The sequence below is a fragment of the Schistosoma haematobium genome, chromosome 3 (genome assembly GCF_000699445.3).
Source record: "Schistosoma haematobium chromosome 3, whole genome shotgun sequence".
NCBI lineage: Eukaryota > Metazoa > Platyhelminthes > Trematoda > Strigeidida > Schistosomatidae > Schistosoma > Schistosoma haematobium.
In genome coordinates, this window is record NC_067198.1 from 19,867,861 (window position 1) to 19,939,949 (window position 72,089).

Consider the following 72,089-nt stretch of genomic DNA (forward strand, 5'->3'; position numbering starts at 1 on the left):
CCCGAGAACTGGCCTGCGGCGGGTCCCATTTTTCGTTGTCTTCCTTGTCCAAACATTCAATCTTATGTCCCTTCCGATATCCTTGGACGTATGTGTCGTTGACGTATATGTGAGTAACTATAATGGAAGATTAACCTGGTTGTTTCCAGAGTGTATCATTTTTTATCCTTGTGGATTTGGCTCGTGTCTCTCACGCACATCTCGAAAGCTCCTCAAAATCCAGATAAAACTCTTCCCAAACTTTGAGCAGTTGTCCCTGATTCCAACCGATTCCTTCCGAGAAGTGACCTCTCCTTAAATAACTTGAGGATTTTCTGGTAGGTCGTAGACAGAAAGTAAGAACAAATTCCAAGTGTTCTGTCTTGAAGCCAGCACTTAATGGAGTACCGCAAGGCTCTGTCCTAAGTCCTTTACTTTCTATCCTGTGTGTGAATGCAGTATAGTTGGGTCCCCAATGCTACTTTATGCTGATGGTGTGAAAATCTGGTGAGAAACGACAGAAGGTGCAGATGCGCGAGCGCTCCGAGCAGACCAAGATATTCAGCTGTGCAATTCCAGAACTCCGGAGTTCACCATACAAAGAGCGGCTTGAGAAGCCAGACCTTTTTACTCTGTTCTACCTCAGATTGGGTGGTTTGATTTTGATGTATAGAATACTAAAAAGGATTTTGTACCTGATATGTCCTCAGAGGACATGGTAGGCGAGTAGAAAAGTCAAGGACGAACAAAGTACCAGTGGCATACAAGTTGTCATACCGAGTAATCATTTCCTGATACCTGTTATCCGAACCTATTGTGTCCGCACATTCAACTGGTTCATTCAAAAAAGCTTAGGTACTCATATTGGCTTCCTAGAAAAGGACTAACATAAGCCGTAGGCCTTCTGCCTTCATTATACAAATCTGATTCTGAAGGTCACCGATAATTCAGATTCTCAAGGACAAACCTAATGACTATTTGGGCGTGCAGCTTACGCAAGTTCCTCTTGATCGGGAGAAACGTTCTACTTTGTTCCGTTGTTTCCAGATACAAGCGATTCATTTCGAATTTCGCTTATCCTCCGTCTTCGGGGTTGATGAAGCTCCCGTTGTTTGCTCTGGCATTCCCTACTATTCAGCTCAAAACGATTGGTTTGGACCTTAAAGGCTTCAAAAACCCTGATATATTCGAATGCATTCTATCTATGAACAGCAAGTCTCTCTCTAGGTTTACTTGGTTTTCGTTAATAATTTTCTACAGCATTTTGAAGGGTAGTAAGGAGGCTGTAAAAGATAGACATTCTTTAGGATGGACTCCACTAATGCTTGCAGTGGTTACCAGGAATTACGAGTAGTTTTTTCTCATTATCGTTTAATGAACTGAAGGGCAGTGAAAGAATTGTTGAAGTCTGGCTCAAATCCTAATGACGTTGACAATTATGCTGGTATCGTAAGAACTGCACATGATTTGAGAATGATGTCTTCGGAAGGTAATTTGTCTGTGCTTCTCAATTACGCTTAGTTGAGTGGATACGGCTTACACAGTTTAGTGACTTTCTGAATCCATCGGCTGATTTTCGTGGTTGTTCTGCACTTCACTATGCTGTGTTAATAAATGACTCCAAATTGGTTCGTTTATTGCTGGAATTTGGTAAGTTGTCCTGTTCTTTTTTCATTTAGTACTATAAAATCACCTCACTTGACTGCGTCAATGGACGCAGGACAGTACGCGTATCAATGATAAAATGTATAATACAGATTAGACTAGGATTGTGGGAGCTTACACCAAACCAATTACTCCGTGATGACTACACATAATTTTGCAAATTGCTTCTGTGTTAAACCTCACCAGTCCTATGTAAAATCTCTGTAACTTAATATTTAAACAACATCAAAAAGACGTGTGTAGTAAATATCAACAAATCATTGAGTGTATTAGCTTTAGATCATAGTTTTTATAACTTCATATACCTACATATTTCAGTCCCCTGCTTCAGTTTGGGCGCCTGGGCAGTATTCCAGCCCTCACGCAAATCGATTGATAAAGTGCGGTGCATATATATTTGATGCCGCCTTGTACCAACGTTTATGTGTTTAAATAAATAAACAAATGTGTTAGTTCGGCAATGATTTTGGCCGTTAAGGGTAGAAGACACGCGTAAGCTACTAATATTTGACCACAGATGCCTTAGAAATATTGCTGGCGACTACTCGGATCACCGGGTAAGTAATAGTGAGGTTAGACACAGGGTATTAGGGAATGATGGTAAATCAGTTGATGAGGTTATGAATCTTCATCGACTGAGATGGTTGGGCCACGTGTTACGTATGCCTGAATACCGATTACCACGACGTGCAATGCTATCCGGTATTGGAGATGGTTGGAAGAAAGTTAGGGGCGGCCAAACCAAAACGTGGCATCAGTGCTTGAAGTCACTAACTTCTAGTCTGAGCCATGTTGGTAGATGCAGACTACTTGGTTGGGGTCCGCGTGACTTTCGTAACCAATGGTTGGAGACTCTTGGTGACATGGCTCAGAATCGATCACAATGGCGTCGGTGTATACACTCCCTGTCTTCCCTTAAACTAAGAGATTAAAATCGCTTCATATCTTTCTTTCTACGAACCAATTCTTTCTTCTTGTACTATATCTCTATATGCAATCTTTCTCTTACATATTACTACCTTTGACCTAACCACTGCTATGAATCCGGTGTTCATCTTGTTGTGCTGATGCGGTATGGCAACCTGGACCGATGCACATATGTGCATGGTCCTACGTTGTAGCTGACTGACTGACTGATTTTGGGTATGTTCAAAGCAAATGCCTTAGAGGTACATTCTTAAGTTATTTGGAGTAAAAAAACGTGATTAAAACCTAAAAATCAGAATTTTATGTCTTTAAGTCAAATGCAAAGAGATTCGTTCTGTAAAAATATATTTCCAAGAATTATAATGAGGAAATAAACTACCTAAAATTAGATCATTGACATTGAAATAATCCAAGGTTTCACAACTTCTTGTCCTTCAGCTCCGGTTTAGCACAATCACTACTGACTTCACTTTGAAGACATTATTTATCTGGCCGTTTGGTCTTCGAATTTCTACAATTCCACATAGTCTGTCGGAAACGTAACTCAGCGACCGTTGTTGCTACCTTGACGTGGTGGTCGGGCTTGCCTATCGTGATGAAGCAACCGAGCTATACTGGCTGGAACAACCGTTCCTCAAGGTCCTACCATGTCAGACAGGTCGGTTGAAGAGCGGTAAGACTAAAAGCAACAAACTCAAGGTCCGAAGGCGAAGTCGTACTGCTGACTGTACAGAGGTGTGACAGCAGTAAGGTGTTTCCCTCGGATAACCAGCATAACAGCGATGCTGCCTTCCCACAAGGAGGGGTGGGGTTAGAAAAGGTCGACCCTAAAAATGCGCACCTCACCTTACCTCATGGATTTCCGTCTCCGGCGGTAAGGCCCTTTGAAGAACGGAGCTAACACGTCAAAAACCTTCCACAAAAAGGCCGTGGGCGACCGGTCTCAAGCAGTTGTCCCTTAGGCACTGCGGTCACGCTCTCAGGTCACTGAGACCTCCTCTAATCCAATTTCCTTTTCAGGTACCTCCAGAAGAACCCTTCCACGGTGTGGGCAACCGGGAAGTGATAACCGCCCTCATACCTCTAACAGCACCCAAGATCATTGTATTCATAATCAACCTTCCTCTTCAATTCCTATTATTCCTCCTACATCGACTTTCAACCCTAAACTTCCTCCTTCGGCTTCCTCCTCAAGTGTCACCATAGCCAACGATTCTAGTGCTCAAAACTCTGTCCCAGGTCTACTGAAACCTCGCTCCAAACTACACATTGGAGCTTTCAACGTACGCACTCTATATCAAATCGGTCAGCAGGCTTCCTTGGCTAAAACCCTAGAGTCTCTTTCCATTGATGTATGCTGTGTCTCCGAAACACGCATACAGGATTCCAGTGTGGTCATTCACTTGACCTCACCTCGGCAAAACGGAGAGCCAACGAGATACACCCTACGTGTATCTGGTGACCCGATGGCCAGTTCTCGTGGACTGGCAGGTGTAGGCATAGCACTAAGCATGAGGGCGGAACAAGCACTGCTAGAGTGGATCCCCGTCAACAGTCGCCTATGTGCTGTTCGGCTAAACGGCTCCGCAAAAACTCGGAAGGATAGGGACACACGTCGTTGCCTTTTCGTCGTTTCTGCCTACGCTCCCACTGACTGCAGCTCAGATGATGTGAAAGATGAATTTTACAGAAAGCTGTCCGAACTTCTTCAGAAAGCTAAACGCTCAGACATAGTACTCGTAGGGGTGACTTTAATGCTCAGATAGGTAGCTTAAACCAAACAGAAAGGCATTTAGGTGGATATTTTAGCATTCCGGCACAGCGAACAGATAATGGTGACCGTCTGCTGCAACTGTGCTCAGACAATCGCTTATTTTTAGCAAACACAAATTTTAAGCATAAGGAGAGACATCGTCTAACGTGGCGACCGCCTGCACCAAACCAACGATGGACTCAAATAGACCATATTGCCATCGGTCATCGTTGGAGAGGGTCGGTAGAAGATTGTCGCTCATTCTGGAGTACCTGCTTGGACTCCGACCACGCCCTAATACGGGCACGCATCTGCTTGCGCCTCACTGGACGCAAAAAGCCACAGTAAAAAGACCCATTAGAACCGAACTGAGTAGCGAGGAAACCAAAAGTAGGTTTCAGGAACAACTGAGGTCACGATTAGGTAGTTCTGAAGACGAGGGTGACCCAGATGTTGCTTGGAATGAAATACAAGCAACTGTGGAAGCAGCAGTGACATCTATTAGCGACTTAAACCACAGAGTTTCAAAGAACCAGTGGATTTCTTCAAAGTCTATCACACTGATGGATTCTCGCAAACTCGTCCCATCAGGTTCCGAACATGATGAAGAGCGACAACAAATCAGATCTAGGTTAAGAAAAAGTCTAAGAAACGACCGTGAGCAGTGGTGGGCAACGAAAGCAAAAGAGATGGAAAAGGCGGCGACTATAGGGAACACAAGACAGCTTTACAGACTAATAAAAGAAACTGGAATTAATAAGTCAAGTGTAAGTGAGATTATATCGGAAAAGACGATACACTCATCTGCTCCCAGTCCAGGCGTTTAGAACGATGGGCGGAACATTTCAGAGAACAGTTCAGCTGGCCTTCAGCTACTCTACAACTACCCTCCATTCCCAGACAGTGTGAATGGAACATTGAAGTAGGTCCCCCAACTCTTGCTGAAGTTGAGAAGGCTATAGTTAATCTGAAACGAGGAAGGGCAGCTGGTCCAGATGGATTGGTTCCAGAGGTCTTTAAGGATGGTGGTCCAATTTTAGCGATTAGGTTGACTAATATTTTAGCTAAAATCTGGGAGTTAGACGTTATTCCATCTAACTGGTCACAATCACTTATCGTCCCAATATATAAGAAAGGGTCAAAATCATCCTGTGACAACCACAGAGGGATTAGTCTAACTAATATAATATCTAAAATACTAGCCTCGATAATTATCAGACGCCTAACTAAGACTCGTGAACTGCAAACACGAGAGAACCAAGCTGGCTTTAGACCTGGTCGTGGCTGCACCGACCACATATTCACCATTCGTCAGATTCTAGAACACAGGCATACTTATCGGCGTCCGACAATGGTGATCTTTCTCGACTTAAAAGCAGCATTTGACTCGGTAGACCACGAGATTCTGTGGCAGTATCTGTCATTGAAAGGCGTACCCCAGAAGTACATAAACCTTGTGAAGGCTCTTTACTCGAACACTACTAGTCGAGTCAGAGCTTATGGCGAACTGTCATCTACTTTTGCAACCTCAAGTGGTGTCCGTCAAGGCTGTCCACTTTCCCCATTTTTGTTTAACTTCATCATAGATCTACTGATGGAAATAACTTTCTCGTCGACTGAGTTCTCGGGTATTGATCTACTACCAGGAGGTCCACTTATCGACTTAGAATACGCAGATGACATAGTCCTGTTTGGTGAAGACGCTGACAAAATGCAGAGTCTTTTGGTAGCACTGAGCAACAATGCCAGGATGTTTGGAATGCGCTTCTCTCCCTCTAAATGCAAGTTGTTGCTTCAGGACTGGTCTGCGTTAACACCTGAACTAAGGATAGGGAGTGAAGTAGTCGAACGCGTTGACAACTTCACTTATCTTGGAAGTCTGATCAGCCTTAATGGGTTGGTATCGGACGAAATCTCAGCACGGATTCGAAAAGCTCGATTGGCTTTTGCCAACTTGCGCCACCTATGGCGAAGGCGAGATATCCGTCTATCAATAAAAGGACGAGTATACTGCGCGGCAATCCGTTCTGTTTTAATTTACGGCAGCGAAACATGGCCATTAAGAGTAGAAGACACTCGTAAGCTACTAGTATTTGACCACAGATGCCTTAGAAATATTGCTCACATCTGCTGGGATCACCGGGTAAGTAATAGTGAGGTTAGACGCAGAGTATTAGGGAATGATGGTAAATCAGTTGATGAGGTTATGAATCTTCATCGACTGAGATGGTTGGGCCACGTGTTACGTATGCCTGAATACCGATTACCACGACGTGCAATGCTATCCGGTATTGGAGATGGTTGGAAGAAAGTTAGGGGCGGCCAAACCAAAACGTGGCATCAGTGCTTGAAGTCACTAACTTCTAGTCTGAGCCATGTTGGTAGATGCAGACTACTTGGTTGGGGTCCGCGTGACTTTCGTAACCAATGGTTGGAGACTCTTGGTGACATGGCTCAGAATCGATCACAATGGCGTCGGTGTATACACTCCCTGTCTTCCCTTAAACTAAGAGATTAAAATCGCTTCATATCTTTCTTTCTACGAACCAATTCTTTCTTCTTGTACTATATCTCTATATGCAATCTTTCTCTTACATATTACTACCTTTGACCTAACCACTGCTATGAATCCGGTGTTCATCTTGTTGTGCTGATGCGGTATGGCAACCTGGACCGATGCACATATGTGCATGGTCCTACGTTGTAGCTGACTGACTGACTGACTGACTGACTTGGTTTTGAGCCACATTTATTTTGTTGGGGCTGATAAATCTACTTGAATTTCTTAACCAGAACAGATAGGGTTGGGTTATTCGAAAATCCACTTGTTCAGATCCTAGTGCCTACATAACTAAGTCGCAGCTGAACAAATATTGAGGTTTTCTAACTCGAAACGATTACATCATTTCGGAACGCTACTTAATTTTGTGGAAGTACTTATTCCGTCTAGTCATCCAGTGTAAGGTATGTAGATTACTAAAATGTCAACTAATGTTTTAACAAGAAGTTGGACGAAGCAGCTGTTATCATTGTATTTTTGATGGGCACCAAGTATCAAAGCATAACATCAAACATTATTCACCGTTCATTTCTTCATAGATCATTCATTTAGAGAATTGATTTCACGTTCCTAATTTACTGTCATTTTAATGTCTATAGGGGCTGATCCGACTATAGTGAACGAACGTGGTCACCGTCCAGCTATGTACGCTAAAGACTCCTCTATCAGGGATTTACTAGCTGAGGCTGAGTCGAAGGTATGTTTTCATGATCGTATACTCTGTCGTAATATCACTTACATTTCTCAACGGAAGAAACCAACTAGTATGAGATTGTAATTTCCAGTAAAATGGGTTAAGATACTACGCTATATAACTGCTGTGTCAATCTGAGTGAAAACAAACCAGTCTCAAATCGCTAACTTCCCTTTTTAAATAGTTGTAACTTGGAATATACATGTTCAATTATTGTTTTAAACCTTACTCAGATCTACATGAAGTAAAAGATAAGTCAAATATTACGGAACCTGATTAATTTTCACACCCAAATTAAATAAGTTTTTTTAGTCAGAATTATGTGATATATTTGCGCAATACATTTCGAACAATCTGATCACATATGTTCTTAACAAGTATATGTGTGATCGGATTGTTCGAAATGTATTGCGCAAATAAGTTTTCACACATTTCTACTGGAGTCATTCAAAGGTAAGCAACTTAGTACTATGCTCAGTTTGAACTGCCATATTCTTTTTGGATATACGAAATTAACAAAGTCGAACTAAAGTAAGTGGAATCAATAATTCAAATCATAGTAGTGAACTATGACTGACTGTAGTCGAAGAATAGAAGTTCTGGGACGAAACTTGGAAAATAAGAGTGGAAGGAAAGTAAACATATCTGCACTTTGAATCGCGCTTAAAGGTCTCCAACCATAGACTATCTCACGGACCCTGGACGCAAATTATTCACTTCCTAATAGAGTTTAGAACGGCGATCAGTTTTCCATCCACTTATGCTATGTGTTTATATGAGTGTTAGTAGTCTCTCTACAAACAGTCATCAATATCTGAACATGGGTGACACATATCTCAACCGTCGCCCTCCTAAATTAAACTGGATTGAAGAAACCTTGTCATTGAATTTAATGTCTGTGTTTGCATCAACGAAAAATATGCGACTTTTTTGTGAGGAACAACCGACTTCTGAGTTAGTTATACTGAAAGCTCTCAACCAAAACTCGCCTTCAAGATATTTTGTGTGTATAAAAGTATGAGCACGCGTAAATTAAATCTATCCTAGTATTTCAAACTTCTACCGTAGATTTCACTAATATGATAACTGTTGTCTTCCTACTGTTCGAGCTTAAACTCAAAAATTATGGTTTTATGTTCGTTCGAAGCTTCGAAAAATATTTTTTTTGGAGACATGAGGTTCAGAGGGTTTTATACTAATCTTATAAGTCCACAACTTTGTTATGACAGACTGTGAGTGCCAGCGTATGCGTGATCCACGATCACTGTGATAACTGGTCAGTTTCCTGTACCTTGGTGGTGATGGTCACTGGAATGCTCCAAATTATCTATGTCAGTAGCGGTAAAAGGTTTGGTATCAACTAGATAATTTCTGAGGTGGGTAATGCACCTAGTGACAACCTTAACAGATATTCGAAACTCTTGAAGAGGCAGGTCAAGCTATTTGGAACAAGTTTTCCTTGCTTCATGGCTGATAAATATCAGCCAACTTAATGGATTAAAGACTTATTAGTAATTACAATAAATATGTTACCAAAAAAGGTTTGATTTGGACACTCTACTCCATGATCTTTACAAGGCTTGAGGGAACGTTTTAGTTAGTTGTAGAGTTAATGTATCTTCATTTAAAAAGCATTCAAAATGGAATCGAAGTTTCAATCAGCATTTAAAGTTGCCATTGCAGTCTGAAAGCTCTTTAATGCAAACGATTCGAGAAAGTTTGCAAAGTTATCAAGTATACTTAATATTACTACTATATTATAATGCATAGCTTCATGATCACTTTTGGGAAGTCAGTAAAATATTGGATACCAACGCAATGGGGAGATTATATAGAGTGCATAAAAATGCATAGCAAGAGGTGTCGGAGTGTATCAGTATGTAGATATATGGATGTCTTCAACATTCTTTAGACCCTCATACAATATTGTACTTATTTCTGTCCAACATTCAGTGTGTTTCCTAACAGGAGACCTACTTTTAATTCGTTAATCACGACTGTTCTTTAACTGAGAGGGGTGCTTGTGAATTCTGTCGGTACCTTAAAAGCTCTACAAACCGACATAGATAGGTGTCATAGATATTTAACACCACTGAGGTTTAGAACGCGTTCATAATATTGGGAGGGATGTATTCTTACATTCACTCCTTCCTAGTAATGAACGACTTAAATAATTGAGAAGTTTATATCCTTTGAGGCCATCGTGACATTATTATAGCTGTTAAACGTTGAGTTTATAATGCATTAGCACAAGTCTTACGCTTGTTAAACTGATTCTCAAGGTTAAATATGTTTAACAACCTTCTGTTGCTGGTTATCGTTGTTTCCAGAAAATTCCTCAGATCTAATCACAGCAATAAATAACCCTGAGATCTGTTCATGCTTAAATGTACTAGAGGGTCATTATTCGATTGATGATATCAACTTGAAATATCAGCTAAGGTGACTTAAATACGTTTAACCCATTATGTGTTAGTGGTTGTCATACTAAGGATCGTTTGCTTCTGCTGCATTCGCTACGATGTTTTATATTTGTATCTCACAATATGAAAAGCAAACCATAGCTTCTGGGTTAAATAATATGAACACATATCTTATTTTATCTTAAGCGTTTAAAGTATTCACTCCCTATAATAATCGGCTTTTGTAGAAGGCAGAAGAAGTGGCTGCCAAAGAGCGAGAGGAAAGACGCCTTCAACCACTAGAAAATCGTTTACGTAAAGTAATTGTTGGTCAAGAAGCTGCTATTCGCACTGTTAGTGCAGGTTGGTTTATTATACACCTTTCTGTTTTCATCATTTGTATTACTGTTGTAATGAACGAAGACTTAGGTTTGGCAAACCAGTTTATTATTTCATGCAAAATTACACAGTTTTTTGATAGAATATGAAAACCATACACTGAATACATTATTTGCACATTTTCCTTCGGTTCTTCTTTACATGCTTCATGATTCCTCCAATTCTTTTATTATCACAATTATTCTGTTTCCCTTTTTCTTCTCTTCAATTCAATCTTCTGTTAACAGGCATCCTACTTCTGATTGCTGCTACATATCTGTCAGTGTAAGTAGAATACACTACACCATAATACTTTTAAATACTTTTTGTCATGCTTCTCTAAGTTATTCTATAAGTTTTCGTAAAACCTGTGATTGAAAAAGTTGTTTACAGAATCCTGGTATATTATTACTTATTTTATTACAGTAAGCTCAAATCTGAGGTCTTCTGTCTTTTGATAACTTTAAAAAATTATCTCGTAGATTCTAGTATAGTAAAGAAAAACACTAGATTTTCCCTCTTACTATGATAGGGATCTGTACTGTTTACGCTGACAGGTGCTAATTAATTCTCCCTTTTGCACATCAACAATCATTCTGTACTCATTAACAAAATGAGAACGAGAGTTGTTACGGTAGCAGATATGTATTCATACAATCAGTGATTCACACAGCCAGAGAAGCACCCACTATAGCTGATCCTATATATATGACAGTCCAGTATTATTCTGTTTAATAAATACAAAAAATATAATTGTGGTTTACTTCGGTATCAAATACGTATCTAGTATTTTACAATTTCTTGATCTGTGCCACTGAGTTCCATACTAATCATTCACGTTAATATTCGGTTGTATTACTTAGTGGAATGGACCATAATAGTGGTACATGTATGACGACTTCTACACACTGCAATTTCAAATCAATTTATTCTATATTTTATGAAATATTTAGGGTTTTTGTATTCCCTAAGGCTGATTAATAATTTATTTCATTGTATTTGGTTGGAAAAATTCCTAGTCATTGGTAGATTTTCAAAACCACTGTTGTTTCAGTCCTCTTGAAGATATATGTTGCGACCAAATGATAGATATGCAAACATAACTTATATGGAGCGAAATAATTCCTTTGCTTGCTCCATAAATGAATACTTACAACGTACTTCTACATAGTGGTGACAACGTTTAATTGTATCGTTTGATTTCGGGTTTGGCATCATAAAATAATCGTGGTTTGAAAAAACTGAATCTCTTATCTTTTGACACTCTTTAGACAAAAGGTGGCTTGTTCTAATCACAATTCTTCCAGCTCTCTTGATCAACAAGAATAAAGTATTATTTTGGCTGGTTCGCCTTTCATAATAATGGATTTCGTGCTTTACACTATCTACCAGATGTTTTCATCAAAAATAGTGCTCCAAAAGCACTGGAAGTTGTACGAAGATTTTTTAGTATATTACTGGTCATTTTACAATTGTTTACTATTGAGACATTTATTAAGAATCTAAGGTGCAGCATATTGACACAAAGTAGTATAACTGAGAGAATTGGTGTTGTTTTTAAAAGTGAGTGTTCATTTGTGTTAACTGATGTGATGTAGTCAAGTGATGACTATTAATCAAAACCGAAATTGATAACTGCTATAACGCGGCAAATATTAAGTAAAGTGGAACCTTCAGAACTGTTCTAGCTGAAGTTATTATTTGTATTTTTGTTGTATAATTACTGAATATCGGTCGAGTGAGCGTGGAAGAACTGTGTTCTAGACCAATAGTTTTTAGATGTTATTTTCGTCTGCCATCTCACTACCATCGTATAATTGTTACTATATAAACGATCAAGGCAGAATGATCAATACCCGTACTAAACCATGCTACTGATCTCTCATGATTATGATTCGATCGTGCGGACTCCAGTACAATCCACAGAAATCGGTCTATATATTTCTTTTGGTCGTATTAACAACATAAAACTTCCGAATAAACAAATATGAAAAATCCAAATCCGATGACCAGCAAAATTTATTATTAGCAAACAGCACTATTTTGTCCAGAACGTTTGATACTAAGTTGTGTATGGTTAAAAACCATTTAGAATGTGAATAATTGCTAAATATATGTCTGTAGATCGATAATCAGTGTATCGAATTCCTAACAAAGTGGTCTAACCTTATGTTGAATAAATCAAAAGCAAATCAGATTTATTCTGTATCACTGATCAGTTAGCCTACTGTTGGGACTTTTAAGACGACATGAATATCGTGAGTTGCTCCATTGATCTAAGGTAAAGAAAGTCCAACTAGTTCAAAAATAAGCTACATATTATTGAAATGTTAAAGACGGTGAGCATTCTAGTATTTTGTTAATTAGTTGGGAAGTTTTAAAAGCTTGTTAGTTATAATATTAGAGATATGTAGTCCCCCATAATCTTGAATTCGCGATGTTTTTTGAATCAGCGAATGTTCATAATTTTTGAAGCTATAAAGCCATTGCGATTTATGATGCATAGAAAAATAATTTATTTTAACAGTTGAACTCACGAGTCGATCTAAGCTAGACCACCATTAAAAACCTGGAAGTAGTGGGCGGCTTAGATCGATTCGTGAATTCAACCGTTAAAATACTACAATCTTCACGAATCCCCATAATGCAAATAATTTATTAATAAACATTTTTGTGGTTACAGGACTTTTGAGGAATGCTTCTAAATAATATTTTAGGCACATAAAAACACTTCCTTTTAAATGTAACGTGGTGTAAAATATCATATTTATGTGTCATGTCTAAAGTAATTTAGAATTGTACATATTTAGTTACTATTTTGTACTTCCTAATTAAGTAGATACATTCCGTAGTCATTTACTTTGGGTTAACAATACTTAGCTACTGTAGATAAAACTAGTAGTACAAAAAGCACTTCAATATTTTCATGCATAGTTAAAATGGTTGCATATTTGAACCCTGTAGTCGACTTTGAGCTTCAGTTTTTGTGCATGCGTTGATGACGCTAAAAAACTACCGGAGGCAAATGAAGCGAACCGAATTTCGAACATGTGACTCACTGGTTAAGATTCTGCTGTTTTAAATAAATCGTGATTTTATTAGCGTTCACGTAGTTATGGTATTTTTTGAGTTAAAATGTCAACATCTCCATTAATTTACAAACTCCTATTTTAGTTTGATATTCCATCTATGGATTTTTATTGTATGAATCTCTGTGATAGATTGTCAGATGTATGAACTTCAGGTTGAAAGTCGCGTTGCTATACTCTCAGTATTACTATTTAAATCAAGTGTTTTCAGCGCTGTTTATCTCTTTAAAAGTTTAGATGACTTCGTTAGAAAATCTTGTGTAACTTTTTAAGGAAAATTGTGGAAGAAAATGATTTTGTAATTTACTTGTCACATGCATTATGTATACATGAACTAGGAATTATATAATATTGTGACCTATTAGCCAAATTAGTCAGTGTGTGTAATTTCATTAAATCAACGTATGGGTCATTTTAATGATGTGTTGCTCATTATTTAGTTAGCCTAGAATAAATCATAAGCACATTTTATGTATATCTCGATTATACAGGATTATGTAAAATAAATGCTTGTGACATGTTTCGGTTTGGAATTTTTCAAAATTCCATAAATTAACTTATCATAATTCAAATGTAAAGTGGTTGTTTTAAAATATTTTTTCAACACTTTTTCCGCTTTTTTTTCATTTAGCTATAAGACGTAAAGAAAATGGTTGGTATGATGAAGATCATCCACTTGTATTTCTGTTTCTCGGTTCATCCGGTATAGGCAAAACGGAGTTGGCTAAACAAGTAGCAGCATACTTACATAAAGACATCAAAAAGGGCTTTATACGTATTGATATGTCGGAATACCAAGAAAAACATGAAGTATGTATTTTCCAAGTTCTTTGTTAAAATAGCTTACTAGCTCGTGTACCTGATACATATTTGTGTACTTAGTTTTAAGCGTGAGGGCAACTGACACTACCTAGGTCCCCAAACGGAAGTAGATGAAGTGGTGTCTCAAAGCCGAAAGGCCTAACCATTGAGGCACGTCTTAACTTATTAGGTTTTAGTTATATGTACATATACTACGGCATATGCTACTTATGTCGACAGATATAAGTAGTATGTAGCACAAATTAGAAGTGAAATTCACGACTGCAGATTGGTAAGATTTTTTTGAAGAAAACAGAAAGCAATTGTAATAACAACGGGATTGAAAGAGTCATAAAATATGTCAAGGGAGATGTGCAAATTATGTATTTGATCTATGGTTTTCATATTTTACGAAAGCAATCTGTAATTTTGTATTAAATAATAAACTGGTTTTCCCCACCAAGTCTTTCTTCATTACAATACCATTGGTTTCAACATAAAAATTCTTAAGAAATAAGTGAACTACACAAGTAAACCACCAAGCTTGGGTTGTGCTGCAAAATAATCAAGAATATTCCTTCGAAGTATTTCAACGGTTTCGTGTATCGTTATTGTATCTTTATTATTTAAACGCACAACTTACATAATTGTATAACTAAAATGCAAAATCAAAATGTCATAATTTGTAAATCTCAATAAGTACATGACAGAAACATTATCCAGCATACGCATTACGACCTATTTAGGACTTGTCAGCTGAATATATCTTCATCTCAATGTCACTCTGCAAACTGAAACTCGAAATTGGCATCTATGGTTTTAAACGTCAACTTTTGATTCCCTAAGTTAATAGAGTTAAGATAGCCATGAACTCATTCAACAAGTATTATAAAAACTCATTGGAAACATATCAATTTATTCATCAAAGAATAAACGAGCGCTTTTCATAGTCTCCTTTGTTCTCTTCACCCTAGCATCATTTGTGTTTTTTATTTATTTTTAAACACCCCGTTAATTTGACAACATACAAATTGACCGAAATCTATTTCAAATTAATGTAATTGCTCATACCTTATAGTGTTTCTGCATTCCGATACCTTTCCATTTACAGAATAATACGTGTAATATGTATCAATAATGATTCCCATATTTGTGTTACTCTGTTAATATCGGCTAATTACTTTATTGAATTAATAGTTAATTAATTAAATATAGATTGAAGTTAATCAATCGATAATATTCTGTCAGCTCTGTGCTATTCTGTTACATGATGCCCTAAGATTTTGGCAAACTACTCAATACCACTGTCATTTCGTTAAGGTTATCGTAGAGATTGAACACCATTTTATTAGCAGCTATATAGACTTTGAGTTTTGTGCATTTCTGATATTCGTCTGTTGAGATGCTGTGGAACTAAAGGGTGGCAGAATATGATTATGCTATGTTCTACCGTCCTTTTCGATTAACAGTTCACGTTTTATGACGTTTGGGAAACCAACTATGAAGAGTAAAAGAATTAATTGTACGCAAGAACATTTACTACGGAAGGCCGAATAAATAATACTACTACTAGACTGGCTTATAAACCGATATATGGCCAGCAACCTTGAGCAGAGGAATAACTCATCAAAATTATGTTACCTACATTTGCACTTCACAATTACCTTGTATTCTCTTCTCAACAACACATGATCTGTTTAGTTTCCTGGGATATCATCTTTCCCAAAAATTCTTATTTTTTTGTCTTCATATGTGCGTTAGTGAGTGGGTATATAAGTTTTTTCCTCTATCTTTTTCAGTCTCTGTATTACATTGTGCATATGATAAGTTTAAAAATTTCCATTATTATTTTATAGGTGTCCAAATTCATCGGATCACCACCGGGTTATGTTGGTCATGAAGAAGGTGGTCAGCTTACACGAGCTTTAGCTGCTTGTCCTAATGCAGTTGTTTTGTTTGATGAAACAGAGAAAGCTCATCCAGATGTTTTGACAGCTTTGTTACAGTTATTTGATGAAGTAGGTCACATTTAATCTATACAATTTTATAATGTATGTTTTATTGATAAACTCAGATTGAAAATATTATACTTATAAGTATTTCGTAAGTTAAATGTTGAACTAATAGACGTAAGTGATAGTGCGTTAGTAACTAAGTAATCCCTATTATTTAAATTCATATCTTTTTCTATATCTAACTTTTTATAGATAAAACTAACAAGTTTTAAATCTTTAATATGAACTCACATACTCATTCAATCGGTTAACAATTTTATTTTTCAAAACTCATCCAGTTAGGATTCGAGGAATTGGTTCTGTGAATACAATTATAATTTAAATCATAATATTTATTCTATTAATTTTATCAACTAATTGATTTATCATAACAGGCTGGTACATTAAACCTTGTAAAGGCTAAATATAAAATTATATTCTAATAATGAAATTTGGAAAAGTGTAGATAAATATAACATTTTGTTTGCTCGACGGATTTTTAGAGCCGCTCTAATAGGTGTAAACTACCTTGTAGGGGTGCGTGTAATTATCGTAACCAAAGACTAGAGACCTTGAGTGACATGGCTCGAAATCGTTTGCAGTGGTCCACGTGCATCCTTTCTATGTCTTCCCCCAACTTTTGAGCCTTTGAATCCTTCATAGCTTCTTTTGTAATGATTTCATTAGTTTATATTTTCTTGAATCATATCTTCGATGTCCAGAATTCCCAACCACCACTCATACTGCTACTACTGTACTGAACAAGAACACTGGTGGGGACAGTCGAATGTATTTAACACAAACGTTACGGAACATCTCAATAAAATCTGAGAACTTTATATTAAATCGTTAATTTGCAAAATGTCCACCAATTGTCTCAAAATGCCTCAGACTTCATTGTTCTTACATTTTCATACAAATTGCATTCTATTCCCGCTCCTGCTTTCTTGATCTTCCCTCATCTTCTGCTACCGGACATTACATTTCTGACTCGCATAATATACTACTTATATCAATATAAGTAGCACGCACCACACTACCTGTACTATTTTGCGATTTGGCCTGAAGACTTCAGCTCTCTGTGTTAATGAGGTATAGCAACTTGGACCGATAAACATACGCGCCAGGTTGTAGATTGTGACTGACTGACTGATTTTCAAATAGGAAGTCATTCTATCTATATTCTTTAAATTTATTTGGTAAACTACAGCAATTTATCTACATAAGAAATCTATTCCAGAAAACTCTCAGGAGAAAAAATCAAAGGAAATGGGCAGCTGATGACATGACACTATAGTATGAAGAAAAGCTGTGCGAGACTGGCAGCTTTTAATTCATCATAACTCCCTGATTAGGTGATGTGACCCATTGCCTTGAGACGTTGTCAGATATGCCTCAGAATAGAAGCCAGTAACAATGCTGCTTCAGTTTTTTAAACACTTTTCATAGGGGTGCATGGAAGAAGTTTTCTTGATTGCATACTTAACCGTTCTGTATCTCTTTTTGTATATTGTTGTCGTTTATGTATTTCAAGTCATATCCCTTCAATAACTCTTCATAATTTGGTTTCTTTATTAGTATGGTACATACTTTATTTTGATGCCCAGCTGTTCCAGTATTAATATGTATTATATAAACCAATAAATAAATCCTCAAAAACTGAAGAAAAAAAACTAACGAATGTAGCAAAGGTTTTCATTTAAATTTGTTGTGTCTTATAGACTGCAGATTAGATGCGCAGCCTCTTATCGATCGGATCAATGACACGTAAACACGTAAGAGACGACCTAGAGTCCCGATTGGCCCTGCTTCCCCGTCTAGCCCAACCAGTTGAGTCCAGAACGCAAGTCTCAGCCTCTGAGATATGAATCATTGTATTTCAAACATACTCTGTTTATATACCAATCAGACAGACCACATCGTACCATAAAATAGAGAACAACATTTGTACAATATTTAACAAGTGAAATAAATATTGACTAATAGGGAATGTCCATTTAAAGTCCAAGGACACCATTAGACTTAACATGATAATTATTGGTATATTTTTCTGCATATCCTAACAAAATTAATTTAGATTCTTAAAATGATGTGGGTAGTTTCTTATTTTAAATATGACAATACCATGACTATGTGCATTTACCACATTATAGAAATTTATTTATTCACAACTTTATTGTTATGTAGCACAGACAATAAATAAATTTTATTAAATTTCATGTTTTAATTTTATTTACTGTCTATAGTGTCTTTGTCCATATTTATGTATTTTTGTTTGTCAACATATAGAGCAGCATTAATTACGACTAAACGTTTATATTAAACTTTTCATATACACTTGTCGATATTTATTTATGTGCTGTATTATAGTTATGTTTTTATAAAATAATATTTTTTATCAATATCCAATCAAATCAATAAATAGTTAAACCAGTTTATTTGTATTTGTATTCTATATTAAATGTCAATTTAATTTAGTAATAAACAATAAGTTTTTTTGTTTGTTTGAAGGTAACTGTCTATATCTGAGAATATATTAGAAACCATTTAATTAAAAAGTGAATATCATTGGAATAGTTTACATTGTTCCATCTAATTATTATTCCATAAGCGAAATATTGATTTATCTTCATTGATGATCTCATTATTTTAGTTTTTTATGTTTGAAATCACGGATTCAAAGTCATGTGTAAATGCTAACTAGTGGACGTATATTAGAGAGAAAATAAATGAATTTATATATATATATATATATATATATATATATATATATATATATATATATTCTTCATGCAAAAATAGGCAGGTAACGTACGTGTGTATGCACCTGGAGTATAGTAGTAGTAGTTTCTCCAAATGCAAAGTATTTTTGTTCTCTTAAAGAATATAACCATTTGTTGTTTATATGTACTTTAAGTTTTATTGATTATCACGAGTTTGTTTCCACAAGAGATCTATCTATGTATATACAAATGAGAAATTCACTGTTTCAGTCATATGAATTCGTTACGAAACTTGAACGTTATGTGTATCATATGTTTCCCATTGTAAAATTTGTAATTTTGTATACCATGACGTTATTTCATTGATTATATCATCATATAGATTAGCAGTTATCGTGAAATTTGATTATCAAACGTTGATTAAGTAAATCAATATATTTTCCCTTCTGCTGAAAGTACGTAAGTATACTTGAAAACATGTTTGCTGAAAATAGGGCAAAGAAGCCACAAAGAAACAAAACAAACATACTTCACACACTTGAATATCAGGTTGGATTATCATAGCTATAAAAAAATTCCATAAAATACAAAATACCAAATAAATAAAAATACTGATACACTAACAGTAACAAATGAACTGGAGAACAAGTAATAACAGATCATCAATATAAAATAAACTATCCATAGTAATAATGTGTTTGAAGTTTGTGGTGGTAAGACATTAAATAAATATGTTTGATTTTGTGACAATTTCTACTCCATGTCATGTTAACATACGCGATCAAGAAGTTTTGTTGACTTATTAACTTTATGATATCTATATTTAATATCAGCGTACAGTTATTCGATGGCTCCGTCATATGGGGCGGTAATTTAAAGATGTGTATATCAGTAACTCGAAGAAAGATCATTATTATTTAACAGGGATACATAAACACTTGAAGCTCTGTAATTTATTTTTGTTTCTACGATATGAATAAGAAATATAAAGGGAAATTGCTTCTCTAATCATTTTTACCCTTTTACTAGAATTCTAATGCATATCCAGTTAGTCAGTATACAAAGTGAAAAGTGTTAAGATTGGATTAATGATTTGAGGTAAAGAAACTAACTCATTTGAAGCACTTTATGGTCTCTATCAAATAATATTTTAGGAATATACATCCTAAACATACAATTTGTTGAGACTAGATAAATGAATCGAGATAAATTTGATTATTGCATTATGTAGTTGCATACATTCAATATGTAGTTTGTAGGCATCTCTTAATTCATTGGGTGATATGGTGGTTGGTTTATGGATTTCATATTTACTCAGTTGTGTTTAACAGTTTGAAGTTCCCTTCACTTTATATGACAGATGTATTTTTAAAAGAATAGACTGGTTATAACTGTTATTTTAGCAGTTCCAGTGTGATAGTTTTAAAAAAGACCGTTATATTTACTCACACTTATTTGGCAGACATCAAAAGAATGAATAGCACTTGGCAACAACTGTAAAGAAAGTCCAGGTTGGAGATTTCCAGTTAGCGATATATGCTCCACGAGGGGTAATATGTGTTAATATGTATTATTAGATTAGTGTTACCAAGTAAAAAAAAGTAAGTTGTATATAAGTAGTAACCAATCTCAAAAGTGAGGAATGGTAAATATTCTGTTTTATGTAAATATTAATAACTATGTCAAATAAGACATATCGTCAAACTGCATCACGAGGCAAGCCCTAACTTGGAATCCTGAAGGGAAGCGAAAAAGAGGAAGGCCAAAGAACACATTGCGTCGGATAATAGAAGCAGATATGAAGACGATGAATTACAACTGGACGGAGCTAGAAAGGATTGCCCAGGACAGGGTTGGATGGAGAACACTGGTGAGCGGCCTATGCTCCTTCACGAGGAGTAACAGGCGTAAGTAAAGTAAAGTAAGTATGTCAAATAAACTATTTGAGTAGGTAATTGGGTTAATAAACTAAATTCGTTTTCGTAATCATTATATTATTAGCTACTTATTTACTAAACATCCTACTCTTATTAGGGACGGTTAACAGATGGGCGTGGCACTACAATTAACTGTAAAGACGCTATATTCATTATGACATCGAATGTTGGAAGTCAAGTTATAGCTGAACATGCGCAACAACTACGATACGTTTCCGGAAATGATGGTTTGTTGTTATCGTTACTTTTTGAACTCATTTATTATCACTGTTTAGTTTGTCATTTAATAGTACAACATATAGTCTAACACAAAAGTCCATCGGCCTAAGTTTTCATACTACATATTTACGATGTGATAAAATTAATGAGACTCATTGTAACACGAATGGAAATATTTTTGTAGCACTTTTGTTAAGAAAGACTAGAGATTGACAATATGTTTCGAAAAGACAATGAAAAGGTATGTATGAGTGAATACTGGGATTAAAGATCAAGAGGAACACAAAGAGTGAAAAAAATTGAACCATTATGACCGACTTGTCAAACATCAACCCATTAGGGCTAATGAAACATCCAAGATAATTCAGTTGGTCAATGCATGGAACTATTTCGCTCCTCGTTATTAGTTTAGGGGTTGATGTAGATTAATGCTAAAGCACAATTTTATATGTGGGGGAGAGAAACACATCTTAAAGATGTATTATTCAAGACAATTAGAAGACTGCTTTCCCAGCATCTTCATCAAAAAGGACTATTTTGTCTGTGTACTCCATGTCGATTAGTGAGTTTCTAGGATGGAGATCAATCCCTAACAGTTGTCTTTCCCTCGTTAAGGATAACCCTACACGGCACCAGACTCCTTAACAATCATTAGATATTCAAGTCACAGCGTTCATGTCGATCCATATTTCCAAACTCTAGTTAATTCGTGATATAGGACGGTTGGTATTTAACTACATCTTGGTTGGTTTCACAGGTCACGGCTTCTGACTTAGTCTTTTTAGCATCCGTCTTGGTGCTAATTACGAATGGAGACAATTGTTATTTACTTAGGTTATTTTCGAGTTGTCAGTTCATCGTATAAAGCCTTAACAGGTTGTTGTGTTCATAAGATCTCGGTATCCTGTACCAAATGTTTGTCTCGATTTTTCTTACCTGTGACACAGACGAGACGGTTGACTACGTATCAAAAATCATGTAAGCTCAATTTTCTCATTCTGTTACTTCACAAGTGCGAAATTTCGGATGTTGTAAATGGCATTTATAGGTTGACAATATACGACAAGAAATGTTTATGTAGCATTATTTTCACATTTCGAATCCAATGTCTATTTTCCTATCTAAATTTACTTCAGAAGCTGACATTGAAATATCTCGAGACTTTAAAGAAAAAGTTATGCGTCCGATATTAAGGGTAAGTAGAGTAGGTAGGTCAGTAACAATGATGACTAATAGACTGTTATCCATTATTTTAGTCTTCTTTTTCATTTATTTTGTGTCAACCATAAGCTTATTTAGATATATTGTTATATAAAACAATGCCTTAAAATCTCATCGCATCTTATGGATATATCATTGAGTTCAAATGTAGGACTGGCACATTTGAATTGGGTTCCAGTAAATAGTCCCCTTAAGTATTATGATTCAGAATTGATCAGTGATAGATTTGCATTCATTTTTTTGTTTTACTGTAAGTCGTAAACTTATATTTCCTTTATTCTTTTTGAACAAAACGTTTTGCACTCAGATTTCCATTGTTGATATGAGCTGTCACAACCAGTACAGCTTTATGCCAGGTCCTGTATTGCTTATAGACAGTTTCATCATAGCTCTTCGATTAAGTGGGACTGACTGAATCAATGATTGTGTTATTCACCGATGCCAGTTTTGTTGTTTTCTTACTTCTGAATTCCTAATTCCGTTCTTTTTTTTGAAAGCTTATATGCGGTTTGCCCGAGTAGTAATAATCGTATCCGCTCACCAGTGATTACGATCCAGGTGCATTTTCAGAAGTCCTGGTGCAAGGCTATTAAATTGTATAGTAAATTAAGTATAAGCTAAGACAGATATCAACGTTGGTAAAATCAAATACTAGCCCTAAATTGACTGAATTCGTGAAGCCTCGACAATATCTTACTTGTTGCAAGATTTAAAGGTTGATAGTTAGCTTTTCTACGTGAGGTCTTGGATACATTGTGATAAGACATTAGATGTGACGATATATATATATATATATATATATATATATATATATATATATATATAATGATTCTTCAACCGATGTCATTTTCTTAATACAAAGGAGGTAGATCAGACCATTTTTGAGTTTTATTGCTTCGTTAACACTTCCTTTACTGACTATCTAGCCGTTATTGATTCAATGGAACTTTGAGGAAGATATTTTATATCCTTTTTTTAATTTCGTCATGTTATTTGATTCGAGATATCAATTTATTATTTTTTGCTGGAAAATATTTTAATTTCAAACACAAATGGATGTTCACTTACTACACATTATCATATCTCAGATAGTGATCGATTCACACAACTATTCATTGAATTTTGGACATAAATAGTAGTGAACAAGCAACTAGATTTTATAGTTTAAAAATTCACCTTAATTTACTGTCGCGTAAATTGTTTATCACAGCATAATGCAACGAGTCAATTACGATTCTTCATGTATTAACTGATATCGAAATCTGATTGATAGTAATGTACCACCGTAGGCCAACCGTTTAAACCATCAACTTTGTAACCTAAATTTTCCTATACTTCAATTAGTACGTCCGTAATTCAAGTATTTTGCAACCGTTAACATTAGTTACATTTTTATGTATTTCTAATTATCATGGATTCACTTGTAATAATCCTAATAATTTGCTATCTAATTTTTTCTATAAATATTACAGAGACATTTTCTTCGTGATGAATTTCTTGGTCGTATTAATGAAATGGTTTACTTTTTACCATTCTCAACATCTGAACTTACCGAACTAGTGAATCGTAGTTTAAAAAGTTGGAGTGAGAAGGTCAGTTTTTCTTCTGCCATTTGGTTTTAAAAGAATTTAATTCCTGTGAAACAAGAACTAAGTATATATGAAACAACGTCGAAAAATTAATAGAATGAATGATGTTTTTAGCTGAAAAGAATCTGATACTAGATAATTATAATTTCACCAATCTTAAATGTGAAAAATTGACTATTTCGCCTTAAGGGATAAGGCTTTAGAATAACACAGATAGTTGGAATCAGTTATTCATGGTTGGCCTGTGTGTGTTAACCAATTAATGACTGATATTTGTTTAAAGATTTATTAAGTTAAACAATTTTCCAGACTGATTTCCTTAAATAAGTCTCTTTAAAATGATTTGTTAGAGGTCACAAGTAAATATGCTTGAAATTCGCAATTGATGTCGGTGATACATTTTTATGGAAAAGTTAACATTTAGTACAACTTTGAATTCTTCAGAAAGATTTAGCCTACTGTCAATGAGTTTAGATGTATAAAAATGAGAGTTTAAGAAATAAGTTACGAAAAGTAATGGAGGATGTATGAATTTATTATTATATCAGTTGTATTGTGGCAATCACAACATTTCACTTATGCTAGTTTCACTATATCTCTGATTTTCATATATGTGAAATAATAGATGTTTTTAGGTCAAGTTAGGGGATGTTGTAGTTTTAGTGATTTCATTTTTTAGGTGAACTCATGTGTGCTACGGCATAAGTTAACTTTAAGAAACTATGTGTAAATTCTATTTACGTCTAGTATCTTGTTGAATTTTTTCACTATGGTCTGTTACACAACTTGCTTGCTAGATTTTATATATGCTTAATTTTATAAACTATCAGTTTTTTTTATGTAAAATTTGATATATAACCTAGAGTAATTTTTGTTGTAGGCATTGAAAAGGCATTCTCTCACAGTAACATGGAATCGTGAAGTAGTAGATCTTATTGTTGATGGATATGATGTGTATTATGGAGCAAGATCAATTAATTACGAGGTAAGACTGGCAGATTTCATCGCGTTTTTATAGATCATACTACTAAGGATTCTAAATCAATCTTCCATGACTTTTAGATGAGTAGAAGTGTTTGTTTTAGTAATTCCATCGACTTAACCGACCTTGGTACAGATAAAAGTAACTACTTTATTAAATAATTTTACATTGTGGAAACTGTAGTCAATTGTCGTTTTCGATCGATGAATGTAGGTGTGGCCATTGACTTACTACTATCCTATACCAGCTAACCGGAGAGTGAAACGTTTTCCTTATTGTAAAATTTTTCTGCAATACATTAGTTGTTAATTTCAAGACAATAACTTCAAATGAGGAGATAAAAACGCCTTCGTTTTTCTGGGAACTACTATATTGTGCAGATAGTCAGATTTGCAATTTCGCTAATAGAAGAATAATGAATACCTTTTTTTCTCATATAATCATTGCTAGACTATTATTACGAATGATATAATTAAACAACAATGTAATAACTTAATGGTTAAGACATTCTAACTTCAACCACCAAGTCGCAGTTTTAAACCCCATTCTGTCTACTTTAGTTTGAGCAACCAGGTAATATTAACTAGCCTTTAAATTTATACTATGGCTGAAAGCCCCAAACACTTGGTAAGTAAATATTCGTTAACATCAGGGCGAAACTATAAATCACATTTTTGTCTTTACATATTGAATGATACTTTACATTGGATTTATGTTTGATCAATTTTTTAGATTGAACGTAGGATAATAAGCCTTCTCGCTTTAGCTGATGAACAAGGACATCTAAATCCTGGCAGTCGTGTCAATATCAGTGTTAGTCATAAAAGCGTTAAAGACGAAGCTTGGTCATCGAAAAAATCAAATGAAAACTTGGATCCAACAATATCTTCCCCACCGCGTATAGTACTTAATGTTACAGATTCAAAAGGCAAAATGAATAAAGTTCTTGATTTGACGCAGACCACTATTTCGTGGGCATGAGTTTATATATATATATATATAATTTTTCACTTTTAAACTCTCAGATCTAACAATCGTTTGTTTCATATATTTTCGATCCTAACTGGGCAAATCTTGAGATTCTCATCTTTTACACATACTCCTCTCTCTCTCTCTCTCTCTCTCTATATATATATATATATATATATATACTATTTTAGGAAACCAATTTTTCGTGCACCATAATGATACTGACTGCCTACTCACACGAAGTTTTTCGGAATACTACTTCAGGTTCTCTTGAAGAGATTTTATAAAGCTTGTCAGTATATCCAGTGCATATTGTACACAAATGTTTCATTTTAGTATATACAACAAGATAATTTATGAAAATACGCGGATTCATTTTTTTGGATATGTGATAATAAATTTTCAGCAATAGGCGCCTCGTACAGTGGATATTTACTTGTCTTTCGTACGTGTTGTGAAACATTGCTTCCTGTTTTTTTTTAAAGAGATAACTGCTTCTGGCCTTGAATAACGCATATAGTTGTAGTCTTTTTCGACAGGATCACTTACTTTGCTCTTTTGATGTTGGATGTACGGCTGTATGCTTTAAAAACAAGGAGATATAAGTTTTTTGATCTGTAGTGCATGGTCTGACGTGAAAATATGAATTAAGGGCTGGAATAATTACTTAACTGATTACTTTTTAATATTATAAGAAAATCGATATTATTAGGCTACTGAGGGTAAATATACTATTTTCCCTCTTAATCTACGTTATACCATTGTAATGCCAATATATCTACCACTCATTATTTTAGTGTAAGTCCTCTTAATAAGTTTTCAAACAGTTTGCTCCGCATCTCATTAGTATCAGTACGTATTTTTAAATAAATCTTAAACTTAAGTGAGATATTAGTTACTTCTCTTAAAACCGAGTATATCATAGAGTACGCGTAAGTTTGGGGGTGTGCTTTAATCATAAAGGTGACCAAACTATGCGGGATGCAGGAATGCTAATCGAATACAAGGTAAGTTGATGCAACAAAAACAATCCTCAATGTTCCAAATATAATTGCTTATTCAAGATATCAACTAATTAAAGTACCAGGTTGCAAGAGAAGAGCCTATGGAGTGCAGCTTTTTCGCGTGCGTTAGTAAGACTAAATATACTTACCTACTTACGCCTGTTACTCCTCGTGAAGGAGCATAGGCCGCTCACCAGCATTCTCCATCCAACCCTGTCCTGGGCAATCCTTTCTAGCTCCGTCCAGTTGTAATTCATCCTTTTCATATCTGCTTCTATTATCCGACGCAATGTGTTCTTTGGCCTTCCTCTTTTTCGCTTCCCTTCAGGATTCCAAGTTAGGGCTTGCCTCGTGATGCAGTTTGACGATTTGCGTAATGTATGTCCTATCCATTTCCATCGTCTTTTCCTAATTTCTTCTTCAGCTGGAAGTTGGTTTGTTCTCTCCCACAGAAGGCTATTGCTGATGGTATCCGGCCAATGGATGTTGAGTATCTTGCGTAGACAGCTATTTATAAATACTTGTACTTTCTTGATTGTGGTTGTTGTAGTTCTCCAAGTTTCAGCTCCATACAGTAGAACTGCCTTGACGTTCGTATTGAAGATTCTCACTTTGATATTGGTTGAAAGTTGTTTTGAGTTCCATATGTTCTTCAATTGTAGGAATGCGACCCTTGCTTTGCCGATCCTCGCCTTTACGTCTGCATCTGAACCTCTTTGTTCATCGATGATGCTTCCCAGGTATATGAAGGATTCTACATCTTCCAGAGTTTCGCCATCAAGAGTGATTGGATTGCTGTTCTCCGCTTCGAATTTGAGTACCTTGGTTTTCCCTTTGTGTATGCTGAGGCCTACTGATGCAGAGACTGATGCTACACTGGCTGTCTTTGTCTGCATCTGTTCGTGTGTATGCGATAGGAGTGCCAGGTCATCTGCGAAGTCCAAATCGTCTAATTGGTTCTGAGCTGTCCATTGTATCCCGTGTTTTCCTTCAGATGTTGAGGTCTTCATAATCCAGTCGACCACCAGAAGAAAGAGGAAGGGAGAGAGTAAACAGCCTTGTCTGACTCCGGTCCTTACTTGGAATGCATCTGTCAGCTGTCCTCCATGCACTACTTTGCACTGTAGTCCGTCGTATGAGTTCCGGATAATATTGACAATCTTCTCAGGAACTCCGTAGTGTCGAAGAAGTTTCCATAATGTCCTCCTATCTACACTGTCGAATGCCTTTTCATAATCAATGAAGTTGATGTATAGTGATGAGTTCCACTCAACTGATTGTTCGACGATGATCCGTAGTGTTGCAATTTGGTCTGTGCACGACCGATCCTTACGGAATCCAGCTTGTTGATCTCGAAGTTGGGCGTCTACTGCATCCTTCATCCGGTTCAGCAACAATCTGTTGAAGACTTTCCCTAGTATTGACAGTAGTGTAATGCCTCTGTAGTTTTCACATTTGCTCAGATCTCCTTTCTTTGGAATCTTGACGAGGTGTCCTTCTTTCCAGTCCATCGGCACTTGTTCCTCCTCCCAAATCTTTTTGAATAGAAGATAAAGCATGCTTGTGGTTGCTTCGATGTCTGATTTCAGTGCTTCAGCTGGTATGTTGTCGGGTCCTGCTGCTTTGCCGTTCTTGATTTGTCTGACGGCCATTCTAATTTCTTCCGTAGTTGGTTCCTCGAAGTATTCTACCCATCTGTTACTCTGTTGTTGAATTTCGGTGATTTTCCTGCCTTCTTTGTTTTTGACCGGCCTCTCTGGTTTACTGTATTTCCCTGCTAGTTTCTTCGTTGTATCGTGAAGCTGTTTCATATTTCCTTCTCTAGCAGCTTTTTCTGCCGTCGTTGCTAGTTCTTCCACGTATTTCTTCTTGTCGGCTCTAATGCTCCTCTTCACTTGCTTGTTTGCTTCTATGTATTCAGCTTGTGCTTGGACTTTCTCTGCTCGTGTTCGGCTGTTGTTTATTGCTGCCTTCTTGTTCTTCCTTTCTTTGATCTTGTCCAGTGTTTCTGTAGAGATCCATTCCTTATGATGGTATTTCTTTAGACCAAGAACCTCTTGACACGTTGAAGTTAATGCTTCCTTGATGCCTTTCCAGTTGTCCTGCATAGTAGTTTCTTCTTCTTTCAGTAGATCTTGTAAGGCTTGGAACCTGTTGTTGAGAGCTATCTTGAATTCATTGAGTTTGTCAGTATCTCGAAGGAAGGCTGTATTGAACCTTTGTATTGCTGTTTGTCCACTTGTCCAGTTCTTTTTTGGCTTCAGTTTTAAATTGGCTACAACTAGGTGGTGATCTGAAGCTACGTCAGCACCTCTCCTGGTTCTCACATCTTCCATTGTCCTTCGGAATTTTTGTTGATGCAAATATGATCTATTTGGTTCTCTGTAGTTTGGTCCGGTGAGATCCATGTAGCCTTGTGTATACGCTTGTGTGGAAATATTGTGCCTCCTATGACCAATTTGTTGAATGCACATAGATTTGCAAATCTTTCTCCATTTTCGTTTCTTTCTCCCAGTCCATGTCGTCCCATAATATCTTCATATCCAGTGTTGTCTATTCCGACTTTGGCATTTAGATCTCCCATCAGAATAGTTAGGTCCTTTCTTGGGCATTTCTCAATGATTGACTGCAGCCGCTCGTAGAACTGATCTTTAATTTCGTCGTTGCTATCATTGGTGGGTGCATAACATTGGGTAATATTCATTAAGATCCCCTCCTTCTTTGTTTTGAATGATGCTTTGATGATTCTGGATCCGTGAGATTCCCATCCTACAAGTGCATTTCGTGCTACTTTGGACAGCATAAGAGCGACTCCCTGAGTGTGTGGAGCATTGTCCTCTTCGTGACCGGAGTATAGCAGCATTTCTCCCGTAGCTAGCCTTTTCTGTCCAGCTTGGGTCCAGTGGGTTTCGCTGATTCCCAGTACTGCTAAGTTGTATCTCCTCATTTCCATTGATATTTGACTGGTCTTCCCGGTTTCCCACATTGTTCGAACGTTCCATGTACCTATAAAAATTTTTGCTCTGGTTGTCAGAAGGGGCATCGGCCTCGTGGCTTCCGAAGGAACTCGGCTTTCACCATGAAGCGTCATAATTCTTCTAAATGAAGACCTTCTAACTCCCAGGGCAGAGTTAAAATGGTTTGGATTATTTTTTCTGGTAAGCGTTTTTTAGCGAGTTAGTTTTCTACGGGATGGGGACGCTAACCCCATGCCCAACCCTCCTCCTTTACCCGGGCTTGGGACCGGCAGTAGCCCCCGGAGGGACTCCAGGCGGACTAAATTCTGCCTCTAAAACTTAACAACATAATATGATAACAATTTTCCAAACTTATAATTTTTTTCAAAATTAGTCATCTTGTATAAATCTTTTACATACTGATTAACAATCTGTCAATAGTTCCAAGGAGCAATCTGACATCTGTTTTGCAAGTAACTAACACTTCTAAGATTAAGGCAGTGATACGCTTATATATCAGTCTGATAGATGTCGTAGTCATGTCTATCTGTACCTCAAAAAAAAATAATCACTGGGTTGGTTTTAAGAATGCTGTAAGCAGTGTACGTTAGTCCTTTCATTCCATAAATCTTCGCAGTGAAGCCAAAGAAAAATTGGAAATGTACCCATAGCTGGAAGGCTCAAGGTTATGCATCCTTATGTTAACTGGTCTCAGAAGGATATCTGTTGACACATTTTAGATTCATATGGAATTAAATATATTGCTACATCCATAGGGAACGATATTCCTGCTTACTAAATATTCTACATTCCCCCTACATCTGATAATAAGATTTTTGAACCAGTTTTAAACAAGTCTCTCTAAAGACTTTTAGGAAAGATCAATAAGACTTATGGCCATGAAATGCGTATACAGTCATGTTGTTTCGGCTTAAAACTATTGGGTCAACGAAACGCTTTACCTGTAGATAGATGTCCAGCAACAACGAAGTTTCTCAACGTCTCACACTCTTTCTAGTCTTAAGTTCACAATTCATTCATAACTTTAGCAAACATTGACTTCTATTTTTTTTACAAGAGATAAACTTCTATGATTGTTGATCAACAACAAAATCATTTACAAGGAGCATTAGACAATCAAGAACAATAAATACGGGTCTCATTACGAAAATACTGCAAACCATTTATAGTTCCTCAAATTAACATCAGTAAGAAGTGAAGTAGATAAAGCATAAAGAATATTTTGCACATTCAGAACTCACTGTACAAACACTGTGGACTTTCAGATTATCGGAGATCATCAGAAGAATGTTCAACAGTATCGTCAAATATTACATGTTGACTTTGTTCATATAATGGAAGATCTGTGGCATGTGGATGGAAACCTGTCTTTTTGCATTTTGACAGGAATGAAATGCCGTGATCAGGAGTTAATGAAAAACATTTAATATCATCGAATTTAGGAGCGCATACAATTGCAATCGCTTCCGGAAGCATAGTCTGATAAGAAAGCTGACAGTGTAGATCAACAGCCGATAAGAATGCAGTTTGAGTAGGATGTGTATGAATCCAACCCAATGTGATCAGCTGCCTCCTGTCTAAGTACTCAAATATTTCCTCTTCTTTATATGTAACACAAGAGTCTGGAGTACCGCTTTGCTTCGGAATTAGAAGATTTGTAATATAGAAATTGCCACTAATTAATTTCCCACACAGAGTCCCACAAGTTTCTCGATTTCCTTTAGTATTTTTACTAGCTAGGTTCAAAAAGTCACTTATCAGATGTCTGGATAAATATGTTTTCGTCAAACCATAATTTCCTGCGTAGTTACTGAACAAAGATTTTGGGAGCTCATCGAGAGTATAGTTGAAGGCTTTATTAAAAGCAGGATATAACGTTCCGTTGACTGAAGATAAGTTAGACAAAGAGAGTCTATAAGAGTTGGGATCAACTGGATAGTCATCATACGGCTTTGAACTATGATCAAGAAAAGGTACCACTGGCCCATTAGTATTCACTTTCCATTCAGTTATACTAAGTGACTTTTTATACAGCTCATATTCCTCTGTGTACTTCTTTTTCAAATCATCCTTCAAGAACTCAGCAGATTTTGGAAGTAATTTACCAAGACTTTTGAGTTCGTTTTGAACACGTGGATCCAGTCTCTGGTAACCATTATGATTAGGTAACTCTCGGATACACAAAACAGCTCTTATGGACAATATGTACGCTCTTTCTTTTTGGCCTGCTTCTGAGAACTGGACAGATAAGCGAAACATCGACCGGATAAACCGTGCATAGTGGGAAATGTCTATATTTTGAATGATAGTGAAATCTTCGGCAGACTTAAGAAGAGCATCCAGACGTTCTTGGGGAGTTTGGTTCATTTCTGGAGGAAAGCTGTATAACTTATGATATTACATGGAGGAACTGGACCTAGAAGACATAAATGAATTGCATCAGTCAACTTCTTAGCTAGAAATAGATGTAAGTAAATAGTTGGTTTGGTTATGAAAAGATTTAAATACCAAAATCGCACAAATGTTAACACCGACGAATTCACAGTTGTAAATAGTAGGCTATGCATCGCATTGAGTTTGTGGGATGGGTTCTTCTTTTACAACAGGGAACAGCATGGACTTCTTATGGTTCCTCTACGTTATGCTTATATCACACTTTCGCTAAGAAGCCTATGAAAGAAAAACTACTCTCCAATCAGCACAAAAACTGAAAATAAGTGGGGAAAATATTGTTCCATATCAGTGATTAAATATAGGTTCACGTAACCGGTATTGATTAGTATATTTCTGTACGATTTAGCGATATTTCCTATCTATCTACAAGTACGTTGGTGAAAATGCGGGTTTCCCACCACCTGACGAGATCAAGTTTTTAGTTACGAGGTTAACGATAAATGAAAATTATTGTCTTTAAAAATTCTCAGTAGTCGAGGAAAATAGTGATGATTCTGTAAAAACAGAATGTAATAACATTTGAAATAATCAGAAAACTTTAAAGTTATGTTTTGTCATTTATGGAAACTACTGCATATACTAGTTAAGTATAATCTTAAAGCTTTCAACAATCGCTTGATGTCATTTAGACCATGAATGAGTCACAGATAATTGAACACATCAACTTACGGTCTCTTTTTTAAATCTTACATTGCTGAAAATACAAGGATTGCATAAACTTATGGAAAGCACTTACATTTAATATACGGCTGATTTGTGTTTTGTAAATAAAATTTATAGGTACAGCAGAATACAGAAGTTGGACTCAGGTTTTTCATTTAGTCACTTCAGCATTTTTACTTAATTCTGAGAAACCATCATAACACAAGAGGACCTAGTAAGAAATTTGTAGGAATAGAATAACTGAAGTATGAAATACAAATGTAAAGTTGAAATTACAAACATAAAGCTTGATAGAAAGAAGTCAATCAATATTTGATACACTTTCAATGTTGGAATGTGGCTAAGGACACCATAGACTGCAAAAGTGACCTATCCAAATAGACACAATCGCATCTTACAAAAATCTAATGTCTTACAAGTATTTCGATCCTAATGTAAATTTCGATAGATATTTAAGAAAGAGGCTAATTGATCCAAATATGTGATAATGTGTTGTTCCTCGTACCATAAAACTGCTCACATTTCATGTTTCTTGCTGCAGTATATGATAAGCTTTTTTAATTATCTTATTTTTCCTTGCAAATGCAAAGACCTCACCATTTTTGAAAAAGTAATCCACTTCAGCCGGAATAATTTGCTCGGGTTTTACTTGACAGAAAGAAAAATTCAGGAAAATAATATCACTTAATCTATGATCACTGCTGAATTTGTTTTCAAATGGATTCATATCAAGAGACTTTGTAGACTAATTGGTTAGTACTGGACATATATGCTTAATAATAGGCGGCACCGAAGAACACATCTAATTTTACAGTGACGGTTTAGCCGAACGTTCACATAAGCCAACTTTCATATTTGCAACTTTAACAACAAACCAAAATAAATCAAGGTATTCATGGTTACATGAAATTAGGATCAGAACTACAGATGTTAGTCAACTGATTATAGACATCGTAGGAATTAGCACACATATGCATGTTCTAATTTTCTCATCATATCTGCACAGTGGGATAAGGTGATACAGTGACAGAACAAAGCCTCATATAATCCAAACTCATAAATTGTGTTGTAGAAACAAACTTGCTACTGAAACGCTTATTCTGTTGTAACGATGGTATTATTCAACTGTGGGAGTTTATGCGGATTCATTGGATATGCGAAGTTACATTTATACATCCCTTTCAATTGTGATATACCAAGGATTAAAGTTCCATGATTAGTAGTTAATGTTAACCAGAGCAATTTTACTAACCAACATAAGCCGTAAAAAATGTCCGCATAGGTCTTAGCATCTGGCTAAAGGACGAAGCTACGCCAAAACAAGGTACATGGCGACTTAACAATTAGATCGTTATGCTCTACTTCCGATAACACCCTGAAGCGGCTTTCGCTAGTGAGCTCGGAAAACCTTAGATGCTTTTCCTTGTGCCAGTAAACGATGGAATATTCGGTGTGCGAATACTCCCGCAATATTACATTTCAAGTTTTTAAATATTTCAGCACAATAAATTTGAGGATGATTAACCCAAGCAACAAATAAAAGGAAAATAAGGGTGAACAAAGTAGGCGAAGGCGTTAATAAAGAAAAACTGTCGCTTTTTCGGCTTCGCGTCGGTTATTTAGGGGAAATTTCGATTCTTCCCCCTTAAGCCGTGTATTTGGGAGAAATTTGTCGACAATTATACGTAACGTACTGTTTGAATATATGTACTAGTACACACATACAATCAGAAAAACATCCAACAGTAGTGAAGTTTTTAAAACAGTAAGAGCAAAACAAACGGGTGGATTGAACAGATTTAGTTGCCAAGTCCATTATGTAGATGATGTCAGTTTGTGATGAAAACGAGCCTTTTAAATACAGTGGGTTGTTTTTATGCCTACCAAGTTATGGACACGTCAAATGACATTTTAAAATTTATTGTCAGTCAAGAAAACAAGTGTTTTACACGAGGCTTTGTCTAAAAGGGGATTGTGCGGCAGAATTCACACTAAAAACTGAAACAAGTATATGACCTTAAAGTACCGTCTACTTGAGAACTTTCCGCTCTGTGGCATACCTTCAGGAATAATTTCACCAAGTATAGCGAGCATAGAACAATTAGCTTTTTGGTGTTTCTAATCCTCATCAAGAACCGAAATAATGGTTTTTTTTCAACCCGAGATTATATTAATATCTTCACATACATATTAGATCCTAGTTCTTGATTACTTCACGTTGCTATTACTTACTTACTCCTGTTACTCCTAATGGAGCATAGGCCGCTGACCAGCATTCTCCTACCCACTCTGTCCTGGGCCTTCCTTTCTAATTCCATCCAATTCTTGTTTATTTTTCTCATGTCTATCTCCATTTCCCGGCGTAATGTGTTTTTTGGTCTTCCTCTTCTCCTTTGGAGTTGAGGATTCCATATGAGGGCTTGCCTTGTGACACAGTTGGGTGCTTTCCTCTATGTATGTCCTATTCACTTCCAGTGCTTATTCCTGATTTCTTCCTCTACTGGGATCTGGTTTGTTCTCTCCCACAGTAGGTTGTTGCTGATAGTGTCTGGTCAAGGGATCCGAAGTATTTTGCATGGAGAACTGTTAATAAACACTTGTATCTTCTGTATGATGGCTTTCGTAGTTCTCCAGGTTTCTGCCCCATACAGTAGAACTGTCTTGACATTTGTATTGAAGATTCTGACCCTGGTGTTGGTTGACAGACAGTTGTTTTGAGTTCCAGATGTTCTTCAGTTGTAAATATGCTGGTACCGTGTTCATCAATGATGCTGCTCAGATGTGTAAAGGTTTTTACATCTTCCAAATCTTCTCCATCAATTGTGATTGGATTGGTGCATGCTGTGTTGTATCGGAGAATCTTACTTTTCTCTTTGTGTATATTGAGACCTACTGGTGCTGAGGCTGCTGCTACACTGGCCGTCTTCTCCTGTATTTGTTGTTGCGTGTGCGATGGAAGAGCCAGATCATCTGCGAAGTCTAAATCGTCTAACTGCATCCTAGATGTCTATTGTATCCCGTGCTTCCCTTCAGACGTTGACGTCTTCATGATCTATCGACCACCAGGAGAAAGAGAAAGGGTGAGAGTAAACAACCTCGTCTAACACCAGTCTTTACTTCGAACGAGTCTGTGACCTGTCCTCCATTCACGATTTTGCAGTTTAGTTCATCATAAGAATTCCGTATGGTATTGACTATCTTCTTAGGTACGCCGTAGTGTCAAAGATGCTTCCATAGTGTTGTCCTGTCCACGCTATAAAATGCATTTTCGTAGTCATTGAAGTTGATGTAGAGTGATGAATTTCATTCGATTGATTGTTCCATCATTACCCGTAGAGTTGCGATTTGGTCTGTACACTATCTATCCTTACAGAATCCTTCTGCTTTGCCACTCTTGATTTGTCTAATGGCCATGCTGATTTCTTCAATTGTTGGTGGGCCAACCTCGATTGGGAGGTTCGTGGGTGCTACTTCGATGTTGGGTGGGTTCAGTGGGGCTGGTCTATTCAAGAGCTCTTTGAAGTGTTCTTCCCACCTGTTTCGTTGTTCTTCAATGTTGGTGATTACCTTGCCTTCCTTGCTTTTCAATGGTCGTTCTGGTTTACGGTGATTTCCGCCGTCATTGCTAAATCTTCCACACATTTACGTTTGTCAGTTCTGATACTCCTCTTCACTTGCTTGTTGACTTCTGGCTTTCTCTGCTCTTGTTTCACTGATCCCAAGCACCTCTAGGTTGTATCTTCTCATTTCTGCAGCAATTTGTAAGACTCTCCCAGTGTCTCACATTGTACGAGTATTCAATGTACCTAAATAAGTGGCTGCTCTGGTTGTGAGGAGGAGCATCGGCCTCGTGACTTTTGAAGGAACTCGGCTTTCATCATGAAGCGTCATAATTCTTCTAAATGAAGACCTTCTGACAGTTCCGTGCCAAGCTTATCTAAACAAACTTATAACATCTATTGCTTTAATTTCTCTATTGGGCTTCTGTTACCGAAAATGTGACGTGTGAAATAATTAGCTTTCGTCAGAAATTCGAGTGATATGAGCATTTCGGTCATTTGAATTAGTCGTTGCTAAAAACTGAAGCTTGTTTTTGGGGTGAAAAATTCCCCAAGGTATTCAGTTTTGCAAGCATTCTACAATAATTATGACAGTATGAGTATTGCTGGACACAACATAAATATCCCCCATTAGTGACATTTAAGCTAAATACCGGACATATTTCCTCCTATAATTAACTACAGTAGAAGACACTCAGCACATTACCTCGTAATAGCTTTTATCTTCTTTCCTTGGTCGACTTTAAGATCATTTTGGTAAAAGTGACTGGGAAACAAAGTTTTTAAACTTCTTCGTGACTCATACGTAATTATTTCTGGGTTATGAGTGACTTAACACACAAGCTTATCCGACGATCAATATTTCCCCGAACTTGCAACATATGCTATTAAGGTCCGATTACATAAAATCGACCAGTACTGAGGCTCGTTTCGTCAAGGAGATACCTTATATTTTCTGAAAGAAAACTGCAAGTCTCTGTAATGCTCTCGTCCATGTTCTAAACCATAGGAATATCTGCGGATAGTTCCGAAAACTACATGTGCGAAGGATTTTCCCTTTGATCAGGCGAAAAAGAAAGCTCCGAATAGTTTTATTACTGAAGCACATGAGTAGAATCATCAGAAAACTGTGCGAAAATTTACAGCTTCTTCACGTTAAATCTTTCGCCCCTGCATTTGACTTAGAAAACTATCTTGATAGATTATGTCAGTGATAACGGCAAATATGTTAGTTCTACATACTGAACTTAAACATAACTTCTCTTCATCGTTTGTTTCGTTAATGGATGTATATAAAGACGGACATAATCCCTGTTGCTTTGTAGAATTATGGTCTAAGTTCGTTATTAGTGCTGTTATTATAAACGGCCTAATACTAAAATTGTGGATTTGTCATGATATGGCTGCCTAATCCATAAAACGTAGAAGTCACATAATTATCTGCCTACAAGAAACGGTTCATTAATGTGGATATTGACCTTCCAACAGAAGATATATTCTTTCATTCAAATAAGAATGTACAGGGTGATCACCTGTAGCCATGTCTACCATAATAATTTTGATGTGAACTATATTACGTCATCGGTAGGAGTTCTAAGAGAAACCAGGAAGAAATTCTAAAAAAACAATTATTATTGTTCACCATAAAAATCATCAATGATTCGAACAATTATGACCTCGAGAATTTTGAAAACCCAGAAATAATTAACCATATATTTCCAGAAGCGTTGAAAAGAATTAGATGTATTCCATTTGGCATTATATGCATTATATACGTGACAGTTCACAACTAATATCTGTCAAAAATACTCTAGTATAAAAGTGCAGAATTTCACTATCATGATATGCAGAACGAAGATTACTGCTTGTAGCGGTATTGGATTCTAACAACAAAATCTTTGAAGCTGAGCGTATAACTACTAAAATGACTTACCTTCAACATCTAACACTTGGAGGAGGCCAACGATAGGGGATGCAGGAACGATTGTTAGTCATAGCATGGCTCAGCTCTGCAGGCGTGGTTGTTTTTTGTGTAACCCATAAATGCCCACATTATATATTATTATATATATATATAATTCTTCGTAAGTGCTAAACGTTATGTTGCTGATTGTCACGTATGACGAGTCGGTGTAGAGAACGATGGGACTTCCGTGTAAGATCTTATGGATAAGGTAGTCACATCAAGACGAATCTATCATTTCGAAATTAGGTCTACTATTAAAGTAGCACCATTGCCGAACCAGACTCTAGTTCCTTATCTGTGAGGCAGAGTTCAGAAGTATAGCCTGTTGTTAATACCCCTATTCACTTCAACTTCAATGACTAGTTGTTACTTGTGGTAGTCGGTATTCGATATATCCCTTAAACTTCGTATACAATTCGTCTTGATAACCGTCCTATTTAACCCCAACGGTATGTTATTCAGAGGGCGAATACGAAGCGTTGATTACGTTTATTTCGAGACCACACACACAGATGTCCAAAATTACAGATGCATTAAACGAGCATTAGGAGTTGTGTCGAACGGCAAACAGGCAAGCGAGCGACTGAGCGAATGTAAGTAGTCGAGTACAATCAAGCGAGCGAGAAAGCAGAGTCAGCCATATATATAGCATGTGAAATTAATGAGTAATCGAATCAAATAAGCGGTTAGTAGTGAGACTAGCAGAGTGAACAAATGCGTAGGCCGTAAGCAATATTCAAGCATGCGTATTTCATACAAGCACAAAATAATAATAAGGGTACAATAAATTGTTATAGTGCGGATGGCTTTGTCCGCTAAATAAGTTAGCAAAAAGGGCTTAACTGAGTTAAATGAGAATAAACCCATTTGCACGTGAGTCGCTATATACTTATGTTAACCCACTTTCCATTAGTCTGTTGATCAATGAACTCATGCATTATATTTTTGTAACATTGATTGGTACTAAGCTTGCTAGTTCAATCAATACTAATAACTGATCATCTATAGTTATGATTTTCAATGATGATTCGTTAGCAATTCTTAGTGGCATTTACGTAATTCAGTGAAATTGATTTGTAAAAAACATCAAACACTGGCAAATTTAGTTCTTGGTCGACGTAAATAGATGTTGTCTATGAATATAAGCAAGGACTGGATAGTTATGTGTATCTAATTCTTCATTTTGTTTATTCATTAAGCATTGCGTTTTATCCTATGAGCTATCCCACAATACCTTTCTTTCTAACCATCAACTGCCCAATTTCCATTTTTTGTGTTCCATTGCCAAACAACGAAGACAGGCCACAAAGTCTTCCTCCTTGTGATACGGAACGAAAGATTTCATCCTGCACCATCCTCAAAGCCTTAGATATTCCAAAGGGACATAAGGTTGTGACATTTAGAAGCTCCCACCTCCAATGGACCTATCCTTGACCATCAGTTGCACATTCGCAACGCAACTTTCGTGAAGCGCGCCAACTGTGGTACTGGTTAAAACCATCTACATTCATATCTTAAAAGTTATCCACCCAGCAATGTAATTTACTACATTGGATATTGTATCATTTGTATCAATTTGATCTTGCCTGTAAACTGGCATGCCTCATGTAACAAACTGTTATTTGAGAATAAATTATTATTATTATTATTACCAATTGCGATTTGTACTCTAACCTGCTTCACTATGATAACTCTGGGTTTCTTATTCTTTCGTTCAGTGCCCGCTCTCTGTCCAATAAAATTATTCATCTTAAAACTCTTTTATTCCTTGTAAATCCAACCATTGTACTTATCACGGAAACGTGGTGTAATTCATCTATATCCGATCATTCCTTGAATGTAGATAACTACGTTTTCTTTAGAACCGATAGATGTTATGGAATAGGAGGCGGTACAATTATCTGTGTCCGTTCAGACATTCAAGCGTGCAAATTTGAGGATAAATCCCTTGATGCTATAGACGACTCCACTTGGGTTACTGTAAACTGGGGATCCCAAAATTATTTACTGGCGGGATGCATATATAGACCACATCATGCGGATACTAAGTTTGACAGATTACTAACAAACATCTTTTCCATTGCTTCGCATCAACCGCATACATTTAAAATCATTGGAGGTGATTTTAATCTGCCAAAAATTACATGGGTCTTGACTCTGGTACCAGGTCGATATAACAAGCTAGTTGAAACATTAGAAATTTGTGGATGGGTTCAACAGGTTCGAAAACCGACCAGGAGGAATAATACACTTGATTTGATGTTCACAATCAACATAGACTCTATCTCAGTGCATACCAGTCATGCGTTTTTTATGAGTAACCATAGAGTTGTATTGAGTATTATTCACTCTTTAAATGCCATACAATTGAACTCTAAAGCTTCAATGATGTACCAGAGCAGATTGACTTATGGTGTCACTAAATAGTGTTGTTTTCCCGTGGTTATCTTTGTCTATTATAGGAGATCTCAGGATATTTTTCTATCAGTTGCTCATTCAATAAATATCTTAATACCTTGTCAGTTTGATTGGAGGTATATTAACACAATCATTCATGCAACACATCAGTATAATCAGTCTGAAACATCACAGTCAAATATACCTCAACACATAGAATTTCATATCATTATCATAGACATGAGTTGGGAGTTGTACTCTCTTATGCACTCCTTGATAATCGCATAAGCAGCACCCACTATTCAACATCTTGTAAAGATCAATTTGGACGTAAGCATCGTGCAACACCATGCCACCTATATCTATGACATAAAATATTTGACAATTTCAAGTACCAATAATCGCTTTATTTAAAATAAGTCTATTTCTACTTTATGTTGAATTTTATACGCGTAACTAAATTGTATGCACCATCAGCCTGTAAGTGTGAATATAATTAATTTGTTTACAATACATCAAAGCACTGAGTTCAGAGCATGTCTCTCACGGACTCACTCATATTTAAGAATTAACCTTTGTAAGATCCATTTTGAATATCTTGTGTGTGAAGATCCCTCCATGTATACACTTGCAGTTCGTTCCTATTGATTCCTTTAGTTGTACATTTTGTTAGTCTTTTCGATTCATTTGAGTTGGTAATATTTGTATTTTATTACAGTCTTTATTTTTCTTACGCCTTCACTAAGTTTCCATGTTTCTTCATGAACTGTATTTATGCCGTTTTACTTGATACTTAGTCTTGGCGGCAGCCGTATTGGTTTGTTCCTCCTTTTAATTGTGTTGCTTGTGTTGACTCGAACTGTACATTTTGATCGTGAATTGAAGCACTCTCCAGGAACTGAAAACACTGTGTTATAAAGCAACCAAATATTATCTTTTGAACGAATCTGTGCATGATCTATCCAGATAGGATAGAATAACATTTATTTGTTGTGATTGGTAATTTTGTCGCATCCTTCATCAACTTCCTTATTTATTGTAATTAAGATCTGATTAGTTGAACAATTATTGGTTGGATAGCCGGGTGGTCATATTTGTTTAGGTGACAATGTACATTTAAATTCATGATGAATTTTAGAACTGTCATTTTTCCCAATCACTTTGTTTTGGTTTCAACCGGTCAAGTATGCCTATCTAACCCACCTAAACAGCTATTCTTCAGTCTAAAACTTATTTTGGATTTAACACTCTTATCTTTCTTTGTGAGATTCACATAATCACTATTTTTGTGTAATAAAAGCATTTTTCACAACGATTCCTACGTACTAGTAGTTTTAATAAATGTTATCACAAATAGGCAATGAGACGTTCGAGAATATCTCACGAATACATAAACTGCAATAAACTTGGCAAGTTAACCTGGAATTATTCCATTTTACAGTAATACTTTTATTCCTTTAGTTAGCCTACTGATACAAATGCATTTGGAGATCAACTCATACGAACAGCATAGCGGTTGAAACGTGAACTGACTATCTTATTTAAACCAAAAATATTATAAATGTCAACGATTACACAATATTGATTATTTTCCTACATAAAAGCACAAAATACTTATATTACCTTAACCGAATGCTATTAATGTGAATAATAACTCGATTTCCTGAAATGTTTTTATGCTACATCATTATTCACTATGATAATCCCACCTTGTTTAGCACTCAAATAATCTTAACGAAGATTTTCGTCTTTAATGTATTGAGAATTCAACCAGACATTTTGGAACTATTACGTGCAGATTCCGATCAGTTAATGCCGCCTTCCTTTTGATTTACCTCTCTCCTGATCAATACACAAAGGATTCTTATTATTTTTCTGGTAATCTTCGACGCGCGAAAATCCAACTTCATTCTGTATCGAATCAAAGTTACATTGATTCTGGTGTGGGAGTAGAGTAGTGGTATTGAGTACTGAGTAGTCATCACACTGAATTAGAACAAAACTATTGCTGACCAAGAATCATGATGAGTAATTTAATTTTTAATTTTTATCCCGTCATATCATTATTATTATGGTAACAAAGATCAATAAGCTCATCATTAATTAGAGCACAATTCTAAAAATTCACTAAGTCCACGTCAAGCACCGCTGTCAGATGAATACTAACTACGACTGACACTTACGTTGATCGAAACTGGATCTGTACTAGATAAAATGACATATCTACTCATCACGGTACTTCCAGGTGAATTTAATTGTACTAAAACGAGGGGTTGGTTCTCTTTCTATGCCTCACACCCATCATCAAAAAATAATTGTGAACACTGCTGTTGTGGTTAAGGCTCCAAAAACTATGTTGGTTGGCTTGTATGTGCACTTGAAAACACGGTAATGGAATCCTATGACTAGGCTGCTCTCAGTAATGTAACTGATTCGATACAGCCTACTTCACTCTTATGACTATAAAATACCATACGGATGAATGTATTGGGCTCCAAATACTCCTAGTTTATCTGATACTACTGTGAGTATGTCATTTACTAAGGCTTCCTGACTAGATTTATCCTGCAAAACTATTCGCAGTATGATTTAAACCTTTCAAGAACAATGCGACCTATTGTGCTTTTAAACCATACTTGAGTTCTTAAAAAACCATGAACCACAGCAACGGTTGAGCCTCGCTGCACTACTACAGTCACACCGTCATACCGAAATCCGTGGTAATGGCCAAAACGTTTCACAACGGCGATCATATGAAGGTTGTCTGCACCTTACTGTTTCCCACAAAAGGCAATAAATCAGAATAAATAACATCAACCTTTTAATCTAGAACTACTCACATGTTGACTACGAGGACTTTCTATTTCTAATCAAGCACTCTGACTGTAGAAGATTCTTCATTATTGATGAATTTTCAGAAAAACTAGATATATTCAATACCAAAACTAAATCCATACTAGACAAAAACATCCCCAACAAAACAGCCTTTAAATCAATAATTCTTTATATCAATCAAAAGTCCATGCGTAAACAACCAAAAGTAAAAAGGATTTGTTTTATTTCAAAGGACTTCAACGTTCTGCATCAAATACACTCTGTTCATGGGGTCATTCAAAGTCAGCATAAATAGAAGATCAGAGGAGCGCACGGCGCACACTAAATCAAAATCTAAAAAACAATGTCATCTTCCTGGAACCACATCATTCACTAAATACTGCACAACAGTGTGGCGTATTAAAACCGAACTGTAATCTGTGACCTATTGAATGCAGTTTTCTAACAATGAGAATAGGTCAACTATACCAGTTACTAATAGCAACCAAATCGGCAAGATCAATCTTATTACCAACACATTTTATCGTTTGCATCATGGAGGTGTTAACGTTGCACCAGCACTCTCTGTCCCACTATGTCCTGGGCAATCCTTTCAAGTTTCTTTTCATGTCGGCTTCCGATTCTTGTCTCAGTGTGTTCTTTGGCCTTGCTCTTTTACCTTTCATTTAAGGATTCCGAGTTAGCACCTGTCTCGTGGGCAGTGTGATGATTTCCTCAACGTATGTCATGTCATCTTTCGGCGTCTTCGCATAGTTTCCTCAATTGGAAGCTGGTTTATTCTCTCCCACACTAGGCTGTTGATGATGGCATCCGGCCAACGGACATTCAGTACCTTGAGCAGAAAGCTGTTAATAAATGCTTGTACATTTTTAATGATGGTTGCAGTTGTTCTACAAGTTTTGACTCCGTACAAAAAGACTGTCCCGACGTCAACATTGGAGATTCTGACTTTGGTATTGGTTGACAGTTGTTTTGAGTTCCATATGTTTTTCAACTGTAGGAATGCCGCCTTTGTTTTTCCAACCTTTGCCTTTACGTCTGCATCCGATCCTCCTCGTTCATCGATGACGCTGCTGACCAAGTACATGAAAGGTTCCATTTGTTCCAGATCTTCTCCATCAAGTGTGATTAGGTTGGTGTTCTCCGTGTTGTATTCGACGGTGTTGCTTTTCTCTTTTGTATGTTGAGGCCTACTGACGCAGAGGCTTCTGCCACAGTGGATGCCTTGTCCCACATTTGTTGATGTGTACGGTTTAGAAGAGCCAGGTCATCAGCAAAGTTCAAATCGTCTACTTGCATCCAATATGTCCATTCTATTCCATGCTTTCCCTCAAATGTCGAGGTCTGTAGTGACATTGGACCATAACCACGCAATCCTCAAAGCTGAACACGAGATAACTCGGAAAATAGATATTCAATATTTAACGCGGCGAAATACCTAACGATGGAGAAGGCGGGAAGAGTGTATTGAATGAATTGGAGTTGATTGAATGGCAAGGCTCGGCCATGCGGGCGCGGTCCCTGCGGAATATTACCTTATATATTTTATTCATATAAAATATATTTTTAAAAGAAAGCTGAGGAAATTAAAATGCCGCTACTACGAGCAGAATGATGTGTATGAACTTCAGAGTATACTTAAATTAATCGACACAAATGCTCCATCTAAACGTAAGTATTTTATGAATATAGAAAATAAAGCTCTACGTAGTAAAGGCCCAGAATTATCAATACTTCGTCCTTTTAAATCCCGTGTAAAGTCAAATTCCCTTGGCACGACTAAATTCTTCATAGTTAACGGAAGCATTGTTAACGACCCGAATACTATATGCGAACGATTTAGCAAGCACTTCTCGCAGTGCTACAAAACTGGAACTGAAAACCCCATCACTACATTTCCAATGCTGACATCCAGATATCTGTCGAAAATTGATTTTACACACTCCAACATCAAGCAGGCGATAGCTGCTCTGAAAAAGTCTTATGATGGTGGATCTGATGGGATACCTTCATCATTTGTGAAATATGGAGGTAGAGAATTTCCACTATTTTGTTTGAAACTTTTCAATCTATCTATGGAATATGGGACCTATCCATCTGTATGGAAAACATCCTTATCACCCCTAGATTCGAAACAGGACCACGTAGTGATATTATTAACTATAAGCCAATTAATTTGACATCCGTGCTCTCAAGAACCATGGAAAAAAGTCATCCACAAACAGCTATTATCATTTTTACTTTCGGCTAGTCTGATCAGCCCATCCCGACACGGGTTTATGATTAAACGCTCATGTTTCACATCGCACCTGGAGTTTTTGATCAAATTGCCCAGAAAAGAGATGTTGGTCAGTCAGTGATAATTCTTTACTTCGATTTTAGTAAGGCTTTTGACAGTGTCTCACACAAACTTCTTTTAAAACTCTCTTCATTTGGCATACAGAATCCCCTTTTATCTTGGCTCAAATCTTCTTGAGAAGAATGTAGCCAAATCGTTCGCTTTGGATCTTGCTACTCTAAACCTGTGAATGTAACCAGTGGGGTTATACAAGGAAGTGTGATTGGTCCATTACTCTTTCTCCTTTTTATCAATGACGTGTGTTCCCTCTTTCAGTATGGTAAGCCTTCCCTTTTTGCTGATGACCTGAAAGTAGTTTATTCATTCTCTTCTCCCACGAAAGAAAGCTATATTTCAGCGGTAATCCAAGAGGAAATAAACAAGTTGTACGAATGGACTGTTTCGTGGAATTTGCCACTTAATGTTGACAAAAGTGGATTTATTCACATCGGTCGCTGCCTTAACTTAAATCTGACTGTACAGACACATACACTCAAACCTCTCAACACTGTTCGTGACCTGGGTTTAAGATATAGCAACAGTCTGAACTTTTCTGAGCACATAATATCTCAAGTATCCAAAGCTAGAAAGCTCATCGGATTGATAATGATAAACTTTCATAATATCGAATCGAGATTGTTATTATGCAGAAAATGTATCTTACCCATTCTTGAATATGGTATTTTAGTTTACAGTAATTGCAGACATAATGATCCGATTAAAATTGAAGGTGTTCAAAGAAAGTTCATCAAAGCTGTTCTGGGGTATTCCGATAACAAAGACTATCACCAAAGATGCCAACAACTCAACTTAGAACCTCTTTGGATCAGACGTATCAAATTAAATCTTGTCTTTATCTACCGGTTTATTAACGGTATTTCCTACTCTTCGGTATCCACCCCTTCATACCTTATGATATCATCCCACAATCTACTTAATAAGGAGAATATTATAGCGATCCCGAGAACCCACACAAACTTACGTCAGAATTTTTTCCTTATTCGCTACTCAACCATGTGGAACAGACTGCCAGTGAACCTCCGCTGCAGTGAAACTACAACCCGGTTCAAATGTCTCCTTGATGATTTTCCTTCCGAAAGTGAATTATTTCACCTATTGAATATCAGTGTATTCAATAATGATTTATACAAACAAGGTCCGTCATCCATTTAATTGCCTGAAAAGCAAAATATCATTATTAGTTCCCCGACACATTAGATATTCCTTTTATATCTTCTTATCCTTCTTAACATATTTGATTCCTGACTGTCCTTTGAAATTAATTTTGACTTTCATAGCATCATTCTTAATTATTATTGCACAAATATTTATACTAATATCCGGTTTCAATCTGTATACTATTACATAAATCTAAATGTATTCATCCGAGTGCATTAAAGGAATTTTATTTTATTTTTCTAAATTGTTGGTTTCCATCTGAGGTTGATATTTGTAAGATCCATTTTGAAGGTTTTGTGTGTTGGTAAAATCCCTCCATGTATATACTTGTACTTTGTTCCTATTGATCCCCTTAGTTGTACATTGTTGTATTTTGATTACATTCGAATTGTTAATACTTGTATTTTTTATTATAGTTTTTGTTTTTCTTACGCATTCACTAAGTTTGTGTTTCTTCCTGAACTTCATCTGTGTTGTTTTACTTGACACTTGTTCTTGGCGGTAGCCATATTGATTTGCTCCTCCTTTTGTGTGTGTTCTATCCAGTCAGGATAGAATAACGTTCATTTGTTTTGACTGGTAATTTTCCCTCATCTTCTATCAACTTCTTTATTTATTGTAATTTAGATTTGATTGATTGAACAATTATTGGTTGAATAGCCGGGTGGTAATATTTGTTTAGGTAACGATTTACATTTAAATTTATGATGAATTATAGAGCCGCTATTTACCCGATTACTTGTTTTGATTTCGACGGGAAAGGGCGCGTGTCTAAAGTCCCCGGAAGGCTATTCTTCACCATCCAAACCGTAATTTGGATTCTACAGTTCTAAACAATTATTACTTGGCCGAAATCCTTTGGCAATCGTTCGCGGATTTTGATGATCATTTCTGGAAATATTTGGTCGTTTCGTTTATAATGCCAACTAATCATCGAAGGAACTCAAGCTCAAAGTTCGTTGATGTTGATGAAGAATCCCCTATTACCAAGCAAGTGCCTTTTGATGTCCTTAAGTGTCATGGTCCAGACTCGAATAGGGTTGATTATCATGGTAGTGACTCTAGTCTTAATTCGATGACAGATGACGTAAGAAATCTTAGTTTAAAGGAGAAGCAAAGGCTTGAATTATCAGGAAAAAGTGTTTTGCCTATAGCGCCTGTTGTTGGTCTAGAACTACCAAAGGTTGAATTGAGTTATTTCGATGGACAGCCAAGAGGATACTGGATATTTATAAGGCAATTTGAGACCTATGTAGCGTCAAGAGTCACTGATGATAGCCAATGTTTGCTCTATTTGATGCACTATTGTAAGGGCAAGGCGAAAAGAGCTATTGAGGGTTGTGTCATGATGGAAGCATCCCCTGGTTATAAGAGAGCAAGGGAAATTCTAGAACGTTTGTTCGGACTGTCTCATGTAATCGCTCGAGAAACATTAGAAGACTTATTCAATGCTGTGAATTTTGATTATACTGACGGGGAGCAACTATCAAACTTGGCTATTAAAATGGAAAACTGTGCTATGGTCTTGGAACAGATGAATTATACCTCTGATCTAAATTCCTTAGTTACTTTGGAAAGAATAGTGAGACTTGCCCCAACCTATGCAAGCCCAGTGGGCGGACTGGGTGGATAAATTGACCGAAGATGATAGAGAGCCGACGTTTCACGAACTCACTCAGTTTATCGCATCGCGTGCGAGAGTGGCTTGTAGTAGATTTGGACGGTTGGCAAATCGTTCACGAAAAGGGCATAACGTAAAGACGAACTGTCACGTGCAATCGGGGCAAGGGAATCGTTCGACAGCGAAAACTAAATGCAGTATGTGTTCCTGCGACCATGCTATTTATAAATGTCCACAGTTCTTAGCGCTTACAGTTCAAGACCGATGGTCTCACGCTAAAAGCAAAGGCATTTGTTTCATCTGTCTTAGACAACGACATAAGGTTAATGAATGTAAGATGACAAGGCTCTGTAACGTTGACAGTTGTGAGAGGAGACATCACGCTCTGCTGCACACTGACTCAACAAGCAACGTCGTAAATGATAAGCCATCATGCCCGGAATATAGGAAAAAAGTTGTTAATCATACCAGTAAGATACAGACATTAGAGAACAAAATACGTAAGCCTTATGACGTAGAGCTTTCAGATGCTTATTCAAGTGATAAATCATTATCAGTAGACGACAAGGCGGCTATAAAGATTGTGGAGGGTGGCACGCGCTTCGACAACGGTCATTTTGTAGTTTCTATGCCGTGGGAAAAGAATCCAGATATGAGAGTGGATAATTATGAAGTAGCAAACCGTAGATTACAAAGTTTGAAGGGTATGTTGTCCAAGGATGTCAGTCTGCACATCAGGTATATCAAAAGTATTGAAAGTGATTTTACTAAGACTTATGCGGAGAAGGTCTTTGAAATATATCTGCAGTCTTATTATCGCCCTCGATGGTATTTACCTCATCATGCAGTAATAAACATGAAAAGACCAGAAGAACTTGGAGTGGTCCTTGATTGTGTCGCCCAGTTTGCAGGGGTTTCCCCAAATGATATGATTTATCAAGAACCCGATACCACTGCTGAGTTAAGGTGTATATTAATAAGTTTTCGCAAGGAGGCAGTTGCAATCCCTGCAGATGTTGAAGAAATGTTCATGCAAGTGAAGGTCCCTGAGTCTGATCGAGGAGCTTCAAGATTTCTGTGGTGGCAGGAGGGAGACATGTCGAGGGAACCATCCGAGTTTCAAATGACATCCCATCCATTTGATGCCACATCCTCGCCGTTTCGTGCGAACTTTGCCTTGAATAAGACGACCCAAATATTCTCTGACGGTTATGATGGTTATGTTGTAGATGATGTCAAGAATAATTTCTATGTTGATGATTGCTTGATATCCATTCCCACTTGTGATCAAGCAAAGAGTTTCGTTAAACAGATTAGTGAATTATTATGTAGAGGAAGTATACAAAAAATGAACGATCTTGAATCTTGGTTCAAATGTCCTACTTTATTGCATGGCGAATTTTATATAACAATCACTGACTGTCCGGAACCTACTCCTGACGATATTGAATTTAGAAAAACTGCTGTGGTTAACTTGAGTAGTATGAAGTACAACATCACACCTATTCTCTCTTATTATTCCGAGTGGTTGAAATTAGTCAGAGCTGTAACCTGGTTTAGAAGGTTTATCGAATTCCTGATGGTACTTCGTTTACCGAGTTGTGAAGGATCCGTTCATCTAGGATGTTTAAAGGTCAAAGAGCTTGAGATTGCCAAGCGTAAGATTTTATTGATGGTTCAGAGAGAAGTATATGGAGAATTACTTAGTGAATTTAAAAACAACAGTAAAGTAGTAAGTCATGATGATCTGAAAGGTTCATCATTGATAATGCTTGATGGGTTACTCTTCTTTGGAGGTCGACTAAGATACTCAGATTTCCCAAATGCTTTTAAACATCCAGTAATTTTACCCAGTCGACAATTAGTGACGGAAATGATAATTAGACATTGTCATAAAGAACAAGGACACATAGGAAGATCATTAGAAAAAGGGTATGGATATGTGTTTACTTGTTTGCAAACATGGGCAGTACGTATTGAAATGATGTGTAGTTTGATTACTGATTCATTTTTAATGGCTCTATTACGTTTTATTGGAAGAAGAAGGAAACCTCCGGAGATTTACAGTGACAGTGCGTCAAGCTTTGTGGTGACAGTTTCTGAGTTAAGCAAGTTTGTGCAGCAGTCGAATCAGAAGATAAACATTGAATTGTCAGTGAGGCCCTCATCCAACAGCATGGGTGGAGTTTGGGGAAGAGTGATTAGGTCTATATCATGACTGTTATCGTTGATCACCAGAGAACAGGTGAAGCAGGTCTCCTTGAAGCTTTGGATTAGTCTTTGTTGTTATTAATGTAGTTAGGTCGAGTAGGCGTACTGTTGTAAGTCCTACTCGTTCCTATGGTGTGATATGTTATATAATGAACCATGACCGTAGGCATCAAGGTAGCTTGTGTGGTATGGAGGGATTTTGGGGGCCGGTGTAAGATCCATTTTGAAGGTTTTGTGTGTTGGTAAAATCCCTCCATGTATATACTTGTACTTTGTTCCTATTGATCCCCTTAGTTGTACATTGTTGTATTTTGATTACATTCGAATTGTTAATACTTGTATTTTTTATTATAGTTTTTGTTTTTCTTACGCATTCACTAAGTTTGTGTTTCTTCCTGAACTTCATCTGTGTTGTTTTACTTGACACTTGTTCTTGGCGGTAGCCATATTGATTTGCTCCTCCTTTTGTGTGTGTTCTATCCAGTCAGGATAGAATAACGTTCATTTGTTTTGACTGGTAATTTTCCCTCATCTTCTATCAACTTCTTTATTTATTGTAATTTAGATTTGATTGATTGAACAATTATTGGTTGAATAGCCGGGTGGTAATATTTGTTTAGGTAACGATTTACATTTAAATTTATGATGAATTATAGAGCCGCTATTTACCCGATTACTTGTTTTGATTTCGACGGGAAAGGGCGCGTGTCTAAAGTCCCCGGAAGGCTATTCTTCACCATCCAAACCGTAGTTTGGATTCTACAATATTCATTACGCAATTATTATTCTTATCATGAATGAAACTTTTCACTAGGTGTTCATTTCTTTTCTCTCTTCTTTCCCTCTAAATAAATATTATTCTTAAGATTACGAAGTTTGTAATTAAGAAAATAACTTGTGTTACGCTTAAATTAACTTCTCAGACCCGTTTTATCTTCACTATGCATATATGACTCATTACTTACGCCTGTTACTCCTCGTGAAGGAGCATAGGCCGCTCACCAGCATTCTCCATCCAACCCTGTCCTGGGCAATCCTTTCTAGCTCCGTCCAGTTGTAATTCATCCTTTTCATATCTGCTTCTATTATCCGACGCAATGTGTTCTTTGGCCTTCCTCTTTTTCGCTTCCCTTCAGGATTCCAAGTTAGGGCTTGCCTCGTGATGCAGTTTGACGATTTGCGTAATGTATGTCCTATCCATTTCCATCGTCTTTTCCTAATTTCTTCTTCAGCTGGAAGTTGGTTTGTTCTCTCCCACAGAAGGCTATTGCTGATGGTATCCGGCCAATGGATGTTGAGTATCTTGCGTAGACAGCTATTTATAAATACTTGTACTTTCTTGATTGTGGTTGTTGTAGTTCTCCAAGTTTCAGCTCCATACAGTAGAACTGCCTTGACGTTCGTATTGAAGATTCTCACTTTGATATTGGTTGAAAGTTGTTTTGAGTTCCATATGTTCTTCAATTGTAGGAATGCGACCCTTGCTTTGCCGATCCTCGCCTTTACGTCTGCATCTGAACCTCTTTGTTCATCGATGATGCTTCCCAGGTATATGAAGGATTCTACATCTTCCAGAGTTTCGCCATCAAGAGTGATTGGATTGCTGTTCTCCGCTTCGAATTTGAGTACCTTGGTTTTCCCTTTGTGTATGCTGAGGCCTACTGATGCAGAGACTGATGCTACACTGGCTGTCTTTGTCTGCATCTGTTCGTGTGTATGCGATAGGAGTGCCAGGTCATCTGCGAAGTCCAAATCGTCTAATTGGTTCTGAGCTGTCCATTGTATCCCGTGTTTTCCTTCAGATGTTGAGGTCTTCATAATCCAGTCGACCACCAGAAGAAAGAGGAAGGGAGAGAGTAAACAGCCTTGTCTGACTCCGGTCCTTACTTGGAATGCATCTGTCAGCTGTCCTCCATGCACTACTTTGCACTGTAGTCCGTCGTATGAGTTCCGGATAATATTGACAATCTTCTCAGGAACTCCGTAGTGTCGAAGAAGTTTCCATAATGTCCTCCTATCTACACTGTCGAATGCCTTTTCATAATCAATGAAGTTGATGTATAGTGATGAGTTCCACTCAACTGATTGTTCGACGATGATCCGTAGTGTTGCAATTTGGTCTGTGCACGACCGATCCTTACGGAATCCAGCTTGTTGATCTCGAAGTTGGGCGTCTACTGCATCCTTCATCCGGTTCAGCAACAATCTGTTGAAGACTTTCCCTAGTATTGACAGTAGTGTAATGCCTCTGTAGTTTTCACCATTGCTCAGATCTCCTTTCTTTGGAATCTTGACGAGGTGTCCTTCTTTCCAGTCCATCGGCACTTGTTCCTCCTCCCAAATCTTTTTGAATAGAAGATAAAGCATGCTTGTGGTTGCTTCGATGTCTGATTTCAGTGCTTCAGCTGGTATGTTGTCGGGTCCTGCTGCTTTCCCGTTCTTGATTTGTCTGACGGCCATTCTAATTTCTTCCGTAGTTGGTTCCTCGAAGTATTCTACCCATCTGTTACTCTGTTGTTGAATTTCGGTGATTTTCCTGCCTTCTTTGTTTTTGACCGGCCTCTCTGGTTTACTGTATTTCCCTGCTAGTTTCTTCGTTGTATCGTGAAGCTGTTTCATATTTCCTTCTCTAGCAGCTTTTTCTGCCGTCGTTGCTAGTTCTTCCACGTATTTCTTCTTGTCGGCTCTAATGCTCCTCTTCACTTGCTTGTTTGCTTCTATGTATTCAGCTTGTGCTTGGACTTTCTCTGCTCGTGTTCGGCTGTTGTTTATTGCTGCCTTCTTGTTCTTCCTTTCTTTGATCTTGTCCAGTGTTTCTGTAGAGATCCATTCCTTATGATGGTATTTCTTTAGACCAAGAACCTCTTGACACGTTGAAGTTAATGCTTCCTTGATGCCTTTCCAGTTGTCCTGCATAGTAGTTTCTTCTTCTTTCAGTAGATCTTGTAAGGCTTGGAACCTGTTGTTGAGAGCTATCTTGAATTCATTGAGTTTGTCAGTATCTCGAAGGAAGGCTGTATTGAACCTTTGTATTGCTGTTTGTCCACTTGTCCAGTTCTTTTTTGGCTTCAGTTTTAAATTGGCTACAACTAGGTGGTGATCTGAAGCTACGTCAGCACCTCTCCTGGTTCTCACATCTTCCATTGTCCTTCGGAATTTTTGTTGATGCAAATATGATCTATTTGGTTCTCTGTAGTTTGGTCCGGTGAGATCCATGTAGCCTTGTGTATACGCTTGTGTGGAAATATTGTGCCTCCTATGACCAATTTGTTGAATGCACATAGATTTGCAAATCTTTCTCCATTTTCGTTTCTTTCTCCCAGTCCATGTCGTCCCATAATATCTTCATATCCAGTGTTGTCTATTCCGACTTTGGCATTTAGATCTCCCATCAGAATAGTTAGGTCCTTTCTTGGGCATTTCTCAATGATTGACTGCAGCCGCTCGTAGAACTGATCTTTAATTTCGTCGTTGCTATCATTGGTGGGTGCATAACATTGGGTAATATTCATTAAGATCCCCTCCTTCTTTGTTTTGAATGATGCTTTGATGATTCTGGATCCGTGAGATTCCCATCCTACAAGTGCATTTCGTGCTACTTTGGACAGCATAAGAGCGACTCCCTGAGTGTGTGGAGCATTGTCCTCTTCGTGACCGGAGTATAGCAGCATTTCTCCCGTAGCTAGCCTTTTCTGTCCAGCTTGGGTCCAGTGGGTTTCGCTGATTCCCAGTACTGCTAAGTTGTATCTCCTCATTTCCATTGATATTTGACTGGTCTTCCCGGTTTCCCACATTGTTCGAACGTTCCATGTACCTATAAAAATTTTTGCTCTGGTTGTCAGAAGGGGCATCGGCCTCGTGGCTTCCGAAGGAACTCGGCTTTCACCATGAAGCGTCATAATTCTTCTAAATGAAGACCTTCTAACTCCCAGGGCAGAGTTAAAATGGTTTGGATTATTTTTTCTGGTAAGCGTTTTTTTAGCGAGTTAGTTTTCTACGGGATGGGGACGCTAACCCCATGCCCAACCCTCCTCCTTTACCCGGGCTTGGGACCGGCAGTAGCCCCCGGAGGGACTCCAGGCGGACTAAATTCTGCCTCTAAAACTTAACAACATAATATGATAACAATTTTCCAAACTTATAATTTTTTTCAAAATTAGTCATCTTGTATAAATCTTTTACATACTGATTAACAATCTGTCAATAGTTCCAAGGAGCAATCTGACATCTGTTTTGCAAGTAACTAACACTTCTAAGATTAAGGCAGTGATACGCTTATATATCAGTCTGATAGATGTCGTAGTCATGTCTATCTGTACCTCAAAAAAAAATAATCACTGGGTTGGTTTTAAGAATGCTGTAAGCAGTGTACGTTAGTCCTTTCATTCCATAAATCTTCGCAGTGAAGCCAAAGAAAAATTGGAAATGTACCCATAGCTGGAAGGCTCAAGGTTATGCATCCTTATGTTAACTGGTCTCAGAAGGATATCTGTTGACACATTTTAGATTCATATGGAATTAAATATATTGCTACATCCATAGGGAACGATATTCCTGCTTACTAAATATTCTACATTCCCCCTACATCTGATAATAAGATTTTTGAACCAGTTTTGTTCGAACGTTCCATGTACCTATAAAAATTTTTGCTCTGGTTGTCAGAAGGGGCATCGGCCTCGTGGCTTCCGAAGGAACTCGGCTTTCATCATGAAGCGTCATAATTCTTCTAAATGAAGACCTTCTAACTCCCAGGGCAGAGTTAAAATGGTTTGGATTATTTTTTCTGGTAAGCGTTTTTTTAGCGAGTTAGTTTTCTACGGGATGGGGACGCTAACCCCATGCCCAACCCTCCTCCTTTACCCGGGCTTGGGACCGGCAGTAACTCTAGAAGAGCTACAGGCGGAGTTATATATGACTCATACACACTGATATTTCATTATCCTTTTCACTCAATTGAGACTTTCATCGCATCACTCCAAACTATGACTGCACAAACATTTATTCTATCGTCATAACTCACTACAATAATAAGTTGTTTTTTCTTAATTATTTTTTGTTACTAATTTGACGATATATACATAGTCGTTTGTTCTTGTTTCATATTCATAAACACACCAATTAAACTGTTTGTGTATTTTCTACATTTCCTTCTTTAAACTCAATTCAATATTCTTCTCAATTACACGGACCCGATTTATTATTATTAATATTCTACTATTATTACTCTAATTTTTTTTAATATGGCAAGTATAATGCTAACATTATTGAAAATTGTGTATCATTGCATTTTTTGAAGAAACCCGAAATGACTTCTTCGCAACACTTATGTACCCATAAGATGTTTGTGAATACTAACAATAATATTGTTCTTTCCCTAGCCCAAACTTGTTCTTCATCATGTATTGGTAGTTGTTACGATACAATGAGTTCGTGTAGACGATGATGTGACTTCCACGTAAGATCTTATACGTTAGACAGTTATATCATGACAAACCTACAATTTTAGGATTAGGTCTATTATTAGAGCAGTACTTATATCATGGTAGACCATAATTCTACAGGTCTTCATAATCTAGTCGACCGCCAGAAGAAAGAGAAAAGACGATAGTACGAAGCCTTGTCTGACATCGGTCCTTAATTGAAATGCATCTGTAAGGTGTCCTCCATACACTACTTTGCAGTGTAGTTCGTCGTGTGAATTCCGGATGATGTCGACGATTCTCTCAAGTTCACCGTAGTGTTGGAGAAGTTTCCATAAGGTTCTCCTATCCACTCTGTCCAACGCCTTCTCATAGTCAAGGAATTTGATGTATGGTGACGAGTTCAATTCAATTGATTGTTCAACGATGATGCGTAGTGTCGCGATTCGGTCTGTGTACAACCGGTCCTTACGGAATCCGACCTGTAGATCTTGAAGCTGGATGTTTACTGAAACTTTCATTCGGTTCAGCGACACTCTGTGGACGACGTTTTCTGGTGCTTCTGTAGCTGAGCTCACACATTTGTTCAAATCTCTTTATTTTGATATATTGATGTGCTGCTTCCACCTCTAGTTGGTTTGTTAATTTATGGTCTAGTTCGGTGTTAGTACATTGATCTTTGATACTATAATAATGGACCTAACTCTGAAATTGTAGATTTTTCATATGTCTACTTAATCCATAATATCTTATGTGAAAGTTCCATTATTTTCTACACCGACTAGTCAAATCATGACAATCAGAGGTATGAAGCTTAGTAATTACGAGGAAAATATTTCGGGATGGGTATAGTGTAATATATTCAGTGTAAAATACAGTAAGTTTTTTAGAATGACCGTGTCTGAATAGCCGAGGCACACCTCGAATCGTTGTTTCGGTGTTCGCCATTCACAATCTCCTCCAAGTGTTAAAAATTGAGTATTTAGTAATTATATATTCAGCTTTGAGAATTGTGCTATTAAAACCCAATACCACTACAGGTTCGGAATGTCTCTAACAATCTGTTCCTCTGTTCTTGAATCTCAGTAAGTATCTTTCCTTCTTTTTCCTGACTGGTCTCTCTGCTTTACCATATTTCTCTAACAGTTCCTTCGTTGTGTCATATATTTGCTCCGTCCTTCCTTCTAGTGCACCCTTGTTCTCTGTCATTTCTAGATCACCCACGTACTCCTGCTTGTTAGCTCTAATGCACCTCTCATTTGTTTGCTTGATTGTTCGCATTCAGTTTGTTTCTTGACCCCCTCTACTCTTGTACGTCTGTTGTTAATTGCTGTATTTTTGTTCATTCTTTCGTAAATCTTGTCCAGATTTTTGATAGAGATCCATTCCTTATGATGATGCTTGTTGCGGCTCAGCACTTCCTGACATGTTGAAGTTGGTGCTCTTTAATCCCTTTACAGTTGTACACCATAATAGTTTACTATTCTACAAGTAAGCTTTGTAATATTTGGAACCTGTTGTTGAGAGCTATCTTGAATTCATTGAGTTTTCCAGTAGGTCGAAGGACGTATGTGTTGAACCTGTGTATTGCTATTTCGCTTACAGTACAGTGCGTTTTGAGCCTCAGTTTCATCTTTGCAACTACCACGTAATGACCTGAATCTGTGTTAACTCCTCTGTTTGTTCTCACGTCCTCCATGGATATTCCGAAATTTTACTGGTGCAAATATGATCGATGTGGTTTTCCTTATTGCGATCCGATGAGACTCGTTTTGGTTTTGTGCATGTGTTTACTGGATTCTTTCCTAAAAACCTATTTAAGATCGACTGCGATCTCTCATAAAACATATTTATTGTGTTCACTTCCACCCTTGATGGATGCAGGAATTGTACCTCTCTGGTTTAGTTCTGTTTTGACTCTCTACATCTCACTTATCCCACCTGTAGTATAGTCCTTACCCAACTCCTACATATATAAGACCTTGGAGATAAAGTATCTAAGGTGAGAAATGAAAATAAAAAACTGGAATATCGAGGAAACTACTTCGCTATCCAATAAGTACTGATATGGATCGGTCTTCCCTTCAAAATTCTCACGGCTAATGTATCACATACGTTTTTAGGAATATTAGATGACGTCCTCGCCTGAAATAATCTCAATGCATGATCAAATACATCTACGCCTTACTCAGATATCATAGGCTTCCAACACGCGTAATTCATATCGGAATTAGAGTTTAGTTTCCTTTCATCTTCCTTTCTGAAGCTTTATTAAATATTTCCCCGTGGCTACATTGGATATCACTAATTTTTAATTGAAGCAGAAAGCAAACTCAACGAATCTAACGACACTACCGAACTACAGTTAGATGCAATAGATGCTCTCTACTGTCCTAAAAAGTGATCGCTTGAACAACACAAATCTCTTCCGTACTCCGAGTAGTCTTGGGTCTGTAGAGCTTGTAAGCCATCACCCATTAATGATGACACAATACAAAGTGAACACAACCTTATATTTATTTCTTCTAGTCAATTTTTCATCAGCTCATTGCTTTCACATATACTTTACTGTAGCACCGTTAATTTTGACACATTACCCGTTGCCTCATCCATAACTGATATATCACCACTTTTTCCCCACTACATGGATAAATATTTGTCTGCCGTTAAACTTTTCCAAACGTAATAAATGTTTTTTTAAAAAAACGCAATATACCACAGTAATTTAAAGCATTGCATCTAACCCTTACACACAGTCCAAATTTGAAAACGTCTATTAGGCTTGTAAAAAATACTCGTAGAAGTAGTGTCATCCGACAGGACAAAAAACATAGGGCATAGAGTAGGACATATTAGTATTAGTAATTTTTCCGCATCCAGTTTGAGGGCAAGTTCAAAATGCCACAAACGTTGCATGGTTCATCATAATGAGCCACTCAGGTTGATACGTGATATGACATAGAAACAGGGGGGTAGAATACGCTACATAAGAATATAAATAATTTTATGAGTAATCATAATAAATAGCATGCACGAGTCATTGTTAAGGGCGGAAACAATAATTTGCTACGCGGATTAATAGATAAGATATTACCAAAGCAACGTTACTAAACAGACAGGAGAAATGAGAAATTTAGATAGAATATTGGTGCAGATAAACCAGCGAGTTAAGATGCAGGTTTGGTGTTGGCACTGCATCAAGAGTCAATAGTTGTTAAAATTTGTTTAAAAATGGCTCATTGTACGAACTTCAAAAAACACTCATGCACCACAAATTCCATCTTTACGTGTTATATTCTTGGCGCCGAAAAGAAGGAAAGGAAAATAAGCAGCAAAACGAGAAACAAAATACAGTTGATAAGCTCAGTGTTTTTAATTTTTTGAGATGGGAGGGGTTAAAATATGACTGTTGGCAGGCGGAACGCAAACTGATCGATAAAGGAACTTCACATAAATCATATGAATTAAACAAAGTGTAAAGAATTTTAAAGGCAAAACATGTCTTAGGGGAAGGTTGAAGAGCAAGGCTAGACAAAGGTTTATTGATCCCGGAAAACTAACAGTGGTGTAAATTGTCTGAACCTCCATATGACTTCATCACAATAGTCTTTGTATATCGATTACCCGTTTTTATTGTTATTGTTGGATGACGATTGTCAGGTCTGTGTTTTGGTGTCTGAAAATGTGTGTGATATGTTGACTTGGCAGAAAAGGTAAACCGATAAAAGGTAGAAAACGTAAATCGAAGAAGCAGCAAACATAGAAGGATAACCTCAGTATCTTCGAACGGTTGTTGCGTTACCGATTATAAAGAGCGAAGTCAACTAAAATATTCTGCTACACAAACGTAGGTGGATTGAAATTATCACCTTAACCATCAACGTTTGCTAGTTAGTAACTCTACCCTCACTCCTATCTAAAAGTAACCTTTAAAGTTTTACACCAAAAAAGAAAAGAGAGTGTAGTTACTGATCAGCAAGCATTTATGTTGAGGAAGATTACTTCAATCCACTCATATTCGTAGGGTAGAACGCTTTGTTTTTTGAAGCTCTTTATGATTGGGGATGTAACAATCAGTTTATATCAAAAGCTTTTTAATTATTACCCACGACAGTGATCGCAGATTATCGCTGCAGAAGCATCTGACGTAAACCTCAAGTTCGCAGAGACATTCGTAGACCTAGAGTGAAGAATATTTCCGTAAAACATTCTGGTTTAAGCAAATCGAAATTCAATACTACCCGGCAAACTATGAATAGTGATAGAGAAATCTTTGCGAAACAATATGAAGGGGTGGTATTGAATACAAAAAAGTATGTACAAGCTAAGCTGAACTTACACGAACAGTGTTTTTCCGCCAAGTACAGTTCTCATGACAACAGCAAGCTTGTAAGATCAACTGTAAAATAAAGAGTAACTAAAATAAAGAATTTTTCTTCGCCATCAGTTAAATGATACCTAGCGACTCAGGAATTACTTGCTGTCGAAAAGGTAAAATTATCACCTGTCAAATGGCCTCAGAGCAAGAACTTGACTGCATATAACAATGGATGTTCCTAGCGATTAAGGAATAAAATATTTCTCCCAATAAAAATAGGTCATGCCAATTAAGCCAAATGACATCATCCAAGAATAAGGTCACTCAATACAGAGGACTCTAGAAATCAAAATGTCGTTATAAAAAATGTAGGAGGCCTGCAAGTTAGTAAGGTTTTAAGAAACTTTGTCTCAATACTCGAGATTGACGGACATTTGGGATATGGCCTTACGACAAAGTAATCTTTATGAGTAGCTCACTCAAATCAGAAACCCTTTTCATTAGCACTGAAGAAGGCTGAAGCTAACTGTTCAGACTCATCGGTGATCAAACTTATTACATTCAAAACACTGGTACAAAATACAATTGAAATTCTTATGTTCACAGTCGGATTGCATAAAAGCTTGTTTGTTATTTTCACGAATACAGTTACCACGACTTCAGTGTCGGTGGGAATACAAATCGCCATTATGTTTGTTGAAAACTAAGATAAAATGGTAAGTCATCAAACATATACCACAAGTCAAATCCCTACCTCATTTAATTAAGCAAATTAGTTCATAATTTCATTTGGCAGTTTGTAAGTTTGATTTTGAAACTATTGGATAGTTAAGAAATAAAGAACCCAACTCTCAACTTTGGGGAAATTTTGGGAGTTTAGTGCCATTTCCTTAAATTTTACTATAGCGGCTTCCCCAAACTGGGTCAAATTTTCCCCGAAATTGGGAGCTTGGGAAACTGATATGACTAAATGCCATAAAAAGTTTCAACTTCACCTATATATTAAAGCAAGCCCAACTACGTCATATGATAAGAAAAGTGTTGTATTATGTGAAAGTCGGTGCAAACCCGCACTACATTCTCGGTATGCATAATAATCTCATAAGATCCTGTGTACGTCCTTGAGAAGTGCTGGACCCGCTGCTCCAGACAAGTCCTTTTTACAGATGTTTCACGGTTCATTGCCTGTCATCTACATTGTGTAGATACTTCACTGTGGTATTAAAGTTTAACAGTGATGTCTCTCAAGAAAATGGCTGATACTTTTTAATATCAATTTTAACAGGTGTTTGAAACTATAAGATAAATAAGTGACGTCGTAAAAACAACATAGAAACCCAGGCATCCAACTTTGGAGAAGTTTAGGGGTTTTTGTGCCATTTCCCCAAAGTTTACTATAGCGGCTTCCCCAAAGTGGGTCGAATTTTCTCCACAGTTGAGAGCTTGGAAAAATAAGACCGTAACGCTTTGATTTTCTTACCGGACTGTATCAAACAGTGAGTAAGCCTGTGTAAACATAGGTTTTCCTTGTAGAAACAAATGGCATTCACTAAAATAACCCAAAGAAACTACAAAGAAATTCGAGTTTCTCCAACAGATGTTATTTTCATGGTTTTTTCGTATATATTCGCATGAAAATGTCAAATGAAATGCCGTAAGTGTGTAGTTGTAAATAAACCGTCAAAATAAATAGCTCTGTAAATTTTCGACATCTGATGCTGACCTCGTTAGTTTCACTGGACTCACCTAGCTGAAGGCACTCGGTCGCGCATCCATACCAGATCACGAGTGGGTACGTCGTGCTCCACATCTCATACAACCGCTAGCCAGCTTAGATTGATCACTTATTGATATATCGATAGTCTATCATATATATCTTCGAACCTCTTCACTTACGACTTTTCATTTGACTGGATTGACACGTTTTGATTGGAAAAGGTGTTACTGGTTAAGGCGCTGTCAAAATCCGAATACTTGTAGAATCTTTAGGTGTGTAGGACAAAAACATCATGACGATAAACTTGTTTGAAAAACTACTAGAATAACAGAGTTATATCACATTATGTACAAGCATATACATACATATTGCTTTTAGATAAAATGTTTGGAATCGAACTGATATACAGAAGCCAATCCACTCCATTTATATATCAGGTTAATACTAGCCCTAGTAATGGTTTGAAAGAAGCAAGAGAGGCCCATATATATTACTAATGTATTTGCAAGCAGTACTCATAACACTTAAATAACTACTTTGAGTCCTTAAAAAGTGGTGAAAATAAGTATTTCGTAATGTGCGTAAAAATCCAACCACCATAAAAAAATTTTCCGTCAAAAGCGCTATGGATGATTTTGTACACATCTAATTTTGAAAAATTAACCAAATAAGAGGTGAAGAAATTTCCTTTTGGATTTTCTTAATGTGTTTTAACATTATGACTCTTGACAAGAAGTCTTATTTTCTGAAGTAAAGATCAAACTACCATGCGAAAATAAAGTTAAGTTCATCATAAATATAAAAGAAGGCTAGTTATCTATTAATAAATATACTTAGAATAAATGGATGTACAAGATACGAAAAATAGCCTCTCAGTTTATTGAAATTTTAGAGGTAAACTGAAACGCAGTCAAATCTAATAAATTAATTTATCACAATATTAATTGACACAGGTCAGTAACATACAGATGGTATTCTGTGGATAGTTTTCCTGCCAAGTAGAAGAAACGCTTATTATCTTAAACAGGGACCAATTCGAAAAGTCATAAAATGATTGAAAACATCGCGAATGACATCAAAGTTACAAGGCAAGAATCACTAAACAAAATCCTAATCTCGGATCTCTTACAAAACAGAATAAACATAAAAGTTTAGGAAGTCGAATCGTACTGAATAAGTGCTGAATTATAACAATCACAAACCAACATTACACTATTCAAACTAACCTATGAGCACTGCACCACTATTAGGAAACGAAAAGTCGTAGAAACTAATGTTCCATAAAAATGAACACCTCAGTAACTTCATTAAAATTATATAACAAATTGAACCGGCATCACAAAGTCAACCTCAGAAACTGATAGCTTTACCGTATTCTTACAACATCTCGGAAGGCATCACAAGGATTTTAGAACTGTTTCAAATCAGCGCTGGCCACAAAGGAGAGCAATTGTTTCACTTCAATTTGTCAACCAAAATAAAAAATTGAAAGAACACGAATGCAACGTCGTCTACAAATGAAATTGTACCGAATGTGATAAACACTACGCTAGATGAATTGTAGATCCTCTTCACCTACACATGCAGAATGCTAGTCGTCAGTGAAACAATATAATATGATGTCACCGACTTCAAATCACGTTGTTGACCACGGGTATAAACCTGACTAGGAAAATTTTGAAACTCTAAATAAAAGGAATTCTAGAAACGTAGGATTCATATTAATCAAAACTCAACAGAAAATAGAGATGGACTATGTCTGTCAACCAGTGAGAAGGCCAATCAGAAGCCTCATCAGAGGAGCGAGAAAGTGAACATAAATCCAAAGACGAACAAAAACAACCAATAAAAAACCAAGGTCATCAGAATTGACTGATACAATACTTGTGTAATAACTGGTTGTGTAGCATCATCCTACGAGATGACCCCCTTACTTGATCAACATTGCCTAGTGAATATATTACTCGAAATTATTTACACCACGAGTTTAAAAGACATTCGTAGTACGTGATTAGAGTAAAATTTAAGACAAAATACTTTGTTCTAAAGTGATAGTACAATATCAAGCAGTTTTCAGAAACACCAATATCCTCAATTTTTCATGACAAAACTTTTAGCTTGTTAAATGAGTGACGTACAGGTGCTCAGGTGAAATCCTGGAGATTGAAATTAAAAGGTTATGACAGGATTTATTATTAACTGGATATACTAGACTACTCGTAATAATTTTAATTCGTAGTAAGCCAAATGCACATGATAGGGTCCATCGGTTGACAATAATCAAATTTGAACTATCTTCTTCAAACAAATGTATTTGTGCAAATTTTCATCAACAATTGCTGGACAGAAATAATTAGACCAGTCAATTACTATACTATGTTTCATGACCTTTTACAATAAATAGAGTATTGTCTCATTAAAATTAATGATAAGGATTGAGGCTTCATAATGTTAATTTATTTTCGATTAGAAAATGTTTTAAACGATACGATTTGTGTGTCATCATAATGCTCAGTAAAGGGTTGCCTTCAGAACTAGTGGATGAGGAAAAAACTAAATTCAATTACCTTTTCCGTTCAATTTCAAAAATGTTTACAGAATACTACATCACATCTGTAAATCTAATTAGACTGACATAGTTACTGTTCACAAATTTCATGATAAGTCTTCGATTACCAGCTTCTTTTAAACATGTGATCAGAGCCATGTACAATTGTGATTAAAAAATAGAGAAAGATGATTGTAACTGCATGATTAGTGTATGTAGACTTAAACGCTATTCAGTTCAAGTAAATGACAACAACACACTATAAAAGTCAGTTAGATTTCTCGAGTCTATTTAAACTAAATAGTTAAATAATAGAACACAATGACTGCATATAAGTGAGTGTATAAGACAGTCTATTGTTCGGGAACTGAAGACACTAAGAATCATCCAGACTTTTGAAATGGGATAGAACTAGACTTTCTAAGTTGACTTGTCTAATATTTAAGAATAAACGTCATTTATAGAAAATAGAGGAAAAGCATCATGTTTATTTAGTTGAATTAGAGTTAGGCAAGTGTATAAAGCTTGATCATGCATTTAAAAAGTCAAACGTTACCTAACGATAAACCTGGTTAAAATTGGATTTCAGCCAAAAACGAAAGGAAAACAAAAACTGAAGAAAGGAACCAAGAGAAAATCTGGGAAGGCTAAACGCAAAGGTCGGTCATCTCGGCAGAAAAAGCCTAAACATGAAATTGATATTATGAGCCTATGTGCCATGGAAAACTTGTACTACATCGCGCACAATGCACCATGTGCATTGATGTATCGTGGTTTTCGTTGGTCAAGGTTAAAGCCAAAACGAGGTAAGGGTAAGCGGAAAGGGAGAAAGAAGAAGAAAAAATAATTATCTTGACGTACCACTCAACACCATAGAAGATGCTTCCACTGAGATGTTATCCTTTATTTATTTACTTATTTATTTATGTTCACAGATAATTTCTGTTGTTTATGACATTTATTTCATAGCTTTTTCCATAGCATGTGCAAATAAAATTGTTACTAAGACTTATTTATGCTTTTTAACTATTGCAAGAAATCCAAATAAAAGCCTTTAAACCTACAAACTTGAATATCAAGGGGCACTAATATTTTTACAGTCAAAAACATGCACACAGCCGGACGAGCAATCATGAAAAGTTTAAAATCGGTATTGTCTTCACCAAGATAGAAATAATCCAAATGTTGATTTATGAATCACCTAGTTAAATGATATAAAACTCTAGACCGAATGTTAAATTTTCGTAGAGTAAGTGATATGCAACTAAATTCTATTCACTATTTCGACAAAAGTGATCATGGTGTTTTTTTTTCAAAGCAATCAAAAGATGAATTATAGACTGAGCATACGTAGGTTGTACAAAGTATACTATTCAATTAGTTCAGTTGTACGAAACAAATCTGATTTCCGTTGATAAATCGAAGATGGCACGATTGCTTTCTCACGCACCTGACAGCTGAATAATTGAAATATGTAACATAACACAGTGCTGAACTTCACCAATTTCCTTATTCTTAGTTCACAGTATTCCGCATAGATGAGTAACATCAACGAGTCAAACTGGAACTTACTCTGTATAACACAATAATATAATATGAATTTCCAGAACCTGAAAATCAATACGATGAGGATAACAGCACGTATTCCCTAAAAATCTGCTGTTAATGGAATGAAACAAAAGTTTTTCAGACAATTAGACGGAATCAAGATATCAAAAATATAAAACGAGAAGTATCGCGAAACTTTCAAAAAGAACAGGTAAAATGAGGCAAAGCTAAAAGTTTTCTATTCAAAAATCTAGTGAAATAGAAAATGTGAAGGTAATCCAGCTTCGTTTTGATAAAGCTCTTAAGTCATAATAATCCTGGTTTTCTAAAACAGTTAATCGAACCATTTAGTATTCCGTAGTGATAGACTAATAAAAATTCCCGTCTAACATTTAGTCGAAAACTGGAAGTCAACCTAACGACAGAATAAATTATGCAACAAGGAAACAATGACATAGTTTTAATGAGTAGAAGACTGAAGTTCTGAAATTTTATAAGCCGCCTGTTCTGTCATAGCTTTTCTGTAGGGAAGTCATTTGATTCGTACGTTAATCGACTGCTGATACGACTAGTGAGCCTAGATTTGATTGAGATTTTGTCGTTTTAAAAAGAAATTATGTATTCTTCAGTCTTTGTAAGAACAGCCAGTTCGTTCTTACTGCATTGTTGAAAATCGCAACGATCGGAACCAGTCCTCACCATATAAAGTTCAAAGCTACTCAGTGTGAAGAGTACATGTAACTCAGAATATCACTGTCGATCACCAGTCATTGTACTACTCTGCTAATATTCTGTTAAATTGAATGTTTAAAGTCCATATGCTTCATCGATTTATGTTTAAAAACCTAAATGCAAATTAAGGTCAACAATAAAAGTGAAAGGAATTATTGTTATTGTTTTGCTAACAGATAAAATGAAATGGAAAATTTGCACTATAGACCAATTCAATCGCCAAATAACTAATGACAAAAGCAGTATGAAGGCAATATTTTAATTGAATAACTGAAAACAGATTAATTTACAAAATATGAATGCAAAAAGAAGCTTATTAATTATACATAAATTTCCACAAGTGTTAGAGATCCTCTCAAAGTTTTACGTTAGTAACGATTTTTGTGGAAGATGAAGTCCAAATGGAGAAGCGATTAAACTTAACCACATAATCATGTATTTCACCGGATCATTAAGTTGAGTAGGCTGCGAATAAAATACTTCCTTCATGAGATCAGCAGTTTTACAAGGATGGAACTCATAAAACGGAATTCCGAGGCGTGGATGTTCGATTTCACTAAGGGCATGTAGGGATAGTGGTACTTCAGAAAGAGGAAACACAGATGAACGGAAATTTTCACTCCACAGTTTGTCATGATGTAATGAACGGCCACTTTTTGTCTGGAAACGCATTAAAAGAACAGGCACTTGATAACTATGGCTGAAAACTATACGATACTCTGCTAAAATTTCACCCGACAATAAAGATTCACTTGTTAATAAACAGCTGGTATTTGATTTGCCAAGTAGTATTGGCTTTCTGTAGACCATTTCCAATTCGTCCGGATATCCAACAAACTCATCAATAAACCATTCATCACCACTGTCACTATCACAGATTAAATTGTTTTTTAAGGTTTGAATAGCATCTTTATATGCTATTAATGTGAGTTGGCCACTTTGATGATTCCTAAAAAACAAGGAACATGAAAATTGATGGTTAACTTCTCTGACTAAAACATATGGGTTGAAATACTTAACTTTGCAAATGGAATTAACTTGCGTAAAAAATTGTAGAATCCACAAGAACATTAAACATAAGCCTAGAAAAAGAATAAGTGTACTAGCATCATTTTTACCAATTTCAAAGAATGTTTTGCACAGTTCTTAACCAGTAGTTTTTAATTTTTCTGCAACACTACCAAGAAGCTTCAATTTTATTAAGAGATTAAGACCCAATCTCAGTTATTTTGAAGAATACTGTCACGTCCTTTTTTAATCTTTCTTTTTCAAACTACTAATTTAGCCAACATTGTGAGAATCAGTAAGTTGCGAATCACAACGTGTAGCCTGTAGTCCAGCCACTTCAGTATATTCAACTTTGTAACCTAACCAAGTGAAAATTTCTCTGCCAAAGACTATACATCTGGCTAATTTATTGATATTTTTCGAACTCTTGAAGCTTTTGGTTAACTCAAAGTATGGTGTGTCAACTAGCCACCATTACTTTCAAAAAATAATGATCTTCATTTTCTCATTGGTGACTATCATTTGTTGTGCAAGCTATCCTAAAACTTTGTGTGCACCTGGGTAGCTTGTGATTGCTGGTGGTGGGGTGCTTATTTACGATCAATCTCTAATTAAAGAAATCCAGAGGGAGTTAAACTTTCCTAGATCCTTTTTGTTGCTTTTGTGAAGTTGATCTGCGTGTAAAAACTCAGCTATACGATGTCAGTAAAATAAAAACTACTATATCACACAATCACCGACAGCCTGGCTTAGTGAGAAACAATAGCATGACTTTATGAGGGTTAAAAGGTAGAAAATGGTATTTTTCTCAAATAAGTCAGACTGAAGTTAGTCGCGGCTTAGACAACTCAGTGGTAACGTTTCTGACTGTGAATCTAGGTGACACGGGATCGAATCCATCAGGGAGCATCAGTTCCCTCAAGGTATATCTTGCTGACAAGTGCCATGTGGCACAAAATGTAGGTCCAGGGTTTCCAGTTGACTACCTCCAACTACCATCCTATCTCAACATAGTGCACGCAATGTCGATTTACCTAAACTGGTCGATAGGATTCGATATGCACTAAGAGGGACCTGACATACATGACGTTGATTACCACCCAGTGATCAATCAATTGTAAACAGTTCGACTTATTGCTAGCTAGCACATAGATTGTTGTGCATACACAAAGTACCTGTTATTTACAAGTATTGATACATAAGAAAAATAGCTCAGAAGTTACCTACGGGTAATTTGCTGATTCGCCAACCACAGTGTGCTGATCATTCCAAAAGTACTTGTAAAAGTGAGATACTCCAAAAAACCGTTTCACTGAAAAGCTTGCTCCATTTATATTTCAATTAAAATGTCGTATGTCACAAATTTGGCGAATAGCAAATTACAAAACGGGACAGAAAATATGTTGCACAATTCTTCAGTGAAAAGATGGTCGTGATTTTTTCAAAAAGGGTTTATCCAATATGTGCCCTAGATGGAATAAAGACACTCAACCTATTTATTCTTACTGTTCAAAACGAATCCTTTTTACTTTCGCACCGACATTTTGCAAAAAGCATGATAGTTGGAGGTAGTCAACTGGAAACCCTGGACCTAGGTTTTGTGCCACATGGCAATTCTACAATGCGGGAGACGGTTTAATTGTTTGTTTATCAAAACAGAGCGACATATGGCTTAAGAGATTTCTCATAAACGAAGTCTCCAGACTAAAATCTAGTTTTTATGAGCAAGGCGTTTCCCGAAACCACAATAAAATACTACCACCATATGAATGGCAGCTTTTTAACACGGTCAACTATACTTTTTGGTAGTATAAGAACTTCACTGAGATTTAACTTATGTTAATGTGTGATTCATATGATAAGATGACATATTTGTGGGCACTGAAACTTAGGATTAGTTCGAAACACTATTAAGATAAGAATATTTACTCGAACAGTGGGACCTATGTATGAACCAACAAAATTGTGTACCATTTATTTACCTAATATTACCATGGAAATGGTTTTGTAAGCCTTACATATGAGCTTCAAAAAGGTCATTTAGTGTTGTTGTCGAGTCGATAAAAAATGAAAGTTGGCAGAGGGTAAACAATCGGAGAAGCGGTCAGCAGAAGGTAAGGTGGGACTACACGTCCCAAACTTACTTTTCCTAGTATTTAGGTATTAGCAAAGTAGTACTAAGAATTGTTTTCTTAATCATCTTTAGGTCAGATCTGTGCCCTAGAAACATTCAAATATCCAGATAAGTAAAGACTATATGTTCATTTATTCTATATGATCAGTCTCAAGACTGTGACCAGGTAAATAGTATGTAGTGAGCTCAGTTAGCAACAGATATTCCAATTAGTGAAAGTTATTTTAAGAACTTCGAGCCGAGAAATCGAAAATGATAATAGTAGACACTGTAAGTATTTATTTTGCACCGTACTGACGCAGTTGGTTTCAAAGAAATACAGAATTTACCACGATCACTAGTTTGATTACGATATTTAAATGATTTGTAATTGGCACTAAAATAAACATGAGCAGGAATTTTGCATGGCAAACTAGAAAACGGAGAATGAATGTCAGCAGTGAGCAATCAACACGGAGGTGGAAGACAGTAAAGGAATGAAAGAGAGCAGATATTAGACACGGTGAAAGATAGGTAGGACATCAAGACAAAAAAGGAGTTTCAGTACATAAATATCACTGACTCCAGAAGTCTACTGATATAGGTATTTTGAACTACATCATCACTCATACTCTTGTAAGAGTATGTCTGCAGAACCTAGAGAATGGTAACAAATCAACACATGAAATGTGTGAGAACTGATTAGACAACCTGTGCCCCAGTTGTGGAATGACGAAACTAATGGTGAGGAGTTACATCTAGCGAATTCGCTCTGAAATTACACATAAATTGGTAACTACATTCAGCCCACATAACTAGTATTTGAAGGTATGGGATTTTCGCCATTTTTCTCTGAAAAACTAACTATACTCGAAAGTAGGATGGGTCTAATTGTGGACAAGGATGAGGATTAAACAATGTGTTATAGGGTGTATAAAAGAATCGAATTCTTTGGCAGCACATAGCACACTGGGTGTTGTGGTAATATCCGGTTGCTCGAACAGAACTATGTGAAGTGGAGTGTGAAATCTAGTACTTTTTCTCGGCTTCTCCACTAGTCACAAGTGAGGAGAATGGGACAAAATGTACAATAAAGGTATGAGGCAGTTAGACAAACTGTTCAAAGAGATGTTGAGTTTCCCTTTAAAAGTGAGCTTCAAAACAATGTTCCTTCAAATATTGATAAAGCTGGGCTATAAATGCGAGCTAAATATGAATGTGTTCATCGTCCCAAAGTACACATCAAAACAACCTGTCGTCTACCGGTGGAGTGAGTGGGAGATTTACTCAAGGAATTGCTGCCGATTGACCGTATTATAAATATTTCAATCCAGGAAGGCATCTTAAACTATATCAGTACTGAAACCACCACTAGCTATCTAAGGATTAGTTTTCAGAGCTAATGTCGCCGTTTTCAACTGATGTACAGCTTAAAGTTCAAAGTAAGATTCATTGTTATGATTTATGATTAGAACCTAGTATAAGGATTTAGAACTAAGGATTTATAGTTAGAACTAGGCTTTAGGATGAGAGTATATGATTAAGACTAGAACTGGAGGTTGAATTAAGCGCTCCCCAAGTCATAAACCCGGTATAT

General features: G+C 36.6%; 4 protein-coding genes across 9 annotated transcripts in view; 2 read left to right on the forward strand and 2 right to left on the reverse strand.

Moving 5' to 3' along the window:
• Positions 1 to 919: 919 nt before the first annotated feature.
• MS3_00005206 (uncharacterized protein) lies at positions 920 to 26,241 on the forward strand (the record flags this gene model as incomplete). 4 transcript variants are annotated; one of them, XM_051213232.1, is made up of 13 exons in its annotated part: positions 920 to 1,206; positions 1,240 to 1,329; positions 1,365 to 1,468; positions 1,501 to 1,629; positions 7,484 to 7,581; positions 10,229 to 10,343; positions 14,079 to 14,257; positions 16,105 to 16,266; positions 21,000 to 21,129; positions 22,258 to 22,316; positions 23,815 to 23,934; positions 24,812 to 24,916; positions 25,646 to 26,241. In XM_051213232.1, 13 exons carry the CDS (start codon positions 950 to 952, stop codon positions 25,892 to 25,894), a joined length of 1,797 nt encoding a protein of 598 aa, XP_051069192.1. In that variant the 3' UTR covers positions 25,895 to 26,241. The 4 variants fall into 4 exon arrangements, with proteins under 4 accessions (XP_051069192.1, XP_051069191.1, XP_051069193.1 ...); XM_012938971.3 differs by having other exon boundaries at positions 950 to 1,329; XM_051213234.1 differs by having other exon boundaries at positions 924 to 1,206; positions 1,240 to 1,629.
• A 162-nt stretch (positions 26,242 to 26,403) lies between these two features.
• MS3_00005207 (uncharacterized protein) lies at positions 26,404 to 35,037 on the reverse strand. Its single transcript, XM_051213235.1, has 2 exons — positions 31,106 to 35,037; positions 26,404 to 26,465 (listed from the first exon to the last, which is right to left on the reverse strand). The coding sequence occupies exon 1, from the start codon at positions 32,229 to 32,231 to the stop codon at positions 31,131 to 31,133; it is 1,101 nt and encodes a 366-aa protein (XP_051069194.1). The 5' UTR covers positions 32,232 to 35,037; the 3' UTR covers positions 26,404 to 26,465; positions 31,106 to 31,130.
• Positions 35,038 to 49,638: 14,601 nt separating this feature from the next.
• On the forward strand, positions 49,639 to 51,760 carry MS3_00005211 (uncharacterized protein). The gene has a single exon (XM_051213236.1). It carries the CDS (start codon positions 49,734 to 49,736, stop codon positions 51,093 to 51,095), a length of 1,362 nt encoding a protein of 453 aa, XP_051069195.1. The 5' UTR covers positions 49,639 to 49,733; the 3' UTR covers positions 51,096 to 51,760.
• A 15,437-nt stretch (positions 51,761 to 67,197) lies between these two features.
• Positions 67,198 to 72,089, reverse strand: part of ATG10_1 (E2-like conjugating enzyme atg10) — a gene marked incomplete at its 3' end in the record, with an annotated part of 5,643 nt that continues 751 nt past the window's right edge. Inside the window, exons 2-4 of one of the 3 annotated variants that reach the window (XM_051213238.1) lie at positions 69,886 to 69,995; positions 69,603 to 69,847; positions 67,615 to 68,320 (exon numbers count right to left, since the gene is read on the reverse strand). In XM_051213238.1, the coding sequence (XP_051069197.1) occupies positions 67,735 to 68,320; positions 69,603 to 69,646 (630 nt within the window). In that variant the 5' untranslated portion in view covers positions 69,647 to 69,847; positions 69,886 to 69,995. Of the gene's footprint in view, positions 69,848 to 69,885; positions 69,996 to 72,089 lie in introns of all 3 variants that reach the window. The other 2 variants (XM_051213237.1, XM_035731631.2) reach the window with 2 other exon arrangements.

Excerpts from the sequence above, each read along its gene's own strand:
- MS3_00005207 (XM_051213235.1), bottom strand. The coding sequence starts at position 32,231 with ATGAACCAAACTCCCCAAGAACGTCTGGATGCTCTTCTTAAGTCTGCC.
- MS3_00005211 (XM_051213236.1), top strand. The coding sequence starts at position 49,734 with ATGAAAAGACCAGAAGAACTTGGAGTGGTCCTTGATTGTGTCGCCCAG.